The sequence below is a fragment of the Diadema antillarum genome, unplaced genomic scaffold (genome assembly GCF_040938485.1).
Source record: "Diadema antillarum isolate AM-2024a unplaced genomic scaffold, OU_Dant_1.0 seq00000124_RagTag, whole genome shotgun sequence".
Lineage (NCBI taxonomy): Eukaryota > Metazoa > Echinodermata > Echinoidea > Diadematoida > Diadematidae > Diadema > Diadema antillarum.
In genome coordinates, this window is record NW_027271204.1 from 135,045 (window position 1) to 207,133 (window position 72,089).

The window sequence follows — 72,089 nt, forward strand, 5'->3', positions numbered from 1 at the left end:
CTCGGCCGGAGAAAGTGGAGAAAACTGAGAAAAAGAGGAGATTGTGGAAAAAGAGGAGTTTGGTCATGTTAGTTGCGTAGAATGATTTTCAGCTGTATAACTTATTTTTTCAGAGTTACTTTTATCCTGCAAGTTTGTAAAGCATTAAATGTTGTTAACCAAGACATTATACAATAGGAGAGCACATTCTGACACCAGCGAGTGCAGACGCCTTTTCACATGCTGTCAAAGATCCCTAATTTTTGAACAGTGAATAGCTCTCATAGCTGGTGTATTATCTTCCCGAAACAGCCACCCCCCTGATTTCTGACTGGTTTCGAGTGTAGCACTGTGGGTCTCCACTATTCTGTCCCGTCGCCAAGGCAACGCTCTCCACCCTGGTCGACTGAGCTGACTTGTCCGAAGAGAAGTTTATATTGTTAACCACCCTCAGTTGTGAACGTCAATTGTTAATAACTGTGTTAAATTGAAGTAACAGTGGATAATATTGTGTAAACTCAGTTGTGTACATTGAACCATACTTTCATTCACATACCAAGGTGTCATTATATTTTACTCAACTCGACACTGCGGTCGAGAGTGAGATAAAATAAATTAATATCTTTGCAGAAGAATCTGGCACCAAAGATGATTGTGTGAAGATTGTTTTATTTATGTAGTTTCTGTTATCAAATCTCCTGTGAGTAATCTAAAACCCGAACTGGGCCAGGTTATGAATTAACCTGTGACAAAAAATGGAGGCACTGCCCGGATGTAATTGAGTTAAGTAAAGAAATTTAATTGGTTTGAATTAATTTAGGTACAATTTTTTTGTTCACCCCAATTATTGTTTGAACAAAGTTTTAAGAACTGCTTGTATTTTTGAACAATTGAGCATCCCTTTCGTTGTATGATTGTATAATTTTTGTGTATGCTTAAACGCTCAATCATTTTTTTTTATATCCCCTGTTCATTGGATGTTATTTTGATTTTTTTATTGTTTCTTTCATGGAATGCGAGAACAATCACTGTTGATTGCCACTCAATAGTAATTTTCAATCACTTTTTCTATATTTTAAGTTCTTGGCAGTAATCACAGCATTAGAATGGCCGAATTCAATGATGAATTGGAAAAGTTCTTAGCTTCCCAGGGTAAAACATTAGAGGACCTTACAAAATCCCTGGGGATAAAACCCACAACGAAAGAGCCCCCTAAAGATTCCAGTCCTGCCCCAACCACAGTTCCCGAATCTATCGTGAGGCATGTTGTGTCGTCGTCTTCAGTCAATAGGCGGCGCCTGCGGATATTCTCCGGGAAACTTCCTGTCCCCAATGGGGAATTAGATTTTGACACGTGGAGACGGCCGGCTCAGCAGCTGGTGGACGACACGGACTTGTCGGAGCCCGAAAAGCTGTCAAGGATCGTGGAGGCCCTCCTTCCCCCGGCAAGCAAGGTTGTCTGGGCTTTAGGGGCTGGGGCAACAGCAAGAGAGTGCGTAGAGGGGTTAGAGAAGGCGTACGGGACAACTGCTGATGCGGAGGAGCTGTACCTGCAGGTGTGTTCATGTTTCCAATACGATGGGGAGACTGCATCAGAGTTTTTGGTCCGCCTCCAAGACCGGATTACAAAGGCCGAAGATCGGGGAGCTATAGACAAATCGAGAACTAGCAAATTCCGTACAAGTCAGTTCCTAAGGGGCTGCTTATATAATGATGCTCTGCTCGTGGCCTTGGACCTTCGGGGCCGAGACCTGCCTCTTAGCTTTGTTCAGCTTCTCCATGAGGTCCGGACAGAGGAGCAGAAACAAATGGAGAAAGAGGAACGAAGGAAGGCAGCTGCAAAGCCAGCCAAGAGAGCTGCCCACGTGCAAGCGCAGTCAGTGGAGCGTGAGGATAAGGATTCTGATAGCAACCCCATTGCCATCAAGATGAAGCAACTCGAGGATCTTGTAGTGACCCTCCAACAACAATTGCAGGTGAAGGATAAGCAAGATCCTCAATCCTCCAGAGCGCCCCCTACACGCCCACCCCGCAGACGTCGTTTCCCATTGATCTGTTACAACTGCGGGGAACTGGGACATCGCATTGATCAATGCACCAATGAGACGAATCCTACGAGGGTACAAAAGAAAATGGCAGAGAGGTTTGCGGGTCAGGGAAACGACGGCGGCCACCAGTAGTGGGACAACAGGTGGCCAGAAGGAGAAGAAGACGTCCCACAGGGCGAGTCAAGACAGTCCAAGATCAATCTCATCAATCTCCCACTAAAGTGGGATCCCAAATTCTGCCTTCCTCACTTGTGGGTGATCAACCCATAGTCACGGTGGAGGTTGATGGGATTTCTTGTGAGTGTCTGATGGATACCGGCTCGCAGGTAACCTGTGTTTCTGAGGTGTTTTACCATAAACATCTAAAACATCGCCCCCTGGAGCCTCTCGACAACTTGCTTGTGGTTGGTGCAGGTGGTACCAAAATACCCTACATAGGATACATTGAAATCCACTTGTACTTCCCAGCAGACAAAGCCGGTGTTGAGGTGGAGACAACCACCTTAGCACTGGTAACCCCTACAAGAGACGGCAGTGAGAAAGCACCCCTCCTCATGGGCACCAATACCAATGTAGTGCGAAGGATGCTTGAAGGCTGCAAGCAGAAGATTGGAGAAAATTTCCTACAGACCATGAAGGTGAATAACGCCCTCACTTCAGCATTTCACCAGCTGGATGCAACATCCAATGATGTTCCGGATATTCAGCCACCTGCAGTACGACTCCCCAACAAGGTGAGTGTTCACATGAAGGCTGGCGAGACCAAAGTGGTTACAGGTGTTGTCGAAACCCCTCTCCAATCCTCCGCAACCGTCATGATTGAAGAAGGAGAAGGATGTTTTCCACCAGCTGGATTGCTGATCAGAAGGAGCGTGATTACTTTGCCTCAAGATCCCAACAGTGACGTGGATGTAATCGTCACCAATACATCTCAGCATGACATTGAAATTCCAGGAGGATCGATTATCGCTACGGTTCATACTGCTGAAGTTCTAATAGACCAATTAGAAACTAGTGCTCCGCAAGAACCCCAGCCTTTTTCTCCTCCAGTAGGATGTGATGCTACTGAGATTGGCGAAGCTGACCAACAACGCTTAGCCAAGCTGCTCCAGTCCTATCAAGATGTGTTCTCCAGAGACGACCTGGATATTGGCCGCACATCAGCAGTCAAACATCAAATCCGCCTGACAGATGATGCTCCATTTCGTGAGAGTTCCAGGCGTATTCCTCCTGCCGATTATGCAGATACTCGTCGCCATTTACAAGAGCTCAAGGACAAAGGGATCATCCGTGATTCGCAAAGCTCATTTGCATCACCAATTGTCCTTGTTAGGAAAAAGAATGGCGACTTGAGGCTCTGTATAGATTACAGGAAGTTGAACAGCAGGACAGTACGGGATCAATACAACATACCAAAGATAGAAGATACCCTCCACACCCTATCTGGAGCAGTCTGGTTCTCAACACTGGACCTTAAATCTGGATATTACCAAGTGGAAATGGCGGAAGAGGACAAAGCAAAGACAGCCTTCTGGTGCCCTCTTGGCTTTTACGAGTTTAACAGGATGCCCCAAGGAATAACGAATGCCCCAGCCACATTCCAGCGTTTGATGGAAAAATGCATGGGAGACATGGCTATGACAGATGTGCTGGTGTACCTTGACGACTTGTTGGTCTTCTCCGCCACATTTGACGAGCACCTCAACCGCCTCGAAAAGGTCTTCACCAGGCTTAGAGAATTCGGCCTCAAACTGAACTCGGAGAAGTGCTGTTTCGCTCAAACCTCAGTTAAATGTCTAGGACACGTGATCTCCAAGGAGGGAGTGAGCACCAGCCCTGACAAGGTGTCTGCCGTCCAGCAGTGGCCAACTCCTGCAACAGCTAGAGAGTTAAAGTCCTTTTTGGGCTTCACTGGATACTATCGGCGTTTCATTCCCGAATATAGCCGAATTGCAAAACCACTCCACGACTTGATGAAAGACTACGACCCTATCAGAAGGAGGGGGAGGAAGCCAACAAAGGCACCACTAGCCATGAGGCCCAAACCAACAACGCCCTTTGGTGAGAACTGGAACTCACAATGCCAGAGTGCTTTCAGCAAACTGAAGGAAATGCTCACCTCAGCCCCCATCCTTGCTTTTGCAGATTATGCTGCACCCTTTATCCTTCATACGGATGCAAGCACGAGTGGGCTAGGTGCTGCGCTCTATCAGCAAGTGGATGGGAAGGAGCGGCCTATAGCCTACGCCAGCAGGGGACTCTCCAAGAGTGAGGCCAACTACCCGGCTCACAAGCTAGAATTTCTTGCTGTGAAATGGGCCGTCACTGAGAAGTTCATAGACTATCTCCATGGTGCCACATTCACAGTAGTGACAGATAACAACCCTCTCACCTACGTTCTTTCATCGGCAAAGCTTGATGCGACGAGTCACCGTTGGTTGGCAGCTCTGGCTAACTTTGACTTCACACTCAAGTATAGACCTGGCAAGACGAACGCAGATGCAGATGCCTTATCCAGAATACCCCAAGCTTCTCTCGGGGATGACGAGGAATTCATGAGCACACAAGAGAAGATCTTCAGACTCCAAGAACGCCTCAGAGACCCTAGTGATGGTATCTGTTCACAAAACGCATTCCGAGCAGTCTGTCAGAGTCATGAATTCAGCATTTCTGGCCAGGACACTGAGGGTGAAGATGCAGAGAATGATGGTGGAGGGTGTGCCCTAGTGGATGTCATTACTGATTCAGAAGGGGCCATTCCTGATGACTTTGCCTCAGGCGGTTTAGGAGAAACTGCATTGCCAAGCTTAAGTCCTGCAGACTGGAGAAGGCTGCAGCTAGAAGATGACCCCATCCGCCAAGTTATCGAGTTCATAGAGAGTGGCACTCCTCTAACAACGAAGATGAGATCAGAGATGGCAGAGGAAGCCAGAGTAATCCTGCGGCATCGTGAAAACCTCCAAATGGACGACGGTGTATTATACAAGGTGAGCGCCGCTCCTCGAGGCAACCGGGCAAGACAACTCGTTCTACCAAGTAGCCATCGAGCAGAAGCGTTTCGCCTTCTCCATGATGACGTTGGCCACCTGGGACAAGAGAGGACCTTCGACCTCCTTAGATCCAGGTTCTACTGGCCGCGTATGGATGCAGAAGTAGAGCACAGATGTCGTACTTGCGAGAGGTGTGTGCAACGGAAGCAGAGAGCCCAGAGAGCAGCACCCCTAGTTAATATTACAACGACTGCCCCCATGGAACTAGTATGCATGGATTTCCTGTCCTTGGAGCCAGACAACAAGAATACTTCCAACATACTAGTCATAACTGATCATTTCACCCGTTATGCGCAAGCATATCCAACCAAAGATCAGACGGCCAAGACTGTTGCAAGAGTGCTGTGGGAACAATTTTTCATCCATTACGGGTTTCCTGAGAGGCTGCACTCCGACCAGGGGAGAGATTTTGAAGCCAGCCTTATTTCGGAGCTATGCCAACTGGCTGGCATCCGTAAATCCAGGACGACTCCCTACCATCCTCAGGGGAATGGCCAAGTAGAAAGGTTCAACCAGACCCTTATCAACATGCTGGGCACCCTTGAGGACGACAAGAAGCAGCAGTGGCGGCTCTACGTTAGACCCCTGGTGCACGCGTACAATTGCACGAGACACACCTCTACGGGAGCATCACCCTACATGCTCATGTTTGGGAGAGAGCCCCGTCTACCCATTGATGTGCAGTTTGGCATCACCACGCCGCAAGCCTCCGCCAAGTCCCATCACAAGTACATCCAAGACCTGCGCCGCCGCTTAAACCAAGCCCATAAGCTTGCTGCTACCCAAGCCCAGAAGAATGCGGCCTACCAGAAGAAGCGTCATGACGTGTCTGTTCGGGACCATGCCCTGGCTGTTGGAGACAGAGTATTGGTGAAGAACGTTGGCCTCAAAGGCAAACACAAACTGGCAGACCGGTGGAGAAGTAAACAATATCGCATCATTCGGCGAATCAGTGCTGACATGCCTGTTTATGTCGTTAAGCCGATGGACGATGATGGCCCTGAACGTACACTCCATAGAAACCTTCTCCTCCCATGTGGTTTCCTTCCATCTGAACGAGACATCCCTGTCACACCCCCAAGACCAGCACCGACGCCACGGCCCAGGACATCCAAGCGACTAGCTGCTAAGAACCCTCAGCCATCTCGTGTCCCTGATGATTCATCTACCGACTCGGACATTGTAATACAGGATATTTTGGACCCTGTTGTCATTGAAACTCGTCCAACCCCGGCTCCCCGCCGACGTCTATCCATTAGTAAACCAGACCAGCCCACTCCCATCTTGAATCCTCATGCCGGGGAATTCATACCTGAACAGAGGGAGCCTGAAGAAGAATTACCCGAAGTGATTGATGTAGGCGAGGCAGAGGAAACCATTGAACATGAAGCTACGGATGACACATCGGAAGGTGAGTCATTGCCGTCAACCCAGTCCGATGTAGCGGAAGAACAACCCATACCTCCTAGACGGTCTTCAAGGCGTCGGGTTCCACCTGACCGACTTTGGTATGGCACTCTGGGGAGTAGGAAAGTCAAGCTCATTGAAGAGCAGTTGGCTTTGCAAAAGCAGAGTCTTGCCTTGCTTCATGCTTACTTACTTCCATAGCGTCATGTCGGGACGACATGATTCTAGGAGGGGAAAATGTCAGGTCCTGTTCCCTCGCTGTTGACAAATATGGTTCAGGAATATGGATTGACTTAATTCATCTTGTTGATATTGAGTATATTGTAGGAATAGCATTAAACATTCTACCCCAACCTTTTTTTTAAAATGTTATACAAAATGCATTAATTGTGTATACATACTTTTTGATCGCATGTTTATGTGCAGTTTCCCCGCACATTATTATTGTAGATGGAAGGAGAACCCCCTCCCCCCTCTCCATCCATATGAGTATAAAGCTTTCAACTCTCGTCAAGTATGTTACATCATTACCAAGAATGACCCCCAACCCTAAACGTTGGAATGTAAGGGTGAGGCTCAGCCTAGCAGCTGTTTCTATAAACCAGTGGTTTTGCCCGTTTTAGGGAAGAGATTGCTCTCACTCACTGAGAGCACATTCTGACACCAGCGAGTGCAGACCCCTTGTAAAAAAATACCATGGTTTGACTATGAGGCATAACCATGGTTTTACATTGGATCCATCCATGGTTTAACCATAGTGCAATATGGTTTGATTATGGTCAAACCATGGTGCACTAGTGTTTAACAATAGTTTAACAATAGTTAAACAATGGTGCACTATGGTTAAACCATGATAACTACGGTTAAACCATAGGTTTAGCATGGGTTAACCATGGTAACCATGGTTTAAAGGTGGTAAATTGGAACGCACTTACCATGACATTACTGTGGTATTACCATGGTCACTACTGTGGTTCTACAGTACCAAAACCATGGTTAAGAAAAAGTAAAACCATGGTTAAGGAAGTGTAAAACCATGGTTAGGAAATGGTGAAACTATGGTTAGGAAAAGATGAAACCATGGCAAACTCATGGTTTAACCATAGTGCAATATGGTTTAATTATGGTCAAACCATGGTGCACTAGTGTTAAACCATAGTTCAACCATAATTAAACAATGGTGCACTATGGTTAAACCATAGGTCTAGCATGGGTTAACCATGGTAACCATGGTTTAAAGGTGGTAAATTGGAACGCACTTACCATGACATTACTGTGGTATTACCATGGTCACTACTGTGTTTCTACCAAGCCAAAACCATGGTTAAGAAAATGTGAAACCATGGTAAAGGAAGTGTAAAACCATGGTTAGGAAATGGTGAAACTACGGTTAGGAAATGGTGAAACTACGGTTAGGAAAAGATGAAACCATGATAAACTCATGGTTTAACCATAGGGCAATATGGTTTAATTATGGTCAAACCATGGTGCACTAGTGTTAAACCATAGTTTAACCATAGTTAAACAATGGTGCACTATTGTTAAACCATGGTAACCAAGGTTAAACCATAGGTTTAGCATGGGTTAACCATGGTAACCATGGTTTAAAGGTGGTAAATTGGAATGCACTTACCATGACATTACTGTGGTTTTACCATGGTCACTACTGTGTTTCTACCGTGCCCAAGCCATGGTTACGAAAAAGTGAAACCATGGTTAAGGAAGTGTAAAACCATGGTTAGGTAAAGGTGAAAGTTTGGTTAGGAAAAGATGAAAACATGGTTTTACAGCTGCCAAACCACAGAATCACAACCCAAATCACGATACAACCATGATCCATTGTACATAGTAAACCCACTATTTAACCACAGTGCAATATTGTAGAAAAATGTATTTTTAACTACAGTTGTATTTCACAAGTACTTTGAGAAACCATGGGGGAAATTGGTGAATAATAAAAATTGGTGAATATAATATTTGATGAATAATGATCAATAAATAGCACAGTAGAGTCTTCACATAAAGTGATGAAATAAAAATATTTTCAGTAAATTACCTGGAGCAGAATAATAATTCTTACAATTCCTATACATATGTATTATGATACAGTACATTTGTAAACATGTATATGAACCTGGACTCTGAAACAGGAGAAAACCAATTCTGTATTATTTTCCTTCTAGCTATAGTCTAAAAAATATGTACAGCTGTATTTAAAAACTGACTTCCATGTGTGTGTTGGTGGATGGGTGCAGATTGTAAGTGTTAATTGATTCACTATTTAATAAAAGAAGCTATATGTAGCAACGAGTAGGTCGATGCTCTTACCAGCATTGACTCTCACACAGCCAAAGCTCTCCCCAAAACATACATGTATATCGAATACACTATGGCCAAATTGAGGAAATCAAAAAGTCCCAATTTTTATGGCCTAGTCATGTGTATTCCTCTGAACATGCAGAAGTCAAACATTGCCCAATTTGATGCGCTTTTTCAGTCAAAACTGACTGACTGGAGTTGACTGTACTGTCATTAGCATTTAAAGGCACATAGACCCGGTGGTTTGCTTGCGTACACGGCGCACGGCACAAGCTTCCTTGAGAGACCTATGCTATCGACTCCTCTTTATCGTTAGCGTACACGGCGCACGGCACAAGCTTCCTTGAGAGACCTATGCTATCGACTCCTCTTTATCGTTAGCGCTTACGCTTTGACCCATTTCCATGAGTCCGAAGAAGTCCAATCCACTGCTGATGATGACAGCTTTAATATTTTTTTCTCTGAAGTCAAACAAAGAAGCATGCACCCTGGCATTCAAATTCTACGGACTGTCTGACACGCAGAGAAGACAATGAAGGCAACATTACCTAGCAACACCTACGCGCTTTACTGTTGACGACAGCTCAATTTCGGCAGTCTTTGTATCAATGCTAATGGTGATCGGCACTCTCATCCAAAAGCGCTGCAGCAACTACCGGGTCTAGGCACCTTTAAAATAAGAAAGTACACAAGGGTAGAAACAGTCAATTATGATTATACATTCAAAAGTTATTTTTCAGCAGCTGGGTGTGAGAAGTCAAAGTATCATACAAATATCACATTATTTCCAGTTGCAAAACTGTAGGTTTATGTAAACAAATCAATGAAGAAAATGTACTCTTACTGAACCTCAGTCAACAAATAACACATAAGAATGCACATTTGCTCACTTTGCTGTTACGATTGAAAAGTAGCTTTTTATTGCTTCATGAGCAGCATCTTGACTGTACGTAGGTATGGCTTATTGCCAGTCACATGATTTAAAACTATAACAATATCACCTGCAAAGAATTACCGGTAGTTGGATAATTAAATACAGTGTACATACATTAGTGCATGTTTGATGTACATGATCATTTGTAGCTTTGTATAGATAATGCAAATTTGGACTTAAGTGACACCAGGAGCACTGGACAACAGAACAAAACAGCATCAAAAAAAAAAAGAAAAAATATCTAGCAACCAACAGTCCTGACATGAGAGCATACATGCACACTTCACATGCTTTGAAAACTGTCCTTGTACTTCTACTGTCCAAGAATATCCAGCAGTAAGCTTTGGTGCAACTTCTGGATGAGGCTTCGCAGGAACTAGGTCTTGATATAGCTTGGTTAGGGTGCCCTTTGTCGTTGTGGAGCCTTGAGATGTCCTTCTTTTGCAACCGTGAGCCGTGAGAATTTTCTTGGGGAAGATCACTCCTGCAACGAACTGAGAATTTATTCATTACGCTATTATTTTTTTTAAATAATAATAACATGTAGTACGTGTTAAACTCTACTTCAAATACTCAACACACAAAATTCTTGCACAGAATAGCTACCTTGCAAAAAACATAAGAAGAATGGGATTAGATTGATGTGGTACACCTAGCCATCATTTCATCACTCTAATGTGCTGGAGAGATACTGTTTAAAATACAGTGTACTTTTACAATCATTTTAACCCCTAAGTGCCACATACAGGTGAAGCCATTACGTTCAACATTCCATATCATGTATTGTGCACAAATTGCCTAGAGTAATTTGATGTTTTTCAAAAATTGATCACATTCTATTTTAAGCAGGTTGCCAATATTTTAGGATGCTGCATAGCATGCTGCTGGTATTTGAGGATGTTGCACAAGAATGTGGGTATGCTGCAGTGTAATGCTCAAATTCCTCATGAACCACACTAATAATGGGTTGAAAAAAAGAAAGAACAAATAAAGAAAGACAGAGGAGTATCTTACCCTTCATGACATGGAAAAGCGGGAGAAAGTATGACATCAGTAGATGGACTTCTCTGCACCAGAATTCAGCCAGGAGGATGCCATACACGTATCAGCACTGCATGTACTTGTACCCATGAAAGGAGCTAGCTAGGGGACAGCCTGATCGATGGTCATGGGTGGACTTCAAGTCTTCTATTGAGAAACCTTCTCGTGTCAGCCACTGGCACAATCAATCATTGATTCTGATGAGGAAAAAAAAAAATAACACAACATAACGATAATAGTGATGATTGAGAGAAGTGAAATAAGGTTAGGCAGAAAAATCACACAGGAAAATGACGTAACATACAAAATACAGCATTGGATGATTTAAAGTTTGGTGCTTGTGCTAGCTCCCAAATGACTGCTGGAATAAAAGACTCCCAAATATTCTACAATGTCGCATAGCATGCTGCTGGTTTTTGAGGATGTTGCACAAGAATTTGGGTATGTTACAGCGATATGCTCAAATTTCTAATGAACCATACTGGGTTGAAATAAAGAAACAAAGAAAAAGGAATACCTTCTCCTTGATGACATGGTCAAACGGGAAAAAACATGACATCAGATGATCCACTTCTTTGCACCAGAATTCAGCCAGGAGGATGCCATGTACACATATTGATGGAAATCAGCGCTGCATGTGCATCATGTACTTGTACCCATGAAAGGAGCAAGCTAGTGGACAGCACGATCAATGGTCATGGATGGACCTCAAGTCTTCTATGGACTGCAAGTCTTCTATGGAAACACCTTCTCACATCAGCCACCTGCACAGTCAATCTTTGATTCTGATGAGGAAAAAAAAAAACACACGACATAACAATAATACACCTATTAATGATTGAGAGAAGAAAAATAAGGTTAGCCAGAAAAATCACACAACAATCCGTTAGGTGAATGATATACTGGTATAACATACAAATTACAAAATACAGCATCCTTTGCCATTGGGGGATTTCAAGATCAGTGCTAGTGCTAGCTCCCAAATGACTGACTTAAACTGAGCTCCAACACCGACGGTCGGATTAACTAAGCGATACTGATCAAAGTTATTGATCCCCAGCAATAGGTGTTGGAATCGCACGACGAAAAGTGATGGCGCATGATTACACTCGAATATTAAAAGATGCAGGACTGCTTAGTTTTTAGACACAAAGTGAGGAAGACAGACTAAAATGCCCCAAATTTCAACCATTCTTCAAAACACAACTTAATATTTAATTTTATGCTTCCAGGCTCAGATTTATGAAGCCACATGCTTGTGTAGGGCCTACATTTTGTGGCGTGGGTGACCATTGCATTAGCATAAAATGTACATGCTACAGGCCTAACTCTTACACTACGAAATAGCGGAGCTAGGTTCAGTAGACGACATTCTTTGATTTAAACACCAAGCCCAGCACTTGACCGAAAGATTGGTCTGTATCTCGTCGACAGGGATATGTTCCACAGAGCAGAGACTGCATCTGGCTTTACGGATCCCCTCCTATAGACATAGTCCGGAGGTAGAGAGCCATAAGTAACGTAAAAAAAAAATAAAAGACTCCTCCTCCGGACAGACGAATCTTTCACAAGTTTGCCCAGCACCAGCAACCAGAAATTTATGACATATTCTTGAGGTCATCCTACCAGCACCTACGGACTTCAAGTTCACTTCAGTTTTATCGCCAGTGCCAGTGGCTGCCAGTGCTTAAGTTAGTGCTGAGACACAATCAAAAAGCTAAGAGGGCGTACTCTCGCTACTTCGCACGCAAACGGGTGTAGTACGGCATGGAGCGGGAGCCCAACCGAGCCCAATGGCAGCCAATTTAGTAATAATACCGCAAGCTTCTTAAACACATGAGCCTATGGAGCAAACCCTACCTTCCTTTCATTTTCTTCATTTTAAAAGGAAGCACACAGCGGTAGAATTGCATTTCAGACCTCAAAATATCACAAAAAGTATATTTTCTGTCGATATGTAAAAAAAAAAAAAAAATGAAGTAATGTAAAAGCCTTTACTTTTTTATCTATAGTCCCTCAGCAAGTTTGTGTTTGAGCTGACAAACGCCACCTATCTCTTTCTCTCTCCCTCCCGAAACATAGTTTGGTCTACCTACTTCAGCTCAAACTTTGTGGGCCTGCAGATTGCGATTGGAAAGTAAATGACATTTTTTTTTCAAATACATTTCATAGTTAGAGAGGAATGATACTTCTTTACGACAAAACAAGATTCTAAGTACATACATCCGTACATATCTTCCCCTGTATGCCCCCTAAAAAGGGGAAAAATGAAAGGGAGACAGAAATACGAGGACCCAGTGATACGGCACTGATATCATGATCGCGTAATATACAGTACGCCCTCTAATCAATCTATCGGTCTGTTGCTTTCAATGGCGGAATGGCGTCCGTATTTCGCCCATGAGCGTACTACACTAGTTCGCAGGAGTAAGCCCTTGTGTCTTAGCGTAGCTTCTACTGATACTCTTGATTCACTGGAGCAGTTATACCACTAGAAGTCCTAACAGAGTTAGCTGAAAATAGTGTTGTTGATGTAGCTTGCACCGAACCTGACATCACCACCCAATACGAGGTAGGCCTATGCCTACTAACATTGTTAGGGATTACGCCTAACTGACTATCGTCTTGTTAGCCCGACCAGACGCTGTTAGAGTACGCTGTGCTGTGCGAATAAATCATAGCCTGTCGCTTAGTAGTAGGGTTGGGGGTACCACGTATCGTCACCCTAAGGATCTGTAGCTTGTTTATTCTAAAAATATAACACAAATCCGCCTAATTCTTACCTCAAATATGCCATAAATACTGCAGTTTTGAATGTCATGACCGTCTCGTTGATTATGAATCTCTGTTTTAAAATAGCGCAATTTTAGCGTGTGCGTTTCGTTTTCTTCGCGCAGCTAAAAAGGGAACCTTGCGATCGGCACCCCCTAACCTCCATAGGTATACACGTGAATTTCACAGCATAGGTAATACACGTGAATTTCACAGGCCATAGGTATAATACACATAAATTTCACAGCCATGCGTCGTTACTGAGCGGATGTGTAATTTTTAGCTTGGTTTGTTTGAGTTTGATTTTCGTTTCTTCGTTTTTATTGTTTTTATAGCTCATGACACTTAATCCCGCGCGTACCTTTTCGTTCTATACGCAAACAGCCATGATACGCAGGGTGCCGATGGGAAGGTGCCCTGCCGATAGGTGGTGCCCCAACCATACTAGATCTACACTGTCTACAGCGACTGGGTTGTGTATAGAATCTAGTTACCGTAGATAACTTGTAGAATTTCGTGACACAGTAACACTAACAGTTCAGTACATATACAGTAGCTGAGTTAGAACAACTCATTCCAAACTCTTGAGCTCTCATGTCATACTCTCACACTCACTGACTCAGTCACACTCTCAGATACAGAACAGTCTAACTGGACTGGTTATCCCCACTTGATACGATCATGCGAAATTTGCACAGCAGGGGCAGGGCCGCTGCCGGCCCCGGGTCGGTCGGGACAATGCAATGCAAATCTCGCTGGTAATTATTTTAGCTAAGATTAGGTCTACATAATGTATTAAAAGTTACGTTGACCAACCTTCCGCGAAGAATCCCAAAGGAGAAGTTCCTCTTTTTCTTAGGGGCCGTTTGCTAGCCATTTCTCAAAATAGATGGTTCGTACCTCGAGATGTTTGACTCCGGTCAGAGATCATCACGAAAGATCAAGAGCGTTTGAAATGAACAGCGAATCGTAACCGTGTGTGTGGTTTTTGAGCGCGGTCGCGGACTAACGGTTCAGCAGTACATACACGTAAGGTTCAATCAGCGACAACAACAACACGCACATGACCTCTTACGTTACATTATTACCAAGAAAACTTGTAATCATTAATTTTTTGGTTTTGAATAAAAAAATATATGTATAAAATTTTTTTTATTGCAAATTAAAATTTTTTTAATGTGTCAATATTTTTTGTGCTCCATATACTTTGAAATATATTTTTGTTGTGATCCTTGGTACGAACGAGCCTCATATCAACAACCCGGATCTCCCATTCATCGTACACAATTGCTACACGCCGATTGCATTCATATACAGTGTACTAGTAGTTTTCTATTGTTGTGTGTACATGTCAAAGCTACGGGGAACGAACGGGCGGCAATGGGTTACTACCTTTTTTTATTTTTTCACGAGTATGTAATCTCACTTAAGATTTTTTACGTGCTTTATTCCGTAGTGAATAGATGTTGCATTTTAGGAATGCTGTAAATCAACCAAGTGAAGCAGCTTTTTGTTTGCAATGGTAAGACTACTGTTTGTTTACATAATCCTATTGAAGCCAAACGGGTGGTTGCGTTAGATGAATGTCCGTCATGACTTGCATTGACATTGCGGCCATCAAATTATGAGTTTTCATATTGATTTTTGTGATCGACATCATTCAATAATCATAGTGCACGTGGTTTAAACTTTGGTAAAACAAAAAGTTAACCATGGTTTAATAACCACTGTTCTTATGCTATCATACAAGGTTCCATGGTTAGAAATTCTAGAACTTTTTGAATATGGTTTTTCTGCACTCTATATCTGATCAGCATTAAGCCATGCACGGTTGAAACCATTGTTAAAATATGAACCACTTTTTCAACCGTGGGTAAACAAAAGTTAAACCACGGTTTTATAACCACTGTTCTTATGAGCTATCATACAACCATGGTGAAAATCATGGCTTTTTAACCGCCTCTTCACTATCATGAAACCACGGTTCGTAGAACCAATCAATGTTTCATCAACCATCCTTTGCACATCACACTATGATAAAACCATGGTTCAAATCCTGGTGTAGCTATGACCATCGTTTTCCTCGCTAAAATGGAATTTGAGCGATTGTTTAAAACCGTTGTTTTCACACTTTCGTTAAACCACTGTTAAAGTCATGGTTATATAGCCTAACCATCATTTTTTAACTATGATAAAACCATGGTTAATATCATGGTTAATAGCCATCGTTTTCAACCTTTGTAAAACGAAAGTTTAACCAAGGTATTATAACTAGTGTTTTTGTGCTATCATACAAAACACGGTTAAAATCATGGTTTTATAACTATTGTTTTTACACTATCATAGAACCATGATGAAATCATGGTTTTATAACGATGGTTTTCAACCTTAGTAGAACGAGAGTTACACCATGGTTTCCTAACCATTGTTTTTATACTATTGTGAAACCATGGTTACAACCATTGTTATATTATTATGTTATTTTTTACCAAAGTAGAACGATAGTCTTGTGGTTTTCTCGCCATTGTTTTTTTAATTTCTTAAAAATGTGGTATAACGATGATTTTTTAACCATGGTTTTAAAACACTTTCATTAAACCACTGTTAGAGCCATGGTTATACAAAATGTATATAACCATCATTTTTTAACTATGATAAAACCATGGTTAATATCATGGTTAATACCCATCATTTTTAACCTTTGTAAAACGAAAGTTTAACCATGGTATTGTAACTAGTGTTTTTGTGCTATCATAATACCATGGTTAAAATCATGGTTTTATTACTATCTTTTTTACACTATCATAAAACCATGATGAAATCATGGTTTAATAACGATGGTTTCCAACCTTATAGAACGAGAGTTACACCATGGTTTCCTAACCATTGTTTTTATACTATTGTGAAACCATGGTTACGACCATTGTTATATTATTATGTTATTTTTACCAAAGTAGAACGATAGTCTTGTTGTGGTTTTCTCGCCATTGTTTTTTTAATTTCTTAAAACTGTGGTATAACGATAATTTTTTAACCATGGTTTTAAAACACTTTCATTAAACCACTGTTAGAGCCATGGTTATATAACCATCATTTTTTAACTATGATAAAACCATGGTTAATATCATGGTTAATACCCATCATTTTTAACCTTTGTAAAACGAAAGTTTAACCATGGTATTATAACTAGTGTTTTTGTGCTATCATAATACCATGGTTAAAATCATGGTTTTATTACTATCTTTTTTACACTATCATAAAACCATGAAGAAATCATGGTTTAATAACGATGGTTTTCAACCTTGGTAGAACGAGAGTTACACCATGGTTTAATAACCATTGTTTTTATACTATTGTGAAACCATGGTTACAACCATTGTTATATTATTATGTTATTTTTACCAAAGTAGAACGATGGTTTTGTCGTGGTTTTCTCACCATTGTTTTTTTAATTTCTTAAAACTGTGGTATAACAATGATTTTTTCACCATGGTTTTAAAACCATCGTAAAATGAAAGTTTTATCATGTTATCATAACTATGGTATTTTAACAATGGTATTACCACACTTCCGCCACACATTTACCATGGATATGAATTAAAAATCATGGACTACCATCGATCCATTGTAAAACCGTCCATAACCATGGTTATACCATGGTTACGGTTGTAAAACCATGGTTTTTTTTTATAAGGGACGCCTTTTCACATGCTGTCAAAGATCCCTAATTTTTGAACAGTGAATAGCTCTCATAGCTGGTGTATTATCTTCCCGAAACAGGTAAGCTTGAATTATCCTTGTTTCATTGGTAATGTTGCCCACTTTGTATCGGATTACCACCTTGTATAGGTTGTATACATTTCCAGATCACTACTGATCTTTCCAGTGATTAAGCAATGATTTCATGTGGGATATGTGTCTTACCACCTTTCAGAAGAATAATACTTACAAGTTAATCTGAAAGTAGGACTGTGACAAGTCATTTCAAGACGTGTAATTTGTCATTCTGACAAACCAACTTTAATGTATATAGCATTTGCAGATTTGCAAGTTTATAACATTGTATTTCATAATTAATGATCTACAGCAGTTATACAATTGCAGTTGTTTTAAATAGCCAGATACACATGTAACCCCGGTGATGGCTATTTAATTGTTGAGGTAGTTTATGGTGAACAGTGACACAAGGAATGATCACTTACTCTATAGTGTAAATTGTTACATTGTACTATTTGTAGGACAACAGAAGAGAAATTAAACATGGACTGTTAAATGATGCGGTAGTGCATGTTAATAAACCATATACCAGTTGATGTATGTCAAGTACGATGATATCATAAAGTTATAATGATAATGATAATGAATAACATTTATATAGCGCTTAATACTGATGTTTCTAAGCGCATCAAATCGGGGAAAAAATAATATATATAACGTAAAAACAAAATACAGCATTATGTACATATTATGATAACAACAGCAACAACAACAACAGCAAAATTAAGGTTGTGTAAACAGATGAGTTTTCAACAATGACTTAAACCTATCAACATTTTCAGCGTTACGAATATAAAAAGGGAGTTCATTCCAAAGAAGTGGGGAAATAACTGAAAAGGCCCTATCACCATAACGTGTACAGGTGCGGGGACCACGTGATAATTGGAGAGCGGAGGAAGAACGAAGAGAACGGGTTGAAGTGGAGGAGCGGAAGGAAATTAAATCTTTAAGATAAGATGGGGCAAGATTATTACATATCTTGTAAACAATAAGGAGGATTTTAAAAGTGATACGTTGATGGATGGGGAGCCAGTGGAGGGATTGGAAAACTGGAGTAATGTGGTCAGATCTTTTTGTAAGGGTCACAAGCCTAGCAGCTGTATTTTGAATTCTTTGAAGTGGTGCAGTACTTGAAGCAGGGAGACCAACAAGAAGGGAATTGCAGTAGTCAAGATGAGAGGAAACAAATGCGTGAATGAGACGTTCCGTGGAAGACTGATCCAATAATTTACGTATTTTACCAATTTTACAAATACCCCAAGCAGCAGAACGACATGAATTCTTAATATGTTGTTGAAAGTTCAGATGCTTATCTACAATAACTCCGAGATCTCTGACGGACTGAGAGATGGGGATAGTACCATCTTCAAAGGAAAATTCTGTTAGAGAGCTACCCCGCCTGAACTGAGAATGAACATATAAAAATTCCGATTTAACACAATTCAATTTCAAATAATTATCGTGAGACCATTGCTTGATATCATCAACGCATCTACTAAGTTTGCAGAGTGCTTCGACTTGGGTATTTGGTTGTATGATTATGTAGATTATGCATATCGGAGAATGTTGTAAAAGCCAAGCGCTGTAGATTGTGACAGTTTGAAGTGTGAATGCTCAGGCTGTCCTTTAATGACATCGAGCCTTTAATGTGCACCTCTGCCATGACTCCGGCTGGTGATGTTAACCAAAATCCCCCTTGCCTAGCTTTTCCATTCTCTCCCTCTCTCTCTCTCCTCCTCTCTCTTCCCCTCTTTACCCTGGTGGTGGTCAAGCTGTCCACCGTAAATAATGTGGAATGTTCGGCCTTGGGTCTCTCTCTTCTCGGCCGGAGAAAGTGGAGAAAACTGAGAAAAAGAGGAGATTGTGGAAAAAGAGGAGTTTGGTCATGTTAGTTGCGTAGAATGATTTTCAGCTGTATAACTTATTTTTTCAGAGTTACTTTTATCCTGCAAGTTTGTAAAGCATTAAATGTTGTTAACCAAGACATTATACAATAGGAGAGCACATTCTGACACCAGCGAGTGCAGACGCCTTTTCACATGCTGTCAAAGATCCCTAATTTTTGAACAGTGAATAGCTCTCATAGCTGGTGTATTATCTTCCCGAAACAGCCACCCCCCTGATTTCTGACTGGTTTCGAGTGTAGCACTGTGGGTCTCCACTATTCTGTCCCGTCGCCAAGGCAACGCTCTCCACCCTGGTCGACTGAGCTGACTTGTCCGAAGAGAAGTTTATATTGTTAACCACCCTCAGTTGTGAACGTCAATTGTTAATAACTGTGTTAAATTGAAGTAACAGTGGATAATATTGTGTAAACTCAGTTGTGTACATTGAACCATACTTTCATTCACATACCAAGGTGTCATTATATTTTACTCAACTCGACACTGCGGTCGAGAGTGAGATAAAATAAATTAATATCTTTGCAGAAGAATCTGGCACCAAAGATGATTGTGTGAAGATTGTTTTATTTATGTAGTTTCTGTTATCAAATCTCCTGTGAGTAATCTAAAACCCGAACTGGGCCAGGTTATGAATTAACCTGTGACAATAAGATGAACCGAAGATGATGCACCTTGATTCTTTTGCGTCTTTCACGGCATTTTCATTGTTTTATGGGTCTTGACATAACCAGATGTCGCAAATTCATTTCAGGCTTACCCATCTCAGAAAAAGAAGGAAATCTCAATCTTATAGCGCATGCAATACGTGAGTATGTACACAAGGTTGATCACACTCTTTGGTTCATACAGGTAACCTGGTTTTTACCAAGGAGTACCGTACAGTATAGAACCAGGGAGGTGGGCTTCCCACCTTTACTGATAGAACTTAGACAATTAGAAGCTCCTGTACCAAAGAGTACTCTTTGGTTTTTACTACGTAAAAGAGCGCCACCTGTAGGTCGAATTCAGTGCAGTGCTCTAATACAGTCGCAACGAAACATGTGTCATATCTTCCATGGGGGGCCGTGAGCATATGACACAAGACTTCCTTGAAATTCATCAAAACGCCTTTGTGTAGCAAGCATTTAGTGGAAAGAAGGACAAGAACAAGAGGAGAATTTTCGTGGTATGTATTTGATTTTCCCTTCCATTCATTAATATTCGGATACATGCCGTTTCATGATGAAGATTGACTGATTCACAGAACAGTCTGTCGCAGTATCTGCCATCATCACTAGTGTGCTCGTCCAATACGCGTGTGGTGCGCGCGGATTTAGTCCATTGAGGTGTGAATGAATGGAAATGCATGCATGTGTACGATAGGCTAGCATGTAAAGTTTATGCAGGTTTTCAGTGCTTGGTTAGAGGAGAGAGTTACTTTATAGAGGAGACTTTAAAATAAATTGCGACATCGCGAGAAACGCGACTGCTGAAAGCGAGCATCCACTTATTTGACTTGCAATTGGTCGTATGTCGTACCCTTAATTGTGGAGATTGGAATTGTAATTGTTCATCAGAAGCAGTATTTTGACTGAATTTTCTGAATTCTGGATAATCTGGTAAAACTTTATTTCCATAATTAATATTTTGATACCATTAATTTTATCTCTGAGTCTGAGGAAGTCTGAATGAGTTTGAGTCTGAGTCTGTGACTCATTTTTGCTGTTTTGTGCCCTTTTTTTCTTGGCTGCTGGTTTACAAAAACCTTCAGACTGTGCGTGTAATTTAAGTCTAATTTTACTCGCACATTTGTGACGAAGTGTTGTAAGTGTAGTAGAATCTACTCGTAGTAGAAATTTTCCACACTGGTCACTGCACTGTAATGTAGACATGTCTGACCGAAAGATTGGTCTATTATATCTGATTGTGAGGGAAATGTTCTGCGGAGACTGCGTCTGGCTTCACGGAATTCCCCTGGAGGAGAGCCATAAAAGCAAAAAATTGTAAAAGACTCCTCCGGACAGATGAATTTTTCGATTTCTGTCTATAGACATGTATGAGTCTTGGGGCATGAAAAGGGTATTGGCATATGGCTGTTTTTAGCACCTGCACCAACCTCTCATGCCAAGGTTCGATCATGCGCAAAAGCATCCATTTTGAAGGGACTGTACAGTACCGGTTGAGGTGAGGATTCAACTTGTAACGTTTTGTGAGATCTATTTAGAAACCACTCCATGTAATGTTAAGAGCAGACAATTCTAAGGGGAATCAAAAGTTTATTTGATGAAAATCGGTTTTGAAATGACTGAGTCTGTATCTAAAAAACAAGGTAAAACAAAGAGATCCAAATAAAAGTTGTGGCCTGTAAATTTTATTAGGTTCGCTTTTTTTTTTATATCTCAGCCATTTCAGGGCCAATTTTCATCAAATAAATGTTGAATCTGTTGTGAAATTACATGCTGTTTCATATTTCATAAGAGATTTCTCATTATCTCACCAAAAAATGAATCCTTGCCTCAACCAGTACTGTACAGTCCTTTTTTAGTGTCTACATGTATCATGCGGTTGAACTTTAGATTGCATTGTGATCAAATTATGGACAGATTGCGTAAAATACTTCCAAACAGGATAAGAATGCGTCTGAATGGGTTAAAACATGCCTGATGCCATGCCTGTGTAGTTTGATATGAGTTGACGTCATCATGGGCTCTGGGAAATGGCCATCCATGGGTTGGGCTACCCAAAACCTTGTCTTGCGTTCTGTCAACATGATGTGTGAAATATGTTCTGTTTTGCTTTTTATGTGTCATTTGTTCTGTGCCTGTGTTAGTATGTTTCATTTTCTCCATGCCCATGTTCATTTAATGTTGTTGGTAACTTTTATCATTTGGTATTTTAATGATTAAATTGCAATATACACTTACCTGTAGGCCTATATGATTTGATTTCAAGGGAAATTGGGAATATTCTATTTTAACAAGCCTCTGGTGCTGGCTTTCTCTGAATTGTACCTGATACATTTTGTAAACATTTGTACTGTTGGTATTCCTATGTCCAAATGATTGTTATTACTGAATAAATATTTGAATCAAATTGAATGGAATGGAATTGAATTGAATTAATCCATCAGCATTCAAGTAAGTCATTGTGTGTGATAATAATGTGACTGGTTAATTTGGCTGGGCATGATTTATAGTTACACTTTTGATTTGTCTCAAAGGTTTTTCAAGCAAAATCTGTCTCCACAATCTACAGCCTGCCTTATTTCTATATTCAGTGCACATTTAATTAGAATGCCCAAAGTGTTCAGCAGGCACAAGATGTAAATATTGATAAAAGTTCAATCTTCTCATTCTGAACTCTCTTTCACAGATTTCTCACCCATCTGATACTCCTCTTCTGGCTAGTGTAGACAGCTTATCCCGTTGAGATGGCGGACAAGCTGACCAGGATAGCCATTGTCAACAGCGATAAGTGCAAACCCAAGAAATGTCGTCAGGAGTGCCGCAAGTCGTGTCCTGTAGTCAGGATGGGTGAGTAGTTTTGCAGTGATGGACATTAACCCATTGAGGGCGAGTCCAGAGTATACCCGGTGCTCGGTGCTCAGGCAAGGGTCTGTGGTAAATGCATGCAGAGACTCCAACTCTCCCATTTTCGACGAGAGATCTCCCACCGAAAACCCATTTTTGCAAAATCTCCCGTTCTCCCGCTTGAGATTTGATTTCTCCCGCCCTGGCTCTGTGTCTCCCGTTGGAAAGGATTTCGTACTTATTGCTGTTGTATGTTGAAAAAATAAGCCTTAGATAGCACCAGAGAGCATCTAGAACCCTAGGAACTTCACGCTTCGCACACATCAACTTAGAGTCTCCCGTTTGCTAGGGGTTTCGGGCGGGAGAATCTCCAGATCAGAAGGTGCTTTGGGTTGGAGTCTCTGTGCATGTCGTAGCAAAATCAGCCCATCTTCAACGGGTTAATGTTACTGTGTAGTGTGTAGCGTGCGTGAGACAATGTGGTTAAAAAGGGAAATATTTCATGGATGACAGCGTTCTATCCCTTTTCCCATTCATGTGAGCCCTATCAGGCAGGTAAAGACTCTGCTGGTCCACACATCCTGCATTGTTTGGTAAGTTTCTGTGGCAAGATTTACCAGCTATTTGTAAATGCTTACCAAGTACAAGTTCCATATTATGATGCATTTAACTGCGAGGCCAAATCTGTAAACGAGCCTGAGTAGTAAGTATAGTTTAGACTGGGTGAAAGATTTAAAAGGCACTATTATGATAGCCATGCTGATTATACTTTGCTAAACAATTTAGTGAGTGATGGAAAATACCATTGAGAGAGGTTTAACAACCCCCAAAATTAAGAGAATGTTGTTTTTTCATTTTTATAACATAACCAATGGAATTCCTCTGCAGTATTTAAATGTTTGTTCTGCTGAAAAGTTGTTACCAACACAAAGCATATTCATGAGACTATTAAGGCATTATGTTTTCCATGCAAAGCTATCATTTAACTAATAATGTTGCTAGATGTCTTTCTTACAAGTCTTCTACATGTACAAAGTTCTGTATAAAGAGTCCTATACCAAGGGCTGTTATTTTTGCCATGTTTCTGTCAAAACTACATGTATGTATTTTTTTTCTTAATTCCTACAAACCAAAGTTGGTATCACCATTCAGAGGGTAATACGTGATGTACAATGTATCTACATTCGATAATCCTTGAAATACCCCCAAATTGGCTGTATAAATGTAGCATCATTTTCGCTCACTCTTGAAATGTGATCTTCTCTCCATTGTGTCGACCAGGCAAATTGTGCATTGAGGTGGTTCCTACCAGTAAGATAGCCTTCATCTCAGAAGAGCTCTGCATTGGTTGTGGTATCTGTGTCAAGGTAGGTAGTAAACATATATGTAGAACCTAAGATGCTTACTTTGATACTTGTCTGCGTTATCAGAAGAGAGTGCGTAAGCCATGAACTTCAGGAACTCAGGGTCTGAGAGCAAGGAAGATTCTCATACCGATATGAAATAGAATCTTATTTATATTCATTTGCAATGTATGGCATTCTTGTATATCGCTTCTTTGAGATACTACGTGAATTTACCAGCCGAGAATATACAGTGCGCTTCTAGCATTAGTTCCAAATATGTGTGAAACTGTATTTTTCTTGTTATTCCATTGTAAAGAGATGCGCAGTCATTGGTAGTAGTCAGTGATCTATGAAATATGGGAATTAAGGTGGGGGATATTGTAGGGCTCTGTTTCATTTGATTTGTGTGGTTGCCAGCAAATTTGCTGTGCAGCTGAAAGCTGATTCCTGTGAAAATATGTTTACCCAATAACAGTGTTTAAATGTCACCTTTTCTTTTTTTTTGTGCAAAAAGAAAGAAGAAAAGAAAACAGTATTGATATGTGCTGTAGCACATAAATTAGCATTCTGTTTATTTCAATTTCATTATTAGATTTCAGTGCCACATATGTGTTTCCCCATTTCTTTTTCAAAATCCCTTTCTTCCGCCTGTCTTTCTACGTTCAATTTGTTTTGCAGTCTCTCTCCTCTCTTTTCAGCATTGTCCCTCAACCAGAGAGGTGTTCAATGTTTAATCAATGTAATTTTGAAATATTGCAGCATTGTGTCATAAGATGTCATAGCAGCCATGGAAGGTAATGAAGAATTTCAGAACTGCATGAACATTTTTTCCTTTCCTGTGCTCCAGAAATGTCCATTTGAGGCCATCCACATCATCAACTTGCCCAGCAATCTGGAGAAGGACACGACGCATCGCTACAATGCGAACTCCTTCAAACTACACAGGTAACTTTAAAGTGTGTTACCCTGTACAGGCAGTCATCTCTATCGTACAGTAACTGACTGAGTATCTTGAATGAAGTCAAGTCAATGATGTAGGCTTACAGCAGAGTGGTAGTTGGAGACTTCATATATTTACAATTTTATGTCTCATTTTTAATCCATGTGCTTGTAATTATCAGAATGATAAAAAGAGCAGATTTTCACACTTAACCAAGAATATCAGTAGCAACGGCATTTTTTTTTTTTTGAGGGGCAATGATTAGTTTTGAGATTTTGATGTTACTCATCCCATTTGCTATTCACATTTGACAGTTGATAAACCAAAATATACAACATCAGATAATAAGCATCGTAACATATTTACATACACCTAGGAAAGATCTATCATATAATGCATGTTTTTACAGCGAGATCTGAATTTTTTGTAAACCAATGTGAATCCAGTAAATGTATACTGTCTGAAGATTGTACTTGGTTCCTCACAAGGCAGAGCACTGTGATGCATCTCATTTTAATGCAGCTATGTGTATGTGTAACAAGGATAGGTGAGAACTAATTACAAAGAGTATCCTTGAAATTCTGGACTTCATGCACAATTTGCTAATAATTTGTGTAATTGTTTTTCTATCTATTTATTCTATCTGTTTGTTTATATTTATTTTTGTCACTTTATGTATTTTTGTTTGTTGTATTAACTTATTTTTATTCATTCTTTTGCTGCTATTATTTGTAGCAGTATTTTGATAAGCTTTTGTTTGTTTTATTTTTTGCCAAACATAACATGTTTATTAATGCTGCTTGTCACAGAAGCAACCGGGGTTTTTTCTTCAAACTTTCCAATAGATGAAACTCAGATGTTTAAAAAAAAAAATTCTTTCCTTCATTTTCTGTACAGGCTACCGACGCCAAGGCCTGGTGAAGTTCTGGGACTGGTGGGCACAAATGGTATTGGAAAGTCGACAGCCCTCAAAATTCTTGCTGGAAAGCTGAAGCCAAATCTTGGGAAATTTGACGTAAGAATTGATGTCATCTCATCTCGTTTTTTTGTTGAGGAAAATGATACAGTGCATTTATGTTGGTATCGATACAGGAATTGCATTAATATGGTGTCCAGTTATTGTCAATTAGGAGCTTGCTGCTCTTTAAAAATTGTCAATGCATGTTTAAGATAGCCAGTAACCATGGCTGTTTCACGTAGTAATCAGGTATCTGATTAAATTTATTTGTATTATTGTGTACATATTAGACTAATTTATTCAGTTAGACTATTAGTAAAGGAATATAGTCTTATGCGATCTGAAAGATCATAGATTTTTGTTTGTGTTTGTGTTTAAATGTTGTCAACAGGTACTTTGTAAATTTATAGAATGCAGACCAGCTGCATAGACTTCAGTCATGATCGAGTTCATTAATGACTGATTTATCTGTGTATGTATTTATGACTCGATATACAGGTAGGTTGATTCTATTTTACTGTGTGATCACAAATTAAATGTTATTTTTGTTGCATTTGCTGCATATTTATTACCCTGCCCTGTTGATCTAGGACCCACCAGACTGGCAGCAGATCCTTGTGTACTTCAGAGGATCTGAGTTGCAGAACTACTTCACCAAGATTCTCGAAGATGACCTCAAAGCCATCATCAAGCCGCAGTATGTCGACCAGATCCCAAAAGCTGTCAAGGTAGTAACCCAAATGAATGGTTTTTTTTTTCCCATTTGGATAGCTTTATTTATCAGGCGTGGCAGAAATTCTTCCAAAATAATGCCACTTTTTTTTTCTCTCTCTCTCTCTCTCTCTCTCTCCTATGCATTTATGTGTACTAAATACACACATGGTGTAATCGTTGTAGTTTTTTTTTTCTTTCAGCTGCTAATATATTGCAGATTTACAGTGTGTCAAGTATTAAAACATTGTTGTGGCTCGATTAAGAAAAGTCCTGAAATACTGACTGAGCTGTATATAGCGATGTTAAAATTCATTAAAAAATCTCAAATATTCAAAGTTTTGATCTGACAAGTCATGCCTTAGCAAATATCACCATGTTTCCAAAGGTTTACTGTAACACTGCTGTCTGGGGGAACGATTTCATATGATAAAGCCAATCTCTGGCAAAGTTTCATGTTTTTGAAGCTTATTAAAAATTGATTTTTTTATATATATATATATATATATTTTTTTTTTTTTAATGGCAACTTCCTCTGCTTTATTTTTACACAGTAGGCGTGTCTTCATCAGCCCGAAGTTTCAAAATAGCGCGTTATCTTGCGGTTACCAAACTAGTCCGATGTCAAAATAGCGCGCTATCTTTGTAGTGAAGACGCAAATAGTGCGCTATTTGATCGGGAAAATTTCCCCCAAAATCTTGGTCTAGTTTGTCAACTAGAGCGCTAATTCGTGAAATAGCGCGCTATTTTGGGTGCGTCTCCATCAGTCCGAAATTTTCTCGATCCCTCACCGCTTCTGGTTAGCCAGCTGGCAATGGAAAGCGCATGTACAAGCTATAGTGATTGCGTATAGTACATTACACGCACGGATCACGTGTGTGTACTATAGGCCTACTGTTGTTGTCATAACAAGGGAGGTGATTTCTCTCACCTCCCTATTAAAACTCAGTGCCGTGCATGCTAGCTGTTTTTTGGTAAACTTCTTCTTCTGGTCCACTCTACCTTAGCTGAAGATTCTTGCAGATTGTGTGCATTTTGGATTTGTTTAAATATTGCAATTTGTTAATTTCATATAAGATGCCTCACTGGACAGAAGAAAGAGTAGCGTTATTAATATCCCTTTGGAGAGAATTTGCTGTACTGCTCACCTCCCTGGTTGTAGAATCGTACATACGGTGATATAGGAGATTTTGAGCGGGGAAATCCACTTTTGAACCGCGAGCCAGGCAGAGTAATATTGCAAAGTGCGCATGCGTCAATTTTCGGACTAATTTCCCGAAGCAGGCTGTTCGAGCTGATGAAGACGCACATTCGCTGTATCGGGCTATTTTCTAAGACCGCAAAATGTCCCGCTAGTTTGAACTTTGGGCTGATGAAGACACGCCTAATATCAGAGACACAGCTGCTATGTACACAAAACTTTACTTTTTTATTTTTTACTGTAAACACTGCTGATATTTGTGTTCAGATGCAAACCTTTTGGATGGAAGCATTGCTGTTTTAACTTCTCCTTTTACAGTTGAAATTGGTGTTATGTTATGGACTATTTATGTCATCTTTTTTATTAATTAGGGATCAGTACAATCGCTGCTAGACAGAAAGAATGAGACGGACAGACTAGAAGAGATGTGCGAAAGATTAGGTGAGTATTTAATGGTAGCCATCTTTGTTTATTTTTATGCCTCCGCCACGAAGTGGTGCCGGAGGCATTATGTTTTCGGGTTGTCCGTCCGTCCGTCCGTCCGTCCGTCCGTCCGTAATGAATTTTGTGGACAAGGTAACTATCAAAAGCTGTTGAGGTATCCTAATGAAACTTGGCATGTATGTGTATTAGGGGGTGAAGTTGTGCCTATCAACTTTTGGGTGCACGTGCTTAAGGTCAAAGGTCAAAAGGTCAAGGTCAAATACATAAAATTTCACTATTTCCACCATATCTATGCAATGCCTGAAGATATTTTCTTGAAACTTAGTGTATACATGTATTACCCAATTTAGATTCTCTGGTGAAAGTTTGGGTCATGAGGTCAAAGGTCAAAGGTCAAAAGGTCAAGTAAAAGTATTAAAACTTCTTTTTTTTTCTCTGTAAATTGGAAAATTGTTCAAGGTATCTTCATGGAACATAGTATATATACATGTACTGACTGGCAGTGATTATCTAGAGAATGTAGGGTTCATGGGGTCAAAGGTCAGGGGTCAAAGGTCAAGTGCAACACTTCAAAATTTTACTATTTCCCTCATGTTCATGCAATGCCAGCAGGATTAGTATTTTTTTTTTTTTTACAATTGGTGTATGCATGTGTAACCTAATAGAAATTATCTGGAGAGTTTTTTTCTTTTTCTTTTTTTATTGCCTCAAAGGTCAAAAGGTCAAAGATCAAGTGAAAGTGCTGAACTAACTTTTTCCTCCATATCTCAGAAGTGGCTCAATTTATCGTGAAACTTACTGCATATCTATGCATGTTCTACCTGAAAGTGATTATCTTATGAATTTTAAGGTCTAAGGCCAGATGAACATGGTAACAATTTACTATTCAGTACAGAAATTGCACTTTTTCTCCATACCAGTACCATGAAAATTACTCAATGCATAAATGTATGAATGGGTCAAAGTCAAGTTAAAGTCCTTAAATCCCCAAATACATGCTCTCCTATTCATCCAATTAAACCAAGTTCAAGGAAGGTGAACATTCAACACATTTCTGACAAACTTGTCATTTCAATATTTTGCCAGTTTTGTGAAAATGTAATCACACATTGTCCACATGTACTATCTAGACCTATTAGGAGAATCATGCATTATGGCGGAGGCATACCAGTCGCCATAGCGACATTTCTAGTTTAAAGGGATGGTACAGTATTGGTGGTGATGAAAATCAGGCGTTAACTTTTTTGCGAGATACCAAGAAAACACTTATGAAATAGTACAGAGCATGCCATTATAAGAGTAATTCAAAGTTTATTTGATGAAAATCGGGTTTGGAATAGCTGAAACATCTAAAAACAAAGTAAAACAAAGCGATCATAATAAAATATGGGTCCCACACTTTATTAGGATCACTCTGTTTTAGATATCTCAGCCATTTCAAAATCAATTTTCATCAAACAAATGTTGAAATCCTTATGGAATTACATGCTCTTTCATATTTCATAAGAGGTTTCTCACTATCTAACCAAAAAATGATAAAAACCTGAAGTTAAGTCTCAACCAAAACTATACAATCCCTTTATTGTTTTGAATAGGAAACATGAATTCCCTTCATCTTTCCCTCCTTCCTGTGGTATATTTCCGCATCTTTCTCTTACTCTCTTCGCATACCGGGCAAAATATGATTTATTTTCATGCCAAAAGTCACACAAGAAGTGATGTTAGATGACAAGAGGTAAAAACACACATGAAATATTGCAAATGATACTCTTATGGCAAGGTAGAAAACTGGGCTGTGTTTCACTTGAGTGTTTTGATGAGTAATTTCTACAAGATTGGGCCGATTTGTGAACATTGATATTTTCCGATCGATTTACTGTAAACGTGGAAATTTTCGCGGTACATTAATTTTCGCGGATTTCGCGCTACGTTCGGCTAGCGCGAATTCAAAAACGCGCGAATATATCTTCGCAATTTTCTATGCACATTTTGAACGGCCTGAATTGCGTGCGCTTCGTCGATGATACTGCTACGTAGTACAGACATGTTTACGCATATAGCAGTATCATCGCACGCACCGCACGCACCGAGCCCACGGCCGATTGGTGTGCTACATCTCCGCGACTACAGTACTAGTACTACAGTACATGTATCGAGTAAAATTCATGTACAGTGTACTACGTAGTTGAGCGCTTGTACTCACACTCGCGCCGCTCGCTACGTCGCTTTTCATACGCTGGCATCGCTGGATGAAAACAGCGACTGTGTATTAACCCACTGCGGAGCGCGAATTTAAGAACCCGCGAATATGTTTTCGAGCCACTTAGCGCGAAAAATTAATCGCACGAAAATATTGACGTTTACAGTATTTGTGGCAAGGTAGGTAGAACATGTTGTCATGTTCAAATTCATTTTGCACAACAAGGGTACTTTTTGGGCTGTACACTATTTGGAAATAATATTACCACCATCAGATGTTGGATTATTGGACTGATTTGTACTGAGAACGTACTTGTTACTCTCTGTTTCATTATTTCAGTGTTAGCTGTGAATTAATATAATTATCGCAGTTAATGCAAATCTTCACATCCTTACTAACAATTTAATTGCATATAGTCTCAGAATATTAAACATCTTTATTTACAAATTACCCAAATTATATGCACTTGTGCCTGACCAATGTTCTAATCAGAGAGGATAAATCTGTTACAATATGCTTCCTTGTCTTTAAAAGATCTGACAAAACTCAGGGACAGGAATGTCGACCAGCTGTCGGGAGGGGAGCTCCAGAGGTTTGCCTGTGCAATCGTCTGCATCCAGAGAGCCGACATGTGAGTCGTGTTCTGGGGGGTGTTTCATCAACGTTTGTCGGCGCTGACAACTTGAATCACCATAGTAACAGTCAGTGACCAGAGCATCTCAGCCAATCAAAACCAAGGATTTTGCTGAAATTGGTCAGCGCCGACAGTTGACAAGCGTTGATGAAACACCCCCTGATTTCAGAGGCCTCTGTGTCTCACCATTTATCAAACGCCACAAGTGATAATGCTCACATTGGCTATGTATGATATCAGCTTTATGCAAATCCATGTGATGTCATATGAGCTCTAAGCTATTGCAGATTTTTCCTTCTAGGACAAAAAAAATCAATGTTTTATCTTTCTCTGTCACTCCAGAGTAATAGAGTTTGGTCGTTCATTTGTTTTAGTTCCATAATGCAGTCTGTACCATTATATACAATAATTGATGGCTATTTTATATTAAATGTACAGTGTGTAAGTTAGACATTTCAGATTCTGCAAGTCAATACAATGTAATTTTAGTAATTGCCAATATGTTGGGGCCCCTTCACCCTGATCTCTGCAAATTTTAAATAGTTTTGTTTCCAGAACCCAAATTAACACGGTAAAATCATAATGTGTCTAAATAACATGAGAAGTAATGAATGTAATTTCAAATTATGTGCTGTAAATGTAAATAAGTCAAATCAATGTTTAACGCTTCATTGTACAGCTACATGTTTGACGAGCCTTCCAGTTATCTCGACGTCAAGCAGCGTCTCAAAGCAGCCTTGGCCATCAGGTCACTTATACAGGCAGACAAGTGAGTTCATACCCTTTCTTCATCTGTTATCAATCTCATCATTTCAAGATGCTCCAATGGTATGATACAAAAGGGCAATACCACTCCCTGGTCAAGTTCAATTTAACCCTGTGTGTGCTTTGAGTATCCAAAGTCCCTGATACAAAAAGGGTAAATGAATAGAGTTAAGATAAATGGAGTTGATTAAAGTTGACTTTGATATTATTTTGATCAATATCAAACAAACTAAATATAAAAGTTTCATCAAAATGAAACATAGCTTAAGACAGTTTTGAAAGTGTAAAGTTCTGCATATTTATCTCCATAAAGTTCTGCATATTTATCTCCATGGAGATATATTGGTCAAAACCATGTATGCTAGTGAGATGAGTTGAATATGCCCTTGTGTGATGAGTATCTCATTGGTCTGCTTGTAAAAAAATTCCTTAAGAATAATGTGTTTGGTCAGTGAATGAATATAACCCCACACCCTTTATTATATTTGAAACTTTGGGATGCTGTATTCACAGTGTCATGAAGTAATGGATCAAATAAAATGTCATTGCTCAGGAGCGTACTTGCTACATGTAGTGTGACAGAGGAAAAAAATGACAATAAAGTTGTGGAGCAGTTCCCCTGTACTTAATTTTCAGGACAGTGTCAGGTATGTGACATTTGATCAAAATTATCTGTGGATGCTGAGTGTGTATGTGATGAAGCATTCACCAAATATAACTTTTGACAGTGGACTAATTGACAATTTTGCACACACAAAGAAAAGAAAAGCAAAAAAAAAAAGAGTCACAGCCACAAAATTTCTTCTTCTCATCAGGTACATCATTGTCGTGGAGCACGACTTGAGTGTCCTAGACTACCTCTCAGATTTCATCTGCTGTCTGTACGGAGTGCCGGGGGCATACGGTGTTGTCACCCTTCCATTCAGCGTTAGGGAAGGTGAGTAAAGATTTCAGACACTTCCGTTCAAGTACACTCTGTCTGTCTGTGTAGTAGAGTGCATAGAAATGACGTCTGCAAACAGAATGATGATAAGGATAATGGTGAGAGTGCCAGCAACTTCTTGCCATGTTTAGCGTATTTATAGACTGATATCGGATGTCGCTTCCTTTTCTTTTCTTTTCTTTTCTTTCCCCTCGCTTTTTTGTGATGATGCTTAGGGAGATGAATTTTATGATTTCAAACTGAGGAAATTCTGTGAGAATAGCTATTGGTATCAATAAACTTCATGTACCTTTATTTTGAAGAAGTAGAGTTACACAATCACACACACAAACACTTCACAGAGAGTGTCCAAGTATCACTTGTAAGACTTTGTTCGATCTGAGGTGTGTCGATGTATGAAGTCTTTAAGATGAGAGGTTCAGAGGGTGGGTGAATTTCAGCATTTGCGTGCAGGCATACTAGATACTGATTGGTGATTGCTTGTATGGAGATACCCCAAAATGTAATTAATTACCAAACTACAGTATTATTTCATGCTCTCTGACGCAATGTGGACCTGAAGGTGCACTGTGGACAGTATTTGTCTATGCAGCAATAGTACCTTAATACTGTGCAGGTGGATGCCAGCTTTTGCTGAGTAGATCGGGGATATTTGCAGGGCATCGTCACAGTGTTTGGAGTGTCTGTGAAGTAATGGAATGATACTTCATGTATATCGTGTATATGTTTGTCTTCATAAATGTCTTGTTCAAGAACTGTAAAAGTGAAATTTTTTGTTGTTGTGCTAGTAATTTTACGCGCCCGGCCTGATAAGATAAGTTTTTACATGTGTTTAATTCTGCGGAATCAAGGTAAAAAAATTTGTGTCCTGTCATTGTCACACTACTTTCATGTAGTGTGACATGCACAAAAATCACCATTTTTACAGTAGCTGCTGACTAGACATTCCTTTCATCAAGTGGCTTATTTGTGTCACATCCTGTGCAGGCATCAACATCTTCCTTGACGGCTTTGTGCCGACGGAGAACCTGAGGTTCCGGGAGACGTCGCTGATCTTCAAGGTATCGGAGAATGCTGAGGAGGAGGAGATCAAGAGAATGTTCCAGAAGAGATATCCCAAGATGAGCAAAACGTTAGGTGAGGAGAGTGGTTCCAGGCCGGAAGACACCTGAAAAACCCTTGAATGTATTCCCTAAGTAATAAGCCATATTCCTCCAAATGTAGCAGCAGACTAATCAATAGCAAGCTTGTGGTTATTCACAGTCCATCACAATTTTCGATGCAGGTTTCATTTGTCACAAGTCTAATATCAACTGTAAAAGCCTAATACCTGGTGTAGCCCACTTGAAAAGAGGCAGAAAATACGAGCATGATCGGATGCCATATTGTTTTGTTACCTTGTGCATTTGACAATAACACTCCTATTTCACTCAGTTGTTATAAAATCCTTGCATTCGTAAACAGCTGTTTCAGTATTAAAGGGACATTCCAGACGGTTTTCATAATTTCACATCATGTAGTACATAAATCGACAACTCCGTGTATAGATTTGTGGAATTTATTGTGGTTCTTAAGCAGAGAAACAATAATTTGAAAAACCTTAAACAAATTACATTGAACAAGGATGATGACATAGGAGGTTCACATATTTCAGAAATGCAGCAGTGTAATTCCATTACAATACTGCTTGCTTGCGAGTTCACCTGTGTATTAATCTATGTATGCCTTCTTGTTTTGTTCTGCTTCCTTGAGCCCAAACTCATGCATTCTTATGGTGACTCTGCCATGTCATCATCCTTGTTCTTTGCAATGTGTTCTAAATTTTGAAAATATTCTTATTCTTCATCCCAATTATGACAAATTCTGAAACTCTGTCCTCAGTATTACTAATTTATAGTTGTTCACATGTAAAAATCTGAAAATCATCCAGAGGTCTCCTTTAATAATCCGTACTTTTTACAAGTATGCTATGTATTTTTGAATTTTTTGTTTTGTTTTATTTGTATCCCTTGTTTACATAAAGGCAAATTCCACCTGGAAATTGATCAGGGGGATTTCACAGACTCAGAGATCATCGTCATGTTGGGAGAGAATGGTACAGGAAAAACCACTTTCATCCGCATGATGGCTGGAATGCTGAAACCAGAAGAAGAGGGAGGTATGTTACTCGTTTCAGAATTCATCCATTTTGAGATATATTTGTGATTATTGTTCACTATTCATTATTACTTGTATTTTTTTGATTTGTCATTACCATTTGATGTATAAAATATGTAAGATATATCTGTTTGTTTGGTGTTTTTTTTTACTTGATGTTACCAACAGTGGAAGTGCCGCAGCTCAACATCAGCTACAAGCCACAGAAGATCAGCCCCAAATCCCAGGGCACGGTGCGGCAGCTGCTCCATGCCAAGATCAGGGACTCCTACATCCATCCCCAGTTCATCAGTGATGTTATAAAACCTCTCCAGATTGAGAACATCTATGACCAAGAGGTTAGATGGCACCAATATTGTCAAGTTTTCAGACTTTGCTCTCAGTAAATCACATTTGTGTGATTTGTTGCCTTTATACTTTTTCCTATTCATTGTTAGTGTTTCACAAGATGGAGTGAAATTGTCTCTTTCATATTTATAAGCTCTTTGTTGTCTTCATTTGTTGAATTGTTTGTTTTGTTTGAAAATTTGTGAAACCTCATAATTGCTAAATCAACAATATATTTGCTGCACAAGCATACCATGTTTTGTAACTACTGGCAGTAAGTGTGTGTTGTTGTGGTAGAGTGTTAATGATTCTGTGGCCGTAATTTTTAGATATCTAGCAGTTATGACCTCTTCGTCTGATTAAGCAGATTCTAGTTACTGGCCTGTGGTAGTTGATTTGACTGGATTTATTGGAGTTGCCTTGAACATGGAGTCGCATTTCAGTTGAAGAAATCAATCTTGGGGATTATTTACTTTACTTTATCTGTCCACTTGTACCATCTGGGGTGTCATGGGGAGAAACATTTGGATGTGGGATTATTGATAGCAATCAAATTTCTTAAATGATTTAAAGGTACTTTTAGAAAATGATGTATTTTTGACAAAATTTAGTATGTTTTATCTTCTTCCAAAATGTGAAGGTGTGATTTTCAAATTGAAGATGTTTTCTGCTTGTATTCCATTTATTATGCCTGATCACTATGCACAAAATTTTAGGGTTATGTGTGTAAGTAGAATTTATGTTTGGCTGAGCTTGCAGATATTTCATGGGAGCAATTGTCGCAGGAGCAAATGTCATGGAACCAATTTTCTCGTCTTTAATGTGCAAATAAGATTTTTGCCTTCCATTTTTATGCCTCTGCCACGAAGTGGTGCCAGAGGCATTATGTTTTCGGGTTATCCGTCCGTCCATACGTACGTCCGTTTGTACGTCCGTCCCCATTCGTTTACACGATAACTTGAGTAATATTGACTGGAATTTGACCAAACTTGGTCCAAGTATAAAGTATGATGGGGCAATTACTTCATTAGATTTTGGGTGAAATCGGCTAAAGGCCACAGGTCAAAGGTCAAGGTCAAATCATGAAATTGTATCCGTTTACGCGATAACTCAAGATTGGATCGAGCAAATTTCACCAAACTTTGTCCAAGGATGATGTATGATGGGAAAATTACTTGATTAGTTTTTGAGTGAAATCGGACAGAGGTCAAAGGTCAAAGATCAAGGTAGAATCCTAAAATTTGTCTGTTTACGTGATAACTCAAAACTGGATGAAGCAACTTTCACCAAACTTGGTCTAAGGATGATGTATGATGGGGCAATTAGTTGAGTAGTTTTTTCGTGAAATTGGCAAGAGGTTAAAGGTCAAAAGGTCAAGGTCAAATGCTAAAAATGTTGCTATTCCCCCCATATCTGTGCAATGCCCGCTGGTATTTTCTTTAAACTTAGTGTAGACGTGTACTTCTGCGTAAAGATTCTTCAGAGAGAGTTTCATGTCGTAAGGTCAAAGGTCAGGTGAAAATGTTACAATTTTACTTTTCTCACAAATCTTCATGGAACTTGGTACATACGCATGTACTGATTGGCAGGGATTATCTAGGGAATAAAGGGATCATGGGTCAATAGCCAGGGTCAAAGGTCAAGGTCAACTCCTCAAAATTTCACTATTTCCCTCATATGCTTGCAGGTTTATTTTTAAAACTTTATATATGATACATGTATTACCTAATGGAGATTCTCTGGAAAATTTCCTGCCAGAAGGTCAAAGGTTAAGGGTCAAAGGCCAGGCTAAAAAGCAAAAAAAAAGAATTTAATATTGAAATTACACTTTTTCTTCATACCTTTAAAATTACTCAATGCATAAACTTATAAAAGGGTCGGTCAAAAGTCAAGTAAAAATCCTCAATTCCCCAAATACGTGAACCTGCACTCTTTGACAATTATAGCAAACCTAGTTCAAGGAAAGTGAACATTCAAGACATTTCTGACAAGCATGTCATTTCAATATTTTGCCAGTTATGTGAAACTGTCATCACACATTGTGAAGACATTGTACTATACTCCTATTTGGAGAATCATGCATTATGGCGGAGGCATACCAATCGCCAAAGCGATATTTCTAGTTTTTTTCTGTTTGCTGTCCGTCATAATGGTATTTCATCTGCAGAGATTGACAACACAGTTAAGAGTGCTTCGTGGATGTTACTATTCCATCGCTATAATGTTTATAGCGACCTTCATCTAATGCAACAATGTTTGGCTTTCTAATCCCTTCTGCCTCACAGGTACAGAACCTGTCCGGTGGTGAGTTGCAGAGAGTCGCCCTTACCCTGTGTCTGGGCAAGCCAGCCGATGTGTACCTCATCGACGAACCCTCTGCCTATCTGGACTCTGAGCAACGTCTGGTGGCCGCCAAAGTTATCAAGAGGTCAGTGTATTACGTTTGCAGAGATGATGTTGGAGGGTTATCCAGCAATAGCACAGTCAGGAGATTGGGATGTATGCCTTTCCGTCAAATCGTAACTGACAATTCATTCCTTACATTTCAAAACTGGCCCATGTTCATTGATCTTTGCCAAGTTTATGTAGGGCTATCATATCAAGCATGTCGTAGAATGTTTGTAACTGTGGTGTTAAGAGCACAGGCACATTAATCAGAATTCAGTCTCGGTGCCTGCTACCTAGTTTTTTTAGCCTTTTGTTATCCTCACTGTAACATCTGTGAGTTTTTCAAGACAAGTCCTGAGTGATTGAGTTGAACAGAAAGGATTCAAGACTTGTGCATTGTGTGAAAGTGGAGCGCACAGAACTAAAGAATGAATGAAAAATTACTATTTGTCAACCACTTTATTATTTTTTTATGTTCTCTTTTGTGTTTATGAATACAGGTATATTCTGCATGCCAAGAAGACAGGCTTCGTCGTCGAGCACGACTTCATCATGGCAACCTACCTTGCTGACAGGGTCATCGTCTTTGATGGAACACCATCCATTTTGACCAGGGCAAACACGTAAGATCTCCCTCTCCCCAGATATCACAGATATGCGAGATAGTTACTGTTACAAGTGGAAATTTTTGCCTGAGTAATTATTTGCGTGCAGTTGGGTAAAACAAATTTTCCATGTTTTTAATTTGCGGAATCTAATGGATAAAATGGTATTTCACTCATCGTCCAAGCAATTTTATCTAATGCGAATATAATGTTGCTAAATGAGCTAAATTTCCACACCACCAAAGTGTTCACATTTACAGTATTCATCTGTCTCTGCGAGAGGACTTTCATACTGAGGTGGCACCTAAATGCCAGAAAAATCAGCCGTTATGTACCATTTGTACATATTTACTGTTGCTATGCTGTGATTACTTCTGAACCCTGTGTGCAAAACTAGCTGCAATCATTCAAGGTTTTGAAAGGGAGCAGCAAGGAGTTGTAAAATTTGGACCCTGCAAATCTAACACGGATTTGAATGAAGAGTTGGGGTGTGTCACTGCACTTGATGCATCACACCAGCCACATCACAATCTCCACAGAGTTGATCCTCTATTGTTTCATATTCAACAAAAAGTGAGTAACTTCAAACCGCAATGGTTTTGCTGAAACAGAAACAAAAAAATAATTTTACGTACAAGAAGGAAAAAAAAATTAGTTTTAATTTAGACACTAATTTCATTTCATGCACAATTTGCGAAATACACTATATGCAGAAAATATTCACCTTTTCATTCATTGTCCCCACAGGCCGCAGACTTTGCTGTATGGCATGAACAAGTTCCTGAAGTCGCTGGACATCACCTTCCGTCGCGACCCCAACAACTTCCGGCCGCGCATTAACAAGCTGAATTCGGTGAAGGACTGCGACCAGAAGAAGACCGGAAACTTCTTCTTCCTGGAGGACTAGGCAGCCGCGTCTCTCCTACGTGGACACGTCAACATCCACTGTCATGCACTTTGTTGTTTAGAACTGTAGCCTATTTCTGAACCACCATACTTATTCTACTTGTTCAGACATGAAGAAATAGGAAACAATGTGATTTTGTCGGAGTCGTCCGTGTATGTTACACACGTCCAGTCAAGTTACGGCACAACCATCTTTATCTCATTCAAAACCAATCTGCCTAGCTTTGTATCAGTGGACATCATGTGTATGGAAATCACTTCCAGGAAAACAAATGTCATGATAAAGATGTTATTTTAGGCTTAATTTTTTTTTTCTTTCTCTTTTAAGTGAGAATGTGAGTGGTTTATTTTTGACTCACTTTCCAGGAAATGCAACAGGATATCAAAAGCATAGGCCCAAAGGCCACTGTGAATTGCACTATGCTATTTCTGTATTGTATTTGTCAAATATTAAATAACTTGTTTATAAATGGTGGTAAAACCATCCATATTTAACCTTACTCTGACTGCTTGTTGAAAAAAACAGTTCAGAGGTTAGTCACATGGTATCCATATTGGTGCAACAGTGTTCACATGTGGTATATAAAATTCCTTTTTGTGGCTCTTGTGGTTGCCCGTTGACAATCTTGATAGGGAAATGTGATTATCAAAATCTTTTAAGGCCTCAGAAGCATTGGTGCACATATTTCGTGCATCATGACGTTGTCCCCAAAGATTTATTTCAAATGCTATAGCAAAATTCTCATTTTGACTTTTTCTTCCTCAGGAAAGTTTTTGAACATTTTCTTTTAAGTTTTTCAAACTCATCATTCTTTGACTTTGTGATTCTAAGTTGTAATGAATGAAATCCTCTGAATTTCAGGTATGCCTTATTCTGATTTCTCTAGGAAATGGGAAAATGTGTATACCCTGTAAAAGTAATGGAATATTGCTTAACCAATAGGAGAGAGTTATCAGATTTCATGAATTTGAGAAAGAAGAATGTCACTAGTCCTTTGTAATACTCTACGGATGTACGCTGCTCTAGAGATTTGTCACATGGAGTAAATATCACATTGATACATTGATGGCTGGTACTTCCATGGGCAATAGAGTACCAAAGTGTGATCTTGTAGCCATTCATCGCCATGGAAACTGGTTCTAAACAGCCTCACATAGCCCGAATATCTGTGAACACAACGGTTTGTGACCATACTCATACCCACTGTTCTGATCTACTGTCCGAAGCCTTGTGCGAGGATGTCTTGTTTGAAACCAGCAGTATAACTTCAGACTTTGACATCATCACTTCTGTACCCTGGTTCTTTATTCCAGGTCTATGCAGGGAACAAACACCTGTTTCCAATTCAGCTGTATCCCATGAAACCAACACTTCAAAAATGACAGAAAAATATATATAACCATTGTCTCTCCCTTCACTGAAAAGGCATTACTCTTTCCCATTTTCCAGTTTGTCATGCAGCAGATTATTATTCGTATATCCAAATGAAATTGTCAAAAAAGAGTAAATTATCACAGGCGTTTGTGTTTGGTGTTTTGCTATGTTTAATGTGATGACTTCTGCTTGTGTGCTAGACACATTGAGGTTTTGTGAGTTTATTTGAGTCAGTTTGCTTTCTTTTTTTCTTTTTTTTGGGGGGGGGGATTCATTCTTGTGTACAATTGAGTTAGGACTTGTCAATTTGTCACAGATTTTGCCATGGAATGTCAAATCAAATCCTGATTGAGTGAAATGGATGATTTTTCCAGTGGCTGCAAGAGTTCTTAAACTCGCATGTAAATGACCAACTAATGCGTAATGTTCATCACCATATGTGTCAAATACTAATGGGGTGCAGCCACCACTTTTTAGGTGGGACTTGGACGAACAAGAGCACCACCTCATGTGATAATTTCATACATCTTTTTTTTTTTCAAAAAGATGAGTTTTGCATGGTCTTTTCTTCTTTATAATGATAACTATAAATACAATACACACTCATGATTATTTTACAGACATGTACGTTTTATTCAGGGGGGCCAAACAATGATTGCCATGGTAACCATGTCTGTGATATTCCAGCAGGTCACAAGTTGTACCCCACCCAGTCCCTCTGTCATCTGAGCCGATGAGAGAATTTTGACCTTTTGACCTTTAAACTGACTCTTCCTATTCTGCTGGTTTATCATGCATTTGTTGATAACAAATAAAGCAGGATTGTTATGCACGTCATGTTGAGCATATTGGATGTTTCAACAGAATATGATAAATATGTAATAACTTGAATTTTTCTTTCTTTCTCTCCTACTTGGCATTTACTTTTATGTGGCATGTTGGTCCGACGATTTGATTCCATGTTTCACTCATTCCGTACTTGTACATTGGAACCCTTTTATAAGAAAAAAAGGAGAAAAGGTATTATCCCATTTTTATGTTGATCTGGATGTCAAGTACACAAAGGCATTGTGACTGGTGAAAGCAAAGTGTGTAGTGGAGTACTCGCATATATAAATAGGATTTATCGCGAGGATCTCGTCGCTATGTTGCTGGCAAGGGTGAACGAGTGTGTAACATAGGGGAATGCCTTGTGAGCTCGCTCATAGTCATGGATACAAATTACCAGATAATCTATTTATGTTCGTAACTGCTTTGGAAGGGCAGTCTTGTTGAAGAAGAATTTCACATGGATAGTGTTACATAGTGTGCATGGCATTATATTTTACTTCTGTGGTAGAGCATGAATTTATTGAGAGAGAAAAAAAAATGCTACTGTATGTATAGCCTGTTATAAGCCAGTGACAGTGTAAACTGGTGGTTATCTGTTTTCTTTTTAATTTTAGGAATATTTTATGCATTTGCCTTGGCAAACTTCTGAAACCTCCGTGTATGGATTTTTCTTCTTTGTTATTAATGGGCATCTTCATTTCACGCGATCATGGCAAGTCTCTCGTGAATTGTTTATGGTTACCGTAGTGAAAGATGTGCACATAATAGCAACATAAGACCTTAATATTTTTTGAATGATTGTTGATAAAAGTAGCGGTGTTGCGGTCCAAGGACTTGATTCATACACTGTATGAAGTCCGTGTCTCTGCATGTAACTGCCACATTAATGGTAAATTCAAGTGTGTATAAAAAGAGCGCGTGAAATCTGAAAGAGTGCATACACAAAACATGTACTAGGTACTATTTTTCAATTTTTGTGTCTTTGTATCTACAGTATAATCATCAAGAGGAGATGTTCATCCTGATTAAAATGTGTGCATGCAATGGCTTACAAAATGATTCGCAGTAGTGCCATCATTGTGTTGTCAGTTTTCAGTTGAATTCAGTATTGGTCTCTATACAGTGCACTCTCGTTATCACAAAGTCATCGGGGACTGGCAGTTTTCTTTGGTTAAATCAAAATTTTGTTAAAACTGAAGAGGTAATGTGTAGAAAGATATATAGATGATAATTTTGGGACCTGAATTCTTTGTTGTAACAAGAATTTTGTTAAAATCATGTTCATTACAACAGGAGTGCACTGTACTGTACGTATGCATCACAAAAGAAGCCTTATGGGATTCATTCAAGAGTTCATTGTATATCTATTGTTGTGTGAAAATGATTTGCTTCAGAATGGTCTCATATTCAAGTAATGTGCAGTTTAATGCTTCCAGGTTAGCGTCCCTGGTCAGTGACGGAGCATTAATCTGCACATTACTTGAATATGAGACCGTTCTGAAGCAAATCATTTTCACACAACAATAGATATACAATGAACTCTGGAATGAATCCCATAAGGATTCAAACAATCATCTCCCAGCATCTCCACTGATTCCCACTGATCAGTTACTAGCCTTCCCCTTTAAACATGAATCAATTAGATGAGGTATTGGTCAGTCACCGAGCCATATTCCATTACTGTAAAAGTGGAAATTTTCGCGGTGTTGATATTTTCGCGCATTTCGCGGAACCAGAAACTAGTGCGAAAATAAAAACACATGAATATTTTTGCTTGCCATACGTTCCTGTACTTGGCGTCTTGATTCCGTGGAATTAAAAACATGCGAAACTCTTTTTACCTGGCCAAGCACGAAAAATTAGTCGCGCGAAAATGTCCACTTTTACAGTACAGTACTGAAGTTTCTGAACAATTTTTTTTTTTTTTTAGATCAATGACATTTGAAGTGAAGTCATTCTTTGTGACATAAAATTTTTAAAAAGCCACTTTAACCAACAGATTAAAATCTGATGGAAATAACAATGAGTGTTCTTAAAAGAATAGGCAAAATTAAAACTGTTATGGACTTCAGCAGCTGGAATTTCATGAAACAGATGCACACCGTGAGGATGCTATGCATAGCATACAAGGTGATGATGACATCACATCATAACTCTTGAACAGGTGTGTTTACAAAGATGTCTTCTTTTAAATAGTTTGTTTTGTCAATAATTTGGCAGCTATTGCTCCTCCCCTATGCACAGTATTCATTATTGAATCGTTCAACTCATTTCCACAAACAAAACATCACCATTTCACACCTCCACTATGCACTTGAAATTATTCTAAAATGAATATTTGTTATAATTTTACAACTTTTATTATGTGCATGTGTACAAAGTGTGCATCATGTACATAACAATCATGCACTTACTGGCATATATACTTGCATCAGAGGTACTGTAATTACCTTTTGAATTACACAATTTGGAGAACTTGAAATATTATATTTAAAATTTTCATTACAGCACAATACACAATTATGTCCTGTTTATGCACTGTCTATATCTTGAAGTCAGCTTCAATGTCTGTTGTGGAGTTGGTTGTTTTGGGATTGAATTGCAGATTGATCCACTTTACAAAAATGGCTCATCAATTAATAACTCAGTGCTATGTCACAAAATTCATAAAAATAATCATAAATCTGATAGATATGGGCTGAGAAGAGCCATTTGTGAGATTAATAAAATCATACATATTTATAATTATTTGTTATTCTGTTCAAAAAATCAAAAATTATACACCTCATCCATACTGTTAGGGTTGTTTTTTGTTTCTGTTTTTTAAATCTGATTTTCATGGTACATGTACAAATTAATGTACATTGTTCACACTTGGGTGCTTTAAGACAAGGGCAAATTACCTACTGTGATGCTCCATACAGTGCTGCACAAGTACTAATATAGAACAGGACAGATTCTGAATTCTCCAAAGATGACAAAAACAACACATGCAGCACATCTACATTCACTATCTACATGTATATTTATTTTTTATAGCCTGGTATACATCTGTCAATTATGTCCAAAACAGAGAAATAGCTATGTGCACTTTAGTAATCTACTTTTGAGCCATGGAGTTCAAATTTTTGAATGCATCAACTAAAACTCTAAATATTACGTTTATTTGTGCAATCATCATCCATGCATATACATGTATACTGAGAAGCCCTGTGACAATGAAGTTGCTTACAATGAGGTACCGCTTTGAATCAGGCGAATTTGGTGGTTCTGATTTTCCATTACAGTATTTAGCTGGTCTCATATCGGTACAAATTGTATGTCCACAATGAGGTACCAGTTTTACGACAAAGTAAAATCGGCAGTCCTTGCGACCTCGTTATAACAGGATTTCCCTGTACCTTGTGTTTTGACACAGTAACAGAAACTTTCCAAACAAATTGAATCAATATCAGGGGGGTGTTTCATCAACGCTTGTCAGCGCTGACAATTTCAGCAAAATCCTTGGTTTTGATTGGCTGAGATGCTCTGGTCACTGACTGTTACTATGGTGATTCAAGTTGTCAGCACTAACAAACGTTGATGAAACACCCCCCTGGTCCTATGATTTTTTTCCCCAAAAAAATATGATCAATTCATCATCAATTCATTGATTCCTCAATGCCAAAAAGATGAACATCTGGACTAAGTTTAAAGAAAATCAGCCCTGGAGTGCTAGAGATATTATGATTTTATATAAAGATATTGGACACAAACATGCCTCTAAATATTACGCACTCTGCACCCTTTGAGACAGAAGTTTTCAAAAAATATGCATACAGTTGTATTCCTTCACAAACTGTTCACAAAAAAAGTCTTTGAAGTAGAGAACAAAAAAAGTCTTTGAAGTAGAGAACAAAAAAAAAACAACACTCACATGGTATACAGAAACCATGATAACAATTCCATCAGTATGATTTATCACTCTATAACAACATCTAGCCATGCCAAGATTATTTTCTTCTTTACCATCATAACTCTGTAGGGTTACTCTCTCTCTCTTGCATGCGCTCATTACATCAGTGCCGCAAATCCATGTTGCAATCTAGGACAGTCATCTCGCATATGCTGAAGGAATACCGACATGGCACAATGTTCGTAAATGTTCGTTTATAAGGTACACACTTCCCACTCTCATGTCATGCGAAGCCAGCATAGCACAGCCTGGATGATGTGTGTGATGGTTTTACAGTTCAGTCCTACATAAGAGTTCCAATGCTATTTGACTTGTTTCATGTGCCACAGACCATCATTTAGGTAATGCATGTTGTCCACTCCGACACCCTTGTTGACTGACCGTCTGAAATTCAAAGACACAAAAAAGTGTGAAACTTTGCAGTTAACATACAAATAGGTAGGACTAATCAAAGCAGCAGAATACTGTAAGTACTCATGATGGCCCTGTAGATATGGGAAATTTTCCAAAGTCTCAATGTTTGAGCAATCCCACCTGTTGTAAACATCATGCAAGATGTGAGATAATTGTGACCAACCTTGCCCTTACATCCACATTGATGTTTTAAGTAAACACATTTTACCTATCTACTGTATACGCTATATATTTCGCAGGGGTTTTATTTTTGCGAATTTCGCGAGTTGGGAGCTATTCGCGAATTTAACAACACGCGAAAATATTACCTTCCAAAATGAATCCCTTGCCTTGATGATACAAAAATTTCAGTACTAGTAGTATACCATGTCATGGCTTACCGAACAGACCATATACTGTACTGGCTAAGCTTGTTTACGTACCTATAGCACGTCCACGTCTACTTACGAATACTGTAGAGAGCCAATCCATTATTGCAAGGGGACCACTCGTCAGAAATCTAGCGCGATGGACTTAACCACTTCAAAAATGTTGAAGTCTAACTTATTAGTTAGCAGAGTTTGGTAATTTTTTTTCATGCAGTGTATAACTAGTATCATTCTTATTTGCTAGTAAGTTGAAAATTCACACTTTCTTTGCCACTTCATATTTTCTCTGGTCCCCCAATCGCGAATTTAACCACTCGCGAAAATGTGTGACAGCGGCAATTCGCGAAAATTTATGTATGCGAAAATTATAGCGTATACAGTATACCAACAATACTGAAATTCCTATTTCGTGCAGACATCCTCAATTGTAATCTTGACATAGATGCACATGATGTTAAGAAAAAATGCCTAAGACACAATACCATATTAATCTCTCTTTGGCTTGGTGACAAAAGTTAAATTAATGTTCTTTGTCATTTTTGAGGCCATCATATTGCTTCTACTTCCCAAGGTGAAAAAAAAGGCTTCTACAACACATGAGATCAATGGATAAATGCTGTGAACTAACCACAGAACACCATGTGTGCACCATCAGTCTAATATTTACAGCTTCTCTATCATTTGGCTAATCACGCTCAAATCTACTTTCACTGATCTTTTCTATAACTTCCATTGGTTTATTTACAATAATGGTTGGTTTTTTTTATCAAAATGGAAAAATGCTAAAACGTGTTGTCCTGAATCATTTGATTTTGTACATTCGATGCACATAATCCTCATTTGCAACACCCAAGCCACCTAAAAAATCTTGCATGTTGAGATTTAACCCGTTGAGGACGAGTCCTGAGTATACTAGGGCAAGTGTCTATGGAAAATGAGTGTTGTAGCAAAATCAAACCGTCCTCAAAGGGTTAAGAGGCAGAAGAGCACTTGTCTTCTCTGTCCACATATGAAACTTTACCACTGAACTGATGACATGGGTTTCTGCAACTTACATATCGTCTGTTGACATCTTCATCAGGCCTATTGAGAGTGCATGCTGTTTGCCCTCTGCCATTATTGCCTGGTTGATATTGATTTATTAAGGGTCAATTATGGTGTATTAAAGGTAGGGAATCCCATTTGCACGCCTTAAATGAAGAGTTGTATAAATACAGTGGTATGTTGAAGAGAATATCATTTTAGAAACTCCCATAAAGTATTGAAAGTGGAAGGTAACATTTAGTACATGTTTTTGACGGTTAGATTTTGAATTGAATTGTTTTCGGGGCTCACCGTAAATTCCAGTACATTACTAGGCTACCTTTGCAGACCCATGTACTGCATGTGTGTCCATCATGTATATTTTGTGAAGAAAGTTCATCAACACTTACAAACATTTCTATATACATTCTTACCACACACTCTATATGTTATTACATCAGCTCTTGTACTTTTAGATTTGTGTTTATAGATCACAAATACAGAAGAATGCAACAACAAGGCCTAAGTGTGGCTGACACACAGAACTACTGAGTAGTTGAGTTTTGTGCATTATTCAAATTTTAGATAACTGTTGACTTCCAAATTTCTAAGCAGTGGCCTAAGCAAGTCCCCTGAGGTTCATATTTAATGTTTTGCTGCATTTTGGGAGGTCTGTAAAAGGTATCCCCTACCTTTAAAAGAGCAAACACAGAAACAAAATTCGCATTCACTCTGACTGTGAGAGAAGGAAAATAAAAGAGTTCTATGCTAAAGACACCCTCTGATAGGCTGACAAACATTCTCCCACTGGTGCATATATGCATTAAATCAAAAAGCATGCTCTTTAGCTTAAACTTTTATAAAGGAATTTTGCTCTTTTTCTCTGCCAGAATGCTCAATAATACTAAAAATAAATAAATAAACAAATAAACAAATGCATACACACAACCACACACACACACACACACACAAATCAAAAGTCAATCTTCTTAACAGTGCCAAATTGAACCCAAGAAAACAAGATGACTGAATGAGCAAATACTGTCTTCAAAGGCTTCTATACAAAATAAAAAATAAAGAATACTAAAATGTGGCTTCAGAAAAAGTGAACATTTACTGATATCAAATAGGAGGTGTTTCTTCCTGAATACAGTTTGAATGAAAGGATAATGACAGAGCTAGACTGTGTGTGGGCAAAGCCATCTTCTATTCAATGAGCAAATTTGCCACTGCAAAAGGATACCACAATTGTGTCTTTTTCAGCAGGTATAAGTTCAGCTCCTGGAGAGGTCAGACCAGGGCACATGATGTTGGCACCACTCAAGACGAAACGTATTGCCCCCTTGTCAACCCGTTGCCATGGCAATATCGTGGGATCTGTTGGCAGGTGGGAAGAACAGGGGTAAAACATGTGATCATGGGGGGAAGACTCACATACATTATACAGCACTCACACTGACTTAGCTACACACATGAAAGGTCAAAGCCTACAATTGTATTATTGAGAGCGAAACCAGAGTGACTAAAACGTAAGGCAATATCTTTGCCATAGTTTCTTTCTATATAATTTTACATTGATCACTCTACTTCCTTCCTCTTAATTTGCATCATTATATTGCAACCATTCATGAATTCAGCGCTTGGCCACAGCTTGTCTATTCAAGAAACGCACAATGTCACAGGGACCTATTTTAGAATCTAAATACTTACTGTATAAGCGGTTATTTTCGCGAGGGTTTAATAATTCAAGAATTTTGCGCATCACAGAACTAGAGTGTGTGTGTAGGCAAAGCCATTTTGCGAATCACAGTTGGATCGCAAATTTAACAAGACACAAAAATGTCTCCATGTGCTTTGTTAAAAGAGCATTAAAGTAAGCGTTGGCGTCGATTCACAAAAACAACATCTCGCAAAAATGTCTATGACCTTGTCATTCACAAAAATATTTGTACATGAAGGTAACGGCGTATACAGTATATTTCTTTCAATATGTGTGCAGACACATAAACACTGGAAAATCTCTCTGTTGCACACTTACATTTATGTAATAACCTCAGAGTTGGCATGAAGGGCCCTCGCTGCTTGAAGAACGCTGGTTCCCCACCAATCGCCAGGATCTCAATTTTATCATGACTGTTAAGAGAAAGTATGAGGCCAATTTCATCTGCAGACAGTTTAACACATATTTGCTTGTACTTTCAGTAAAGATAACAAAATTGTACAGGAGTAAACAAATCCTCGATGATGGTAAGTATTACTTTCATCTATTTCCTGCTTGATGACTGGAAACTACCAGTTGGTTCTGTTGTGTATCTCAAGACTAAAAATGCAAAAACAACACACACACAAACAAACAACAACAAAACAAAGATCTTGAAAAGTAAAGAGTGGAAACATGACAATCAAGGAGAGTACTGTAAAAGTGGATATTTTCGTGCGACTAATTTTTCGCAATCGGCGGGGTAAGAAGAGTTTAGCATGTTTTTAATTCCGCTGAATCAAGACATCAACTACTGGAACATATGGCGAGCAAAAATATTCATGTGCTTTTATTTTGGCGCTAGTTTCGGGTTGCGCGAAGTGCGCAAAAATTTCAACACAGCAAAAATTTCCACTTTTACAGTATGTCACACTGCTGGTTACAAATTTGGTGACATCAATGGTTACAAAGAATTGAAAAAAAAAATATTCCACATGGGATAGTTCATACTGTCATGTAAGAGAATAAGCTCAAATTTCAGAGATAAATGTCAGTACAGAAGTAAAACTTTGTCAGCATCAATTCTGTGTGACTGCTGGATAAAGAATCTTAGATATTCAAAACAGACATTATGAGGTATTTGAACATTATCACAAACAAAGGTTCAATACGAAAATATTTGCTGTCTGCAATCTAAAACAGGAATTGCAATGGACATAATATTATGAAACAATGCCTACTTCATGAAAATCTGACATTCTGGAGATATTCTACCCTACTTGGGAGAATTTTAACACCAAATTTACATGCAATATGATGAAATCTCTCATTAAAAATTTATCTGATTTATCATAGCATGTTACCAACTGAATGTTCCCAATTAAAGCATGGATTTAAGACATATCCTAGACAAAACTACATTATTGAAATGTCTAAAGCTGTCACATAATCATCAAACCACAAAATGTCATTAATGTGTGATGCCTGTTTAAAGTTGCGCCTGTTTCAAACATACCATTTAACCAGCCTGTAAGACTCCTTCTTGGGAAGGATTTGATCCTGGAATTCCTCTATACCTGGATATTTCTCAATCAGTTCCGTCCGGATATTTCTGATGACGGAGGACTTCACCTGTGTCACTCCCGACACATTCTCCTTCTCTGTAAACCTGTTCATCACAACACAAACGGGGGGAAAGGGTCTCATTGTGCCAAACATCAAGTGACTACATTGACAGTTACTTTTCTCTGCTAATAAACAGCTCCTTTCAAGTACAGTACACCTCCACAGTATAATTTGGACTACGGTATTCATGACATGATAAACAAAAAATTTCTGTAATACATGAGAATGGTAGTAACAAACTCTGTCATGGAAGATGAATAAGAACTTATATGTACCTGACACACTTTGGCTCTAGCAGAGTTTCACTGTTTCAGTATTACTTCTTTAAAATGTTAAATTGAATATACATGTAATGTCTTCATCTGACCATTAACAGCTTTTTGAATTAAATATTGTGCATGTGTTTTGTGCTAAAATTATATGTATAAATTTACCTCTCAAACTTATAATATGGGCCTCTGGTACATGCATAACATAAAACCACCTATATCACATGATTCACATCCTTGACTATGACAAAGCCAAGGATGTGATATGGGTGAAAGGATGTGATATGGGTGATGGCTATTCAGATTGTGTGACTCTGTAAGCAAAGATGTGATTCAAAGTTTGCTGAGACAGCCTATGTAAAACTCTTAACTTACCCTCGCTGAAATTACCTCACTTACTCTACTAGAGCAATTGTGGCAGCATGCGGCAATGAGCACGTTCACGGCAGGTACAACATATCGTCGGTTGAGAATGATAAGGGCGTTAAGTTGCCATCAAACCCATAGTGTTCAAGACAACTTAACGCCCTTCTCATTCTCAACAGACGATATTTGGTAATATACTGCTAAACACAGCGACACACTCCATACAAGCATACCACAATATAGTAGAACACTACCAATCTACAAAAAATCAACTGATAATATGGGCACAATCTCCAACAAAAGCGTTTCTCACCTAAACAACAACATATGGCATCCAAAATCTTATTTTCAGTATTTCTTAACATCACAGTTAAGAAACAAGGGTCCAAGAAACTGGATTTTTTGTTGTTTTACTGATGTTCATGGATTTTCAAAACATGTCCTCACGTAAAATAGAACTTTTGCGAGCCAATGTGAGCTACTATTTTTCTTCTGGAAGTGGCTGTTGCCATCGAAAAAATCAGAGAAACGCAAGAAATACATCAACAACACCCCCAGAATTGTGATCCCTGTTTGCAGTCGGTGCATGTGCGCCAGCTATTTCATGTGCTTTCGCAGTGGGGATTGGCGCTTACGCACGTTCGCAAACCATGTGAAGGCATGCAGCTAAAGAACGCAAAGCACGCGCGTATTGCACAGGAATTGTACATCGTGCCGCAAGACGAACTACTACGCCGCATATCAGCGAAAACTGTGCCAGGTTCGGCCCCGTGGTCAATCTTGGCTTGACCACTGCGTTTGTCATTGCACATTGGTCATATTCTATAACAATAGCATGCATAAATAATCTTGTCTATGTTATATGAAATGCCTGAAAATAATTTGCCTGATTTGTTTACAGTGTGGAAAAAACATTAAATGGATGCAAACGGGGTATTTTACTCCAGGGACTACTGTCTAGACTTCTACTAAAAAATGATGTTTGTTTCTCTGAGTCTGACCAATATCTGTTTGAAAGTAATGAAACTACGAACCTAGACTCTAGACCAATCTACTAAGTACTAGTATTAGTGAGTAGTACACTAGACTTGAGAGGTCTGGACAAAACAGTCAGTGCAATTAAACCACACTTCTATTAGGTTCTAGTATTAGTAGGACCTAATTATTTCTCTGCCTGAAGTCTCCCAGTCGAGTTCCACCCACATCCACATAGACTAGTCTAAATAGAGTTGGTTTGGAAAATAATTTTAAACCCAAACTTAATTGACGAAGTGAATAAAATTTATAGCACACATCATTCCCATTAGCATTGCATGTGAGTTGTGCCAAATATATCAATTTCTCTTTGAACAATTAAATTTGAGTTAGTGGCTGGTCTAAGTGCAAGTGGTCTAAAAGTGCAAGTGGTCTAACAAAAAAACAGAAAGTAAAACAGTGTTTGTCTAGCCTCTACTATCTATGCAACATAATTTTGAACGTGTGGGACTACCCAAGAGTGTCCAGATTGAATTTAAACTATTAAAAAGCGTCAGATTCTTATTGACCTTATACGGTAGGTATATCATACGTGCCCTTTTCATACGGTACACTTACTTTTTAAACATCTTCAATTGGATTCAAGCGTCCTGACAATGTGGCCTCTACGTAGACGATGGTATTCGACCAACAGTTCAACTTCGGCTCTGCCTTCACAGCCTTCACGTGTGTTCACTGTTATGTTGCATACATGCCGTGCGAGCGCCGAAGGAGTAAAACTACTCGTACACTGCATGCCCGATGCCACCGACCTGCGCCTGCGATCTCGCGCGAGCTGGAGCGATCTCTTGCGAGCTGTGGTGAGCCGAGGTCGAACAGAGGGCGCCCAAAAGATCGCACCAGGTGCCCGTTGCATAAAACTTACCATTGAAATTCAATGGTAACTACCGTCAAAATTAGGTGTCACAGCCAATCAGCATCAAGGATGATAAAATTTACCGCTAATTTGAAGACTTACCGCTAGAAAGAAGCGGTAAGTCCAGCGGTAAGGGTTTTATGCAACAGGGCCCAGATCGCAGGTGCAGCATGCAGCTCGCGGCCGCCAAGGTGAGGTCGCTGGAGATTTTGGAGACGGAGAGATTTTGCATTTTCAGAATTTATAGGGCCTATGGGTGAAATATCTGGACAGTTTTCTATAAGAAATGCAAGAAAATTTTCCGCGCCTCGATAATTGGGGGGGGGGGGGGGGGGGGGGGCAAAATGATGTTTGCCCCCCTGCCCTCCAAGATCGACTCCCCTGCATACGAGGGAGTTTGATTGATTGATGGATGTACCTTTGTATATGCATGCATTGATTGATTGATTGATTGATTGATTGATATATCAAAATCATGTCTGGCAGTCAAAGGCCTATGTTATTGTCTGTAAAAGTTTAGAATCGTAATCATAAAAATTATAGATATCACAATACTCTGAATTAAAAGTGATATATAGATGTGATAAAAACAAACAAATCTAACTTTCTTGGTAAAGCTAAAAAATTAAACTAAATTAATTAATGCATACACAATTGAATGCCAAAACTATCAGTGAATGTGATTAAAACCCCCCACCACAACTTAGAAAATTACCTCAATCCGCAATGTTTCACACAAAGATGCTGTTACCATGAGTTCTAGAGTTTTTGGAATTCAAATTAAAATATTTATAAACACGTGGTAGGCCTACTAGTTTGTTTTGGAAGTTGTATCCTCAAAGTGTACTAATGACATCTATAGATGGGAACTAAGTGCGGAAAGGGTTAATTGAAAGGAGATGTCGCCTTCAACACGACTCGGGAACTTTTACATTTTTGGAACTAAAGTGACAGATCTGATGAACACTTTAAACGAGGAAAAGCTATTCGGAAATAGGTCAACCTGTTAGTAAGTACTATATAGGTATAAGTCCATGAGAAAGGGGGACGGTGTGGGAAGAGGTGAATAACCCCCCCCCCCCCCCAACGCTAGGGAGATTTAGTAATTTCAGAATTGAAATTTGGGTTGATAGGCCTATTCAACAATCTGGTGTACACTTTGGGGGAAATAGTTGGACAGTTTTCTTGAGCAAGAAAATCTCTCACCTCTCATGAATTATGGGGGGGGGGGGCAAACTTGCACCCCTCCCCTATGTTTTCATGGGACAGCCAATTTAGATCGACGCCCCTGGTGTTGAATTTGAGAGTGGGATATAGAGACATAGTAGGTAATGGAATATCATAAGAAAGTATACATAGGCATCCGGTAAAACACACTTAGGGACCATAGGAAATGTGCGTATAAATACGAGTCTTAAACACAATAAGTCATGTGCACGTACACGCATGTATAGTCATACTAGGCGTTTTATACAAAAAAAAAAACCTTCCCACTTTTGATCCTTAGTCGAAAACTATATTAGATAACACTGTCATTGATATTGAGTACATAGCTGAAAAGTGTACAATATAATTATATAGGAGGTGATTTGAATATTTATGAGAGCATAAATCAAATCATTAAATCCATGATTAATTTTAGATTTCGGTTCCAGATTTTGGTCAAAGTTTAACCCAAGAGTACAAACCTTGAACTTTACCCAGGAACCAATGATGTGTATGTGCAGTGTGTGCTTACAATGACCCTGAACAATGAACATGAATACCACCTTTCGAGAGCTCAAGCTGACTAGGCTTCTGGCCTCTTTCTCCAAGGCACATGAATGATTTATAAATAATTCATGATGGATTGACATGGGCACTGCTAGTCTGAATTCATGGTAAAGGGTAAAATACATACATGTTATATACACATGGAAAAAAAGTCAGCACTTTCCATGTGCTTGCCTATACACTATACAACATTTCAAGATGAATAAAGACTATAGCGATATAGTGCATGGCATTCCTCATGAATACGTAATTAAGACAAGTATTAAAACCCTGGTCAGTGCCTGGGTGGTAATCACAATCTGAATCCTATAAAAAATTCGAAGTTAATCTTCAGTTTGATTAAAGTGATTTAAGCTTTCATTTTTAAATTACTTCTGCCAAAATTGTGCACTATTCAGTTATTGATCTTATCAACGTAAGTGTTACTAGTTTTTGAACTTTTAAGGATCAAAATTGGGAAATGTTTTTTTGTAACACGTCCTGATAGTTCATCCAAGCACATTTGATTTTGAGCATATTATGAACATAATTTATAACTGTTTTTTCTGCATCTTACACTGCGCGTAATTTCATTCACTACTTTGTAATAATTATATAGTATATGTTAAGGAATGAAATCAAGTTTGAACTGAATTGAATTAAATTGCACATACACACACAAACACACATGCACACACACACACACACACACACAATATCAAACACATCGAGACCAAACTTACTGCGATGAAAATGTTATGCAATATGATTCAGTTGAAGTTACATATTTTGTCGTCGTCTTGGATAGTTAGGTGTAGTATCACTGTATCCCAATGACGACACAAATCTGTGATGGAGCTGAGATCGGAAGGAACGGGGGGGGGGGGGGATGTCGAGGGAAAGCATGCCCAAACAGCAGAGCTTATCGATAATTCAGGCCGAAGCACATGCTGAAATTCTAATGTGCTGTGATGTCTCTTGTATTTCACATTCGTATATGTTTGCTGTATGTTTTAAGGTTTATTGTCTTTCACCACACCATTAGCTTGGTATAATGCACGATGTATTAATTGATCTATACTAAGTCTTGTCAGAGCTGATTCGATTTTCGACGTCAAAGGGATGGCAAACGATACCATCATATTCGCAGAAAACAGATACCCCTCCCCCCCAAAAAAACAACAACAACAACAGCAACAACAACTGCAGCAATACAGTCATGATACACAATGACCACCACACCCTTCTCATCTTTTGTTGGATTTATGATGGACATTATATTTCATTTTGTTATCAATTCTTCGACATACATGCATTTCTCGCTTTATTAATTACATTGTCATTCGTTCCAACTCATTAAATTTCTTGTAAGAAATCATTTCATAATATTATCTTCTGCAATGAGAATCTGTACGCCTTGTATAGAAGCAATGCTATACGTTGATTCCTCTTAGTCATATCTCACATGTAAGTCATTCTCTTTTGTTTGTATTGGACAGTATTTGCACAATTATATTTTTTGTTGATATCATGATAGGCGAAATATAGACCAATAAAACCAAAGTAAACCAAAAACCAAACCTAACAGACAGTGATTCTTATATATTGTATATACAAAATCATAAAACGCATGCTGACTTTTGACTCTTCAGGGGGTGCTATAGGCCATTATACCTGAACAACGGAAATTAAAGACTCTTGAATCCTGCTTCCAGTAGCCTATTTCATATTATGATAAACCTTTTGTGACAGTATGTACTCAGTATACAGCCTATAGGGCCTGTACGGAATGGAAACGTGCATTTTTTTTCACTGTTTGTTTGTTTGGTTGGTTGGTTGGTTGGTCGGTTTTTCTTTGTTTGTTTCCTTGTTGTTATTGTTGTTTTGTTGCTGTTTATCAAACAAAGGAACGACCTTTCGGTTTGTTTATTTCTCTTGTTTGTTGTAGTTATCATGCAGAATCACTTGTTCCTCTTCCTGAAGTGCCACAACCTCGTTACTTGACAGCCAGTGCATATAAGGTATATATAGAAACATTTAAAAGAGACTGGAATGCAGAACGTGTAATACCACGGAGAACAATATGAAACACTGAATAGAAATATGAAGTATTCTGTACGATGGGAGAAGCAGAGGCGGGTGTGGTGGAGCATGCACTATGTACAGTTTGGTTTCATCTGTGATTCTCTCGTTGTACAGTAAACCTCGCATGAGTCGAAGCTCTCGGGACTGACAAAAATGCGTCGACTTAAGTGAAATTCGACTCTGGCGAGAGTCGATTTTTTTTCGACTCACAGTTATGTACATGTATTATAGTACATTTGCATGCATGTGTGTGTGTGTGTGTGTGTGTGTGTGTGCGTGCGTGCGTGTGTGTGTTTGCATTCAAATTTGTCTGTTCTTGAAGATAATGTTCTTATTTTGTTCTAAATTGAACATGGAATTTGTATCAATACTAGCAGTTAAAAGTAGTTCTGAGAATGTCTGCGCTAATGTGGCAATGTGCATGTGCTATGTCTATGGTGCAATATAGGTAGCCATCTCTGTCAACCTACCCTGAGACAAACACTCTCCCAGGCCCATCCCACCTCCATTGAACAAAACTGTACAGCCAGTCGGGCACGCACAAACAAGCTCCGCCCACTTGGCCTGTCACTAAAATATTAAAGCAGCGATTGGTTGACCAAGGAGTTCTGGCTTGACATGGATAAAGTATGGATGTGCTGTGTGTATGGATAAAGTATATGGATCGATGTGCTGTGTGTATACATGTATACATGTGTGTGTATTCGACATGCGTGCAGAGCGGTACGGTGAGTGTGCATGCTTACCTGCAGCAGGCCAGGGACGGGGTTCTTCGACATGCCGATTTTTTTGTTCTCTAAATGTAATGAGAATGCCAGACAAATCTTCTTCGGCTCAAGTGATGTAAACTACGTGTATTATGTACAAAAGGGACTGAATGTTTTACTTCGACACAGCCGAAATTCGACTCTCGTACTTCGGCTTATCCAAATATTTCTTAGAGAAAACACATACGGAAAAATCGGGACTTCTTATTTTGCTTCGAGTTAAGTGATTTTCGACTCACTCGACGTCGACTTATCCGAGGTTTACTGTAGTTGCTTTCGTAATTGTTGTGGATCGGGACACGTGAAGATGGAGGTCACAGAGGCAGTGCGTTGAACTTTTCAATTTCAAGGTTACTTTGGTTTTCTTTTGAGGTTGGTTGTCTTTTGAGATGATGGAATAGCATCAATGCGTTACTGTTGAGATTTTTCCGATGAAATTTAGATGATATTGTTAATGAATGATTTAGAGATAGATACAAAGCGTCTACAAGCCTCATATAACAGCGAGTTCGAAGATATTAAAAGAAAATATTGATAAATCTATTTTGTCGTATTTTTGCCAGTTGATATACAATTTAGGCCCATCACCGGGCTCTGGACCTATATCACAATAAGCGACCTCTTGGTGACAACGTGCGTTGTGATAGCAGTAATAGATTTAAAACTCAGTGACTACAGCACAAAGTGAATCTCTTTGCTACGAGAAGTCAGAGACCGTCGGGAGACGCTGCTCATACAATAATAATTTGCATTCTTTGTCTTCTTGCTGCCATGCCACCGGACCGCCGTCTGCGCTGTGTCCGTCCGCGTCGTGGATCTCGACAAACTTCGATCGGTGATTCCTCCCACTCGACGGCGCGCCGTCCGTATGTCCGTTCGTATCATACACAACATCCAGTGTTTGTGTAGGTCCATGGTTTCTCCAATGGGAGTGAATCCCACGCACACACATTAGCATGCTAGCATCCATCGATGTATGCCGCACCGTCCGCATCGCGCAGCACACCAAGCATCAAGCAACAACACCTAGCTAAAATACATACACATTGTAACTGTACTACGACAGGTGTATCTATGTGGAAGAAAGGAGCCTGTACTTCCGTGATGAAGTTGTTCGTACGATGTTTTGGTATGTATAAAAGTACAAGCTGGGCAATCGTATTGCCGTAAGCTGTTCATGGAGCGGTAGTTTTGATTTTAGTCCCCGTAGAGCATACCTTCTCATCGCCGTTGGTTTTTGCCTTTGAGGTGAGGGTTTTGCTGTAACTACACGTTTATAGGGTTGTAAATGGTGTAACAAATTCAGTCAGCAAGCGCGGCCGCGGCGGCGCTTTCAGTCTGTCTCACCCGTAGTACCGCACTGAGGCCCGGTACCGCCGTCGCGGCTGCTAGTAGTGCGCGTGCTACATCTGTACATGTATGTAGCTGGGTTGTGTGGCGGTTCTGTGTCTGTTCCGCCGACGGCCGACAGTGAACTGATGATTTTATAACAACCCCGTAATATAAACAGGTATAACATACAAACCCAGCCAACACTGGCAGCAGTAGTTACCCGGATACATTCCATAGCCAGTATAGGCATAAGTGTCAACATTTTGAATAATAAGTCTTATAAAGCGCTCATTCTACCTAAAAAGTACTCGTGGTCAGAGTATGGTAGGTGTCCAACCTACCGACCGGGTCCATAACGACCGGCCGCGCATTATAATGGCATTGCGCGTACAGAAAGAAAATGTACGCATGGGACTACGCGCAACGGTGTTCGATTCTTCACTGGGCTACGCTACCGAGTAAAATGTGGCGAAAACAACTAAGTATTCCCTCTAAATTACCGAAATTTAGCAAAATCGAGTAAGGTTTATCGTGTAACTACATATAACTAGGCCTACCTTTGCTGACTCGTTGTTAGATGTAGAGTATCCTTCCGTAATAAATTTGACGATTTTGACCGCAAAATTGTCACCGCCGCTTGTAGGATCGTGCACACACGTTACACACATACATGACACAAACATTTTGTCGCCCGCTACGACCGTACGAGTTGATGCAGAAACGAGAAATGAATGTGAAACAACAAACCGACTCATCTAATTTATTTCAATTACGATGAAAAGTTTCCTAATGAAAATCAAGTCAAATTCATCAAACAGTCCTTCAAAAGTAATATCGAAGGATTCAAAATATATTCAAATATTATTGGGGAAAAAATGACGGCTAGAAAAAAACAGCGGCCTGTCGAAAAAACGCATTTAAGTGCCCTTTATACGCATTGTCAGGGTGGTCGGTTGAAATGAGCAGGGCAACTGAGTGCGGAAAAAATGACACCCCACGCGTTCGAAGACGCCTTCTAAGAGCGCGTACCTCAGATCGCATTTTTAGTGCGCGCTTGTGAATCCGGAGTATTTTCTCCACACGTGAGTAAAATTTCAGTCAAATTGTGAGATTTTTCACGTTTCTATTGATAGAAGAAACGTTAGGTGTCCGGTATTATGTTCACCCAACCATACCAGTTGAGTAGTGCTCAGAGAGGCTGGCAGTGCACTTTGCACAAATTTCTTGATGATATAGTTGATAATTGCAAATAAAGGACTGAATTTCAATCAACTTGGAAAGAATAAAGTACAGTTCGGGAAACCCACTCACAAGGGGGGCCCCTCCTTATAAGTAACCCGTCCCCCTTATAAGTAACCCCGTCCCCCTTATAAGTAACCCCCGGGGCACCCCTTATAAGGAGTCTCCACGCTTTTTTGCAATGCAACGCGAAAATGAAAGGACTGCGGCAATTCGCTTGATTATGTCCATAAAGCTTCACAAGTTTCCTAGTTACTCACGAAATTTGAGCAAAATCGGTTTGAGGCATCATATCTAAAATCATGGATTTAAATGCGATGTCAAACGACCCATGCGAATGCTGAAATGCGAGCGATTACTGGCGTGAGTGTCGCCAGGCGCGGCGGCGCGGCAATGCTTGAGTGCAGACGTGGCGACTGAGTACGAAAGTCTCCGTACTCAGTCGCCACGTCTGCACTCAAACATTACCGCGCCGCCGCGCCTGGCGACACTCACGCCAGTAATCGCTCGCATTTCAGCATTCGCATGGGTCGTTTGACATCGCATTTAAATCCATGATTTTAGATATGATGCCTCAAACCGATTTTGCTCAAATTTCGTGAGTAACTAGGAAACTTGTGAAGCTTTATGGACATAATCAAGCGAATTGCCGCAGTCCTTTCATTTTCGCGTTGCATTGCAAAAAAGCGTGGAGACTCCTTGGGGGTGCCCCGGGGGTTACTTATAAGGGGGACGGGGTTACTTATAAGGGGGACGGGTTACTTATAAGGAGGGGCCCCCCTTGTGAGTGGGTTTCCCGAACTGAAGTAGTTTATAAGCAGAAATATACAGAAATAACAGTTTTCAAGGCATTCTCTTTCAAAGTATATGTAGAAATATACATGGTCAGAGAACGTACAGAAATGGTTGCAATGATACCGGTACTGATTAATTGTTATGTCTGTTCTTTAGATGTTGCTGTAGAGTGGGCGAGTAGAAGTGTTTATGGTGGTAATTGTGTGTAAGTGGGAATGGTGTTTATGCTGCCTGAGAATGATATTGATATTGTAATTGTTTATAGCACTTTGTGCAGAGTTTGTAATTTGCATGTCTTCTAAAGAAGTAAGTTCACTATTTTGCTTTGATTTAACATACAGATAGTTGGACATCTCAAGGAAGAGACATGTGAAGCGTGAAAAGTCAGAGAAACAGCGAGAAGAATCTGGAGGAAGGCAGCATGAGCATGCCCAGTTTGTTGCGTCGCGTGATTGGTCCTTGTTTGGATTGCACCTCAACAACCTGTGGACTTGAAGGTTCCGAGGACATGCCCCTGGCCTCTCTCTGCCCAGAGATTCAATTTGCTTTCTCTTTCCAAACAACACTCAAGTGTGGAGACAGCTAACAATCATGTATCTTCATCTCATTATTTGATTCCAGTCAGTATTTACAAACCCATTTGATACGTGTACTGTTTGAACTCAACAGCATCGTTGTTCACTCGAGAAAGAAAGAAAGAAACAAAAACCCGACCATGAATATATTCAGGATTCGAACCAAGCGGGTGATCCGTTTTGGTGTTGTCGTCTTCATTGCTATGTTTGTGTTATTTTACGTCTGGAGCGCTACTAGTCTGGACGCCGATAAGGGGGACCATGATGCATTGCGTCGCAATCGAAACCCGCAGCTGAATTTCATGGCGGAGGACCCAATTGAACATCGTGAAGAAAGAATGATGCTCAGACGAGAAAGGATTGAAGGAAAGGTAAAAAAAAATAATAATACCAGTGAGTGACTTGGAATTAGGCTATGTTCTCTTACTCTTGCAAATGAGGGATCTAGGTATGTGTGCGCGACCGAGAAGCCTGCTCAATGTAACGAGCCGGGCTGATCAGAGTTTGCCATCAGCATGCACCAGAACTTTTGCCCCAACCATATAACAGCAGACATATAGCACGCATAAAAATAATTGCAAAAAGTGTATTTTTTGTGAGAAATTAGTTATATGTAAAATAATGATATTATAAAGATAAAGGCGTAAATATTCACATCTGAATGACACGCCTTAATATATAAAAACAACAAAAACAACAACTGCCTTTAAATGCCATGCTGAAATCATTGTATGTTGCAAGTCAAACAGACTACATGATACATGTATGATTTGCTGTGAAAAGTATGAGATTGGTTTCAAGAGTATGGTATGCACAATTAGTCTGTGACAATAATTTACCAAGTCGATTACAACATACAATACTTTGTTGTCTGTAGAAGGGAGCTACAGTTGGTGTAATCGAAAAAAAAAAATAAGAAGCACTCTTTTTGTAGCAATGCTTTAATCGCTGGTGTGTTTAGAGTCAGATGGTTCTTGCAAGGCTCAGCATTAGTGGTGGCGTACAATGTAGGCCACCATTCTTGGAGAAATGATATGTTTTGGTGACCTGATTGGGCTACCAAACTTTCATGAGGGTGTACATTGTTTAATGTGTATTTCTCTTCCAGAAAAGGGAAGAATAACCTCCGGCTCAGTATCCTGCGTGCATTTCAGCTACAGTGTAGATGTCGCTCGACAAGGGTTGCCAGATCGCCACTAGTCTTCAGGGCCTAAATCAGTCTATTTTACGGCCAAATTCTGCCTTTTTATTTCTCTCACTGCCAAATTTCACGACCAACTATTGTGTTGCAGTTGAATGTTGGATGTTACTAAAAAAAGATAATTTTCCATTTTCAGAAGTCTTTGTCTTCCGTCAGTCACATCTGTATGGCATCGAGTCCATAATGGTTTAAAAGGGATTTTTTTTTTTCAATGATTTAGGTTTGCTCCTGGAGAGAATTTAACACTGATGTGTCATGCTGTGTTTACTTTCTTTTGATAGAGTGCCACTGTCATGTTTACTTGCCTTTGACAGAGTGCCACAGTCATGTTTATTCCTACTCAGTGCCACGTTAATGTTTGCTGTAAATGCAAAATTGTCATGCAACCAGTTTTAATGCTTAATATGGTGGATTGTACTGTACACAAGATAGACTGAGTCATTTAGCAGCCAAAATTCTTTGTCCCATCCAAAAAGTCTTTTGGCCGGACTTAACTTTAGTGCTTCCATTAGTTTTTTTGAATGAGTTCTCCAAAATGAAGATTTGAAGGTTTCAGATTTCTAGACAGTGCCAAATCCAGTGATGTCCATTGACAACGGAGTGTCACCACGATAGTTATGGAATGCCAAGTCCCGATCTTACAGAACTACTGTATACGCTATAATTTTCGCGTACATAAATTTTCGCGAATTGCCGCTGTCACACATTTTCGCGAGTGGTTAAATTCGCGATTGGGGGACCAGAGAAAATATGAAGTGGCAAAGAAAGTGTGAATTTTCAACTTACTAGCAAATAAGAATGATACTAGTTATACACTGCATGAAAAAAACTTACCAAACTCTGCGAACTAGTAAGTTAGAATTCAACATTTTTGAAGTGGTTAAGTCCATCGCGCTAGACTTCTGACGAGTGGTCCCCTTGCGATAATGGATTGGCTCTCTACAGTATTCGTAAGTAGACGTGGATGTGCGTGAACAAGCTTAGCCAGTATGGTCTGTTCGGTAAGCCGTGACATGGTATACTATACAGTACTGTAGTACTGAAATGTTTGTATCATCAAGGCAAGGGCTTCCTTGGAAGGTAATATTTTCGCGTGTTGTTAATCTCGCGAATAGCTCCCGACTCGCGAAATTCGCGAAAATAAAACCCCCGCGAAATATATAGCCTATACAGTATGTACAATACATATAATGCAAGATGGATGAAACACTTTAAACACATTCCAAAGTAGTCTACAGTTGCCCTGTATATTTCATGATACAAATTAATTCACAACATTAAAATCATCTGTAGGATCATGTACATAGCAATCTATTAAAAAATGTGAACCATTTGGTGAGGAAAGGGTACCTGTAATTTACAAGTGATGCAGATAAAATTTATGCTTTTGTGCCAGGTATTTGTCGGAGTACGACTGTATGAGAAATCCTACGTTATATACGTGATGAACAGTGTATTACATGTATGTATATTAAGTACAACACTTTTCAAGTACGTAAATGTGCAAGTGTCTTTGATAAGATTTTGAAAAATTCTAATTCATGCCACTGCCAAGTTTGCCCCTTTACAGTAAATACATCATCGTACCTTCCAAATCAACACTTTAAAAACAAGGGCAAGCCACTGAGGGATGGATATTATCTAGGGTCTTCTAAAACAAACAAATAAACAAACGAGCAAGCAAGCAAGCATGTTTAATGTCAGCTCTTTACTGAATTTTACAGTGACTATTAAAAGTCAAAACCATCCTCACATGAAACACAGTATTGTTGGGATGTCTTTTTACATGATATTTGTGAAGTATAGTGGTTAACTTGATCAAAGCCTAGATTACTGTTGCTTGAAATGACTAATTATATGTAAATCATTTCTGGGTATTCTATTGCAAATTAGTCATTGAAATTGTAGTAAAAAAAAGGTTTTATCAACTGAGGGCCTTTGTGGATCAGTGGATATGACCACAGTCTTGAAGTCTTGAAGTCCCTGGTTCAATCAGGCCGCAACATTTGTGCCTTTAGGCATGGCTCGACACTAACTTTTTTGTTTGGTGGCCCGATGGGGCCACCAAAATCCTAAATTTCAAATTTTTGGTGGCCCGAGAGAAAAATTTGGTGTCCCGAAAAAAAACCCAATAAAAAACATTAAAAGTCCTTTTTTTTTAATGAGTCAAATATTTAAGATTTATGATAGTAAGAATTAGAAGTTGGACATATCTACTCATAAACTTCAACAAACTTGCAACACTCACTCTCAGGCACTCATTCAGTCCTTTTCATCCATCCTTTGAACAAATTTAACAGCTAATTTCCGGCGCAAAAAGTTACGAATTTATTGACATACTTTTCAAAAATGTTGGTGGCCCGAGGCGGGCCACCATATTTGCCCTTTTTTAAAATTTGGTGGCCCGACTTTCATTTTTGGTGGCCCCGGGCCACCGGGCCACCGTTAGTGTCGAGCCCTGCTTTCAGGTAATAGGTGAGGCACTCTATGTTCATTGCCTATTCCTTCAGAGGGGAGTGAAAACCATCTCGGATCTGTCTTGTGATAGCTTGCTTCTACACGTAATACGAGCATGTCCAGTACTTCATTAATGACTGCAAAAAATAGATGCAGACACTGTATTGATTAGGCAGATTGAATTCCGTCATGAATTGCTATAGAGGGTGAAGGTAAATGTTCGGTCAGAGGATTTGACACATCTTCAGTCATATTGTCTGAATGTACAGTGCAGTATCTTAGCAATAAAAGAGCCTGCTGAAAACTGCTTATCCAATAGTGGCAAGTCAGTGGAGTGAAATGGAGTATAACATGGTCATTTTGCCTAGTTGACAAAGATTCTTCCCAGGTCGAAAGCTCAGGCCTCTTTTCAGTCCATAATTGTATGAAAGTACAGTGTAGGTGTGTCAGACAGGCTAAAATAGGAGATGTAAAGGGGTGTTTAATAGTTTTGGTTGAGATGAGGGATTCAGATTTCAAGTTTTTGTGATATAATTAGAAACCTCTTACAAATATTAGGCCAAGTAAAAAAAGAAAGCAGTTTCTCGTCCGGGTTTTTTGAGCAAGGCGATGAGGGAGGTCCTTACTATTTGATATCTTACTATTTTTTCGAGGATTGTCAAAATTGAAGTAATATGTGTTTCTCGTCCTGTAATTCTGAGAAAGGTAATGAGAGAGGGCTTTACTATTTTCTATATCCAATTTATGAAATGAAATATCACTCTGGTAGCTGTGTTATGAGAGACCAGGTCCCAAGTGTATGTCTTGCCTGCACTCTGTGCATTTTCAAACAAATAAATATATGTACCATACTTGAAATGAAACTTCATGCATGCAGAAATACATTTGCTTTTTCTTTCCACTACAGATGTCAAGGGAAAATGACCATCTTAATACTGGTATTTAGTGTTGTAATGGCATTTCTGATACCAGTGTACTTGCAATTCTGATGTATTGTGCTATTAATTGAAACAGGTATAAAACCTGTCTTTCAACAAATGTACGACTGAAATAAATTCCATGATATTCAAAACACTGCTTTATTTATCATTGGTGTTTGTGACTTTTTGTGTCCACACAGCCGGCAATGTGGGATCTGCATCTCTTCACAGTACAATTGTAGCACATTCAACTGGAAACTGGCTTGTACAATTGCAGATGGATGTCAAAATACTGATATGGCATTATAGCATTAAACATTTAAAGATGTTTCTTCATGTTCTAAAAAGACATTTGATAATCACTCATCATTTGGATGATGAATGATTGTATACCACACTACAGGTGATACGACTCACGGCCATGTCCGTGAATTTACATCGTAAAAAGAAAAGTATCCCGCAGAAATACGAGACAAACCAGAATCCATGGAAAAGTTATTTATTTTGTAGATACACCCATTTAATAATTCTACATTTGCTGGAAAAGCGCATTCATTTTCTCTTCAAAATAGAACAATACATCGCCGGCAGATGCAACGTTACAGAGCAGAGTGTACGGGCCTCTACACATTCGAATGTGTTCATACGTGCGTGCAGACAGCTGACAGACCAGGGGATGGGGACCCTGACAGCTACAGACTAGACACGCATACGCGGCCGGCACGGCCACTGCACTGGCACCGTACCTTCCGACACTGCACACACATGCACATAGTCACAATGACATGAAAATGTATACAAACTCGATACAATCCTCACAAGCATTTGTACAGTACAATTCATCCGCTTAAAATATGAGAAACGGGGAAAAATACGAACAATGCGCGAAATATGCGTGGAATATCAGCGATTGTTCGCAAAAATGTTGCCGTTATCGCGTTCACGACGTACCGAGTGCGCTGTACATCACAGCCCAGGCCCGCCCGCGCCCAACCAACTACAGTTCGACTGCTTTTATCGGTCATTCCTTCTTGCCGAGCTCGCAGTGTGAAATGCATGCGTTATTACATACGCACTACGGAAGCTACAGCTATACTACATCTAAGTAGAGGACGCAAGGCGTAATTAGAAATGAGACATCACGATTGGTAGGTGAATTGTCGATTTTTTTTTTCGGCGGCCAAAAAAATAGTAAATATCAAAAAAGTTGATGTGGCAACTGAAAATCGATGCGTGCGGGGAGAGGGCTGGGACGAGAATTATGAATTTCTTGGTATTTTCAGCGCCATTTTGAAAATAGCAAATAGTAAAAAAATCGATGCGGCGGCCAAAATCGATGCGCGCGAGGACGAGAAACTGGTTTCTTTTTTTACTTGGCCTTAAAGAGGAATTCAAAGTTATATGATATAAATCAGTTTTGAAATGCCTGAGATGTCCAAAATAAAGTAAGACCAAGTAGTCCTAACAAAAGGTGGGTCCCACCTTTCATTAGGACGTCTTTGTTGTTAGATATCTCAGCCATTTCAAAACTGATTTTCATTGTAGAAACTTTGAACTCGTCTTAGAAAATGTTCATGAGAGGTTTCTCATTATCTCACAAAAAGTTGGAAACCTAAAGCCCCATCTCAATCAAAACTATACTATTCCTTTAAAGAAATCCATGTGTATGAAGGGACAGTAGGCCCCTACTTGTCAAATGAGAGTCATTTTATTTTATTTGGGTTTTTTTTTCCTCCTGTTAGTTCATTGCTACCATTATGTACATTGTCGTGACCAATGGCAACTGCTGGAACACAGTCAGTGGTAATGGCATTTGAAGTGATCCCCATGAGAGGGCCAAATCTTGAGAACTTGGGCAAACACTTGATGTGGAGTATGTAGTCAGTATATATTTTGGATTTTGAATACTGGTACATGTATCATACCTGAATTTTGATTGATTGCTTTTTTGTTTGCTTATTTTTATGCTTGCCCCTTATAGAGGGTCAGAAGAATTATTCAGTGTGTTTGGGGGTCCATTCATGGTTTCGTCTGTCTGTCTGTGTGCCTTGGATCTTCATATCTCTTGCTGTTTTGATGTAAGGAAACATTCTTGGTAGACTTTGTTGATAGTATACTTGTCTTTTTTAGATCTAGGGCATCCCTCGGGGTCAGAGGTCACTGAACTTTGGCCAAAATAAATACTGGATATTTTTGTGCAAGTAATTTTGTGCACTCTGCCAGGTATTATGAATTTGGCATGTTTGTCATTCTGCATTTTAAAAATCAAGACACTAAATTGTATAGTGGTACATATAACAAGCAAAGATATTTATGTTTTTATTTTTGTGCTAGATTCTGGTTGTGTGAAATGTGTGAAAAGTTCCACATATTGCAAAAATTTCTACTTTTACAGCTTTTTCAAACAGCAACTTTAACCAGAAATGTCAATTGACATTTTAATGTGATATGATTTGGGGGGGGGGGGGGGGGGAAGAAAAATAATTCAACAGTTGTTCATGTGAAATGATTGCATTAAAGTTTAATATCAAAGGTTGCTTGACAAATGTATTTGATGAAGAAATGTCATTTGTCAAAATAAAGATTTACTGATGCTTGAAAGGTCAAGATCAAGGCTGAAGTTACATAACTTTTGCTGCAGTGTCAGTGTGTGGCTACCAAGTCATAACTTTAGCTATCCAGTGGAGATGGAAGCTGACTTTTGCTTGGTTGCACAGGTTGCATCCATAGTGCACAGCTACAGCTGTAGGAAAGTCCAGTGGCAATTCAATTTGGTTTGAGAAGGATATAGAAATAGACAAGGAAACATTTCTTCATAAACAGGATTACTGTATCTTAAAAAATTGATCCTACAATGTTTGTCGTTATAAATCAAAGACTTTCAGCTGTACCACTGTACAGGTATTTTTCAGAATGTTGGGATTGTGCAAGAAGGAATTATCCCAGTCAACTACATGTACAGTGTAGCAGTCATAAGTACTTCAGATCATGTAGGTCCATGTTCAGATACACATAGTTTCTTCCATGTGCTGTTTTGGAAGTGACCTTCTGTTTTTGATTGATAGTGCGCTGTATGATAGAATGCATCCATGCAATATTTTGTACACTGTACATCATTATGCTTGTTTTAATTGGTCCAGGCTGAAGCTTTGTACATGTATGGAAGCAATGACCAATACACACAATATTGACTGGACTATTGTACAAATGCTGTAGCTAGGCAAAAATTTTTGCACTACAGATGTAGTAACTTTTGATATTTTCAATTCTGTGGAATCAAAAGAGAATAGTATTACATATAGAATACTATAACAAGCACAAAAACTTGCATATTTTTATTTTCACACCTGTTTTTTATCGCGCGAAATGCATAGACATGCCACACTGAGAAAATTTCCACTTTTACAATATGTGACCCGCGACAACGGTTTCAGGCAAAAGTCGCAAGAGCAAATTCCCTCCTAGGCGGGGTACAAAGATTTTGACCATTATTTTTGTCAATTTAGGTTTTTTGCAGAAATCGAATCTTTGATATGTTTTCTACATCTACACCAAATTTCATAGCATAAGACTAAGTTTTTCCTATCGAAAATGGAATTTTAAGCACCCTATGTTGGATCGCACCCGTCAGTTTCGAGCTTCTTTCGAACGCCGCGCCAATATCCTCAGCGTTGCTACGGCGCAGGGTCTCGCATGCAATTGGCTGGTGCGTCGCATACATTTACATAATTCGGCACCAGTTGCAGCATTTGGGGAATGCTTTGTCCACGCGTGCACGCTCCATTGTTCTTACTATAGTGGTTTATACGCTTGCTCTGTAGTGCGTGCTCTTCGTTTGGCTTTCTATCCGAACTATTCTACCGCAATGTTCGACAACGGAAGTGAAACAAAAATCATGTAGCATGACATAATCGTGTGAAAAGAAAACTAAATATTCTCAAATTTGTCTACTTGTACATGCAGTAAAAATTATGACAGTAGACTGACTCAATGGAAGGTAGATGAGAGGAAAGGAGCCGTCACATGTAACCAATCATATTCACATACTACACGTCAAGATCGCACCAAAGTAACGAGTCGTGTTTGTTTGTTTGTTTGTTTGTTTGTTTTAATTTAATTAGCACCACCGAACAAAGCAACATATGCATGTCTTGTAAAAGCAAAACAAACAGGAAGCGTGACCCTCACCAGCACTAGCAATTTTCTGCCTTAAAAAGGCACCACAATGAAAACGCGATTTGTAAATGTGTGGATTTGCCACCGCTCCTGTTACATGCACACGGCAGTGGCATGTGGATGCCATTGCGTAATGCGTGCACCATACACATGAACATTGTACATACATGTACACCATACGTGCAATTATCGTATTCGCCATCTTGAAAGACGTAATGGTAAACAAACCCGAGCGAAATGCATTGTTTTTCGGCTCCATACGCTGAGCTCCGAGGAAGGTGCCCGGGAAATTTGACTCTCTCAGTAAGCCAATCAGAAGGCGATGTGGTTGCTAGAGGCGGAGCTTAACATCGATTGGCACCATCGTACGGATGGGTGATTCTCCCCTCGCATCGCCGCCCGGACATTGTCTTTGAGAAAGAGGTGAATCTTCAAAGCCTGTTTTTTCGCAATTTTGTCAGGCTATCAACTTAAAAAGTGCATTTTATTTCTCTTTCTATGCCCACTTATGGTGCCGAAGAATACAAGTGTTTTATATCAATGCAAAGCTTAGGAAATGGGCAATGAGATTCAGTGAGAAAATGAATTTTCAAAATTCCCGACTTTTGCCTGAAACCGTTGTCGCCGGTCACATATTCCCTCCATGCATAACCCCTTATTCATGGCACAGAAGGCGACCATGCAAAGAGCTATATCAAAGCTTTTCTATTGCTAGTTTTAGATTATCAATATATTGACACGTGATTGATGTGAGAAATAACAAATGTTGTTTGAACACAGCACAGATGGATGGGGGTCTAACACTCAGAAATCAATGAGGAAGCACACATTATTTTCCGTCAACACCCAGATCTCAGATTAACACAGATCCAAATGCCGATGGTCACTGCATAATGTAGATACACATGTATAGGGCACAAAGTTCTGGCCGGCTGGATACCAATTCAGTTGTAAATTTTGGTAATGGACACACAAGTACAAAGTTTAGGTGGTTCCAGAGAAACTGTAATTTTAAAAGCCTTTTCTAAAAGCCCAGAGATTCATCTCAAAGCGGATACAGACCTGCTAAATTGTGGTACAGTACTGTACATGATGATGTACAGCTGTACCTCACTTTGGAGAATAATATAAATGACAATGAATTGTACAAAGTACTCATATTGGGTATTGTCCATGTCTTCACATGTTAATGCATGGTACACAGTTTGTGCATACAATGTATACGTGACTCTGACCAGGCTAATACTACTGGGACATGTACCCATACTGGTACATACAGTGTACAATGTACATGTATTATAGGAGGCACATTAATGGAGATCTTGGTCTACACCATCCTAATAAAGTTTGCATGAGTGGATCATCAAGGGAAACTCACATAGCACTCTTCTTGGACAGTCGATGATAATGGATGTCTTTTACCCAGTGCATGAAAGGTTTAAAAGAGGTTTAGAGTATGATGGACCAAGGGTAGCCAGAAACATCCAAAGCTGGCTGCTGCATATGGTACAAAATGTACATTAGAGTCCTTTAGATGTCAGTGATCAACCTTAACATAAAATGCCCAAAGTGCTTCACTCCATTCTAATCAAAGTTTGCATTGATGTGTGAAATGGATCTCCAAGTGACCTTAAAGTTTGATTTGTATTTGTAAGTCTTACACCATTAGTAAAATTCCCCATGGGGATGTCTATAAAAAGAAAAAAA

At 39.3% G+C, this 72,089-nt stretch overlaps 4 protein-coding genes and 1 long non-coding RNA gene across 5 annotated transcripts in view; 3 read left to right on the top strand and 2 right to left on the bottom strand.

Moving 5' to 3' along the window:
* Window positions 1-1,085: 1,085 nt before the first annotated feature.
* LOC139727267 (paraneoplastic antigen Ma1 homolog) lies at window positions 1,086-2,159 on the top strand. The gene has a single exon (XM_071638222.1). It carries the CDS (start codon window positions 1,086-1,088, stop codon window positions 2,157-2,159), a length of 1,074 nt encoding a protein of 357 aa, XP_071494323.1.
* Window positions 2,160-10,774: 8,615 nt separating this feature from the next.
* Window positions 10,775-14,514, bottom strand: LOC139727234 (uncharacterized). The gene is made up of 3 exons (XR_011710738.1): window positions 14,367-14,514; window positions 11,296-11,563; window positions 10,775-10,975 (listed from the first exon to the last, which is right to left on the bottom strand). It is a non-coding gene; the product is annotated as an uncharacterized lncRNA (long non-coding RNA).
* Window positions 14,515-20,264: 5,750 nt separating this feature from the next.
* On the top strand, window positions 20,265-39,267 carry LOC139727233 (ATP-binding cassette sub-family E member 1-like). The gene is made up of 16 exons (XM_071638190.1): window positions 20,265-20,396; window positions 22,583-22,743; window positions 24,022-24,107; window positions 24,934-25,031; window positions 25,924-26,041; window positions 26,575-26,712; window positions 28,269-28,338; window positions 31,076-31,172; window positions 31,855-31,944; window positions 32,756-32,877; window positions 33,871-34,020; window positions 34,907-35,041; window positions 35,209-35,378; window positions 37,653-37,795; window positions 38,256-38,378; window positions 39,108-39,267. The coding sequence occupies exons 2-16, from the start codon at window positions 22,641-22,643 to the stop codon at window positions 39,265-39,267; spliced, it is 1,803 nt and encodes a 600-aa protein (XP_071494291.1). The 5' UTR covers window positions 20,265-20,396; window positions 22,583-22,640.
* Window positions 39,268-45,729: 6,462 nt separating this feature from the next.
* LOC139727237 (malignant T-cell-amplified sequence 1-A-like) lies at window positions 45,730-52,893 on the bottom strand. The gene is made up of 6 exons (XM_071638194.1): window positions 52,786-52,893; window positions 50,448-50,600; window positions 49,271-49,365; window positions 48,476-48,609; window positions 47,265-47,332; window positions 45,730-45,811 (listed from the first exon to the last, which is right to left on the bottom strand). The coding sequence occupies exons 1-6, from the start codon at window positions 52,794-52,796 to the stop codon at window positions 45,730-45,732; spliced, it is 543 nt and encodes a 180-aa protein (XP_071494295.1). The 5' UTR covers window positions 52,797-52,893.
* Window positions 52,894-61,420: 8,527 nt separating this feature from the next.
* The window catches only part of LOC139727235 (putative polypeptide N-acetylgalactosaminyltransferase 10), a 21,756-nt gene continuing 11,087 nt past the window's right edge, over window positions 61,421-72,089 (top strand). Inside the window, exon 1 of the mRNA XM_071638191.1 lies at window positions 61,421-61,999. Coding sequence (XP_071494292.1) covers window positions 61,769-61,999 — 231 coding nt within the window. The 5' untranslated portion in view covers window positions 61,421-61,768. The remainder of the gene's footprint in view (window positions 62,000-72,089) is intronic.

Excerpts from the sequence above, each read along its gene's own strand:
- LOC139727267 (XM_071638222.1), top strand. The coding sequence starts at position 1,086 with ATGGCCGAATTCAATGATGAATTGGAAAAGTTCTTAGCTTCCCAGGGT.
- LOC139727233 (XM_071638190.1), top strand. The coding sequence starts at position 22,641 with ATGGCGGACAAGCTGACCAGGATAGCCATTGTCAACAGCGATAAGTGC. Across the intron at positions 35,042-35,208 it reads GAAACCAGAAGAAGAGGGAG|TGGAAGTGCCGCAGCTCAAC; the intron begins GTATGTTACTCG and ends TGTTACCAACAG. Across the intron at positions 35,379-37,652 it reads AGAACATCTATGACCAAGAG|GTACAGAACCTGTCCGGTGG; the intron begins GTTAGATGGCAC and ends TCTGCCTCACAG.
- LOC139727237 (XM_071638194.1), bottom strand. Across the intron at positions 48,610-49,270 it reads TCTGAGGTTATTACATAAAT|ATCCCACGATATTGCCATGG; the intron begins GTAAGTGTGCAA and ends ACCTGCCAACAG. Across the intron at positions 47,333-48,475 it reads CTGAAAAAGACACAATTGTG|GCAATAATGGCAGAGGGCAA; the intron begins GTATCCTTTTGC and ends AATATCAACCAG.